A 72,089-nucleotide genomic window follows, 5' to 3' on the forward strand; every position below is an offset into this window, starting at 1 on the left:
CTTTTGTTGTACCTAAAGTGGACAGCTTACTCGGCAACATTGAACTAGTCCAGAATTTGATCATATCTAAGATTACCCAAGAGTAATGTTCTGTCTTTTCTTATCATCACTATTAGCAGTGCACCACTTCTTATTACCCTTATCACCCATTGTTATGATAAACGAAGCACAAAGCCCTTCAACCAAAGCTGCTGTCTTTAGAGGGTAATAGCTTCTTTATTTATTGGCAGCAAGACTCCTGACTTTTAGTTGAAGACTGGAATTTTATTCTAACCATTATCAAACTACGCAAGTACAAAGGTGTTCTTTAATTGATTTTCTTCAACTTCCAATTTTCTTAAGAAAAAATTAATTTTGTAGGAAAATTTCAACAATAAAAATATTTAATACTCTGGGAATTTCCTTACCTTTACAAACACCTGGAACTTTTTCCAAAGTTTTGAATCACTTTCTAGTTTTGCAACACATTTTGTCATTATTTCTTTACTGTGACATTTTAAGTGTTCTATGAACAGAATGTTAAATATGTTAATATTTAGAAATGTGAGTTGTCATTGATATCATACAGTACTTAGTAACTTATTCACATCTTTTCCAACTTATAACACATTTTCTATTTGCCTGCACAAATTTGTATCTATTCAAATGAGAATATGATTTTGCATTTCCTTAAAATGAAGGAAATTTTATGTTTCCAACTTAACACAGAGTTAATTGGACTGAACCCCACCTATCTTATTTTATGCATTTATACGTTAGAGATATTTTTTGTAGCTTTGAAATATATTGACTTTGGCCTGAATTATGACACCTATTAAAAAGCCTCCAGATGGCTTCAAGCAAAGCAAAATAATCACCTTGAATAGCACATCCCAGGCATCAGTTCACATACTTCAGAAAGGAAAAGTGCCATGATTTTCATATTTCTAATTGTTAATGTATCAGAGGACAATGATGAAGAGACAGTGCTGAAATGGTTATTGCATCTATTTATAGACTGCTGCTGCTGCTGCTAAGTCACATCAGATGTGTCTGACTCTGTGCAACCCATAGACGGAAGCCCACCAGGCTCCTCTGTCCCTGGGATTCTCCAGGCAAGAACACTGGAGTGGGTTTCCATTTCCTTCTCCAATGCATGAAAGTGAAAAGGGAAAGTGAAGTCGTTCAATCATGTCCGACTCTTAGCAACCCCATGGACTGTAGCCTACCAGGCTCTTCCGTCCATGGGACTTCCCAGGCAAGAGTACTGCAGTGAGGTGCCATTGTCTTCTCTGATTTATAGACTAGGGCACATGAAGTCAATCTTACCTTTCTTGAATTGGTTTTATCACCTAGGAGCTTGCCTAAATGAAAAACTATCAAAAACTCAAAGGATATAGCATGAAGAATCATGTAATTTCTGTTTTCTACATTTTACAAATTGCCAACATCCGCTGATGTTTCCAACATCATGGAAAAAAACAAGAGAGTTCCAGAAAAACATCTATTTCTGCTTTCTTGACTATGCCAAAGCCTTTGACTGTGTGGATCACAATAAACTGTGGAAAATTCTGAAAGAGATGGGAATACCAGACCACCTGACCTGCCTCTTGAGAAATCTGTATGCAGGTCACAAAGCAACAGTTAGAACTGGACATGGAACAACAGACTGGTTCCAAATAGGAAAAGGAGTATGTCAAGGCTGTATATTGTCACCCTGCTTATTTAACTTATATGCAGAGTACATCATGAGAAACGCTGGACTGGAAGAAACACAAGCTGGAATCAAGATTGCCAGGAGAAATATCAATGAACTCAGATATGCAGATGACACCACCCTTATGGCAGAAAGTGAAGAGGAGCTAAAAAGCCTCTTGATGAAAGTGAAAGAGGACAGTGAAAAAGTTGGCCTAAAGCTCAACCTTCAGAAAACGAAGATCATGGCATCTGGTCCCATCACTTCATGGCAAATAGATGGGGACACAGTAGAAACAGTGTCAGACTTTATTTTTGGGGGCTCCAAAATCACTGCAGATGGTGACTGCAGCCATGAAATTAAAAGACGCTTACTCCTTGGAAGAAAAGTTATGACCAACCTAGACATTATATTCAAAAGCAGAGACATTACTTTGCCGACTAAGGTCCATGTAGTCAAGGCTATGGTTTTCCTGTGGTCATGTATGGATGTGAGAGTTGGACTGTGAAGAAGGCTGAGCACCGAAGAATTGATGCTTTTGAACTGTGGTGTTGGAGAAGACTCTTGAGAGTCCCTTGGACTGCAAGGAGATCCAACCAGTCCATTCTGAAGGAGATCAGCCCTGGGTGTTCTTTGGAAGGAATGATGGTAAAGCTGAAACTCCAGTACTTTGGCCACCTCATGCGAAGAGTTGACTCATTGGAAAAGACTCTGATGCTGGGAGGGATTGGGGGCAGGAGAAGGGGACAACAGAGGATGGGATGGCTGGATGGCATCACTGACTCGATGGACGCGAGTCTGAGTGAACTCCTGGAGTTGGTGATGGACAGGAAGGCCTGGCATGCTGCGATTCATGGGGTCGCAGAGAGTTGAACACGACTGAGCGACTGAACTGAACTGAACGTTGTTCAGTTGCTCTGTTGTGTTTGACTCTTTGGGCCCCATTGGACTGCAGCTTGCCAGGCTTCCATGTCTTTCACTATATCCTGGAGTTTGCTCAAACTCATGTCCATTGTGTCAGTGATGCCATTTTGTCCTCTGTCACCCCTTCTCCTCTTGCCTTCGGTCTTTCCTAACATCAGGTTTTTTTCCAATGAATTGTCTCTTCATATCAGGTGGCCAAACTTTGGAGCTTCAGCCTCAGCATCAGTCCCCTCAATGGATATTCAGGATTGATTTCCTTTAGGATTGACTGGTTTGATCTCTTTGCACTCCAAGGGACTCTGAAGAATCCACTTCAACACCACATATGAAAAACTTCAATTATTTTGCACTCAGCTTTATTTATGGTCCAAGTCTCCCATCAATACATGACTACTGGAAAACCATAGCTTTGACTCTACAGACTTTTGTTGGCAAAGTAATGTCTTTGCTTTTTTATGTGCTGTCTATGTTTGTCATAGCTTTTCTTCCTAGGAATAAGTGTCTTTTAGTTTCATGGCTGTGGTCATCATCTGCAGTGATTTTGGAGCCCAAAAAATAAGGTCTCTCACTGTTTCCATTGTTTTCCCATCTATTTGCCATAAAGTGATGAGACTGGATGTCATGATCTTAGTTTTTTGAATGTTGAGTTTGAAGCCAACTTTTGCACTCTCCTCTTTCACTTTCATCCAGAGGCTTTTCAGTTCCTCTTCACTTTCTGGCATAAGGATGGTGTCATCAGCATATCTGAGGTTATTGATATTTCTCCTGGCAATCTTGATTCCAGCTTGTGCTTCATCTAGCCCAACATTTCTCATGATGTACTTTGAATATAAGTTAAATAAGCAGGGTGACAATATACAGCCTTCATATACTCCTTTCCCAACTTTGAACCAGTCCATTTTTCCATGTCTGGTTCTACCTGTTGCTTCTTGACCTGCATACATTTCACAGAAGGTAGATATGGTGGTGTGGTATTCCCACCTCATAAAGAATTTTCTAAAGTTTATTGGGATCCACACATCAAAGGCTTGTGTAGTCAGTGAAGCAGAAGTAGATATTTTTCTGGAATATTTTTAATAGAATTGCTAATAGAGAATCAGCATGAATCCCTGCTCTACTTGTTTGTATTCAGACCTTAGACCTGCAGAGCAAAATCCTTGTGAAAGTTAGTTTTTGTCAAGAACTAGCATTGTTGTTGTCTGAAGCCAAAAAGGAAAGAAATCAAGGTCTTAGTGCATGGAGAAAAGGTATCTATGAAATTCTGTTTGAAAATAAGTTGATGATTATTCCCAAAAGGATGCAGTGATCTCTCAGTATTTCTAAGAAAATATAGAGAACTCTGAAATATCTGCAATATCAACTAGCATGCAACTAAATCTAGAGCTTAAGTCTAAGCATTTGTAGTTTGGGTGATAGCAGGACTTAAAAACAAGTTAGAGATATAAGGAAACAAAGCAAAGCACCAAGAATGAATGTAAGTTTAAAACTACCTAAAATATTCCATTAGGAACATGTAGACAATTTGAAGAATTCGTAAATAGAAAACAGTGGAAAATTTAAGACTAATTTGCAATGCCATATGTAAATTACCATATGTAAAATACCTAGCAAATGGAAACTTTCTGTAGGACTCAGGGAAGTCAAACCAGGGCTCTGTAACAACCTAGAAGGGTGGAATGGGGAGAAAGATGGAAGGGAGGTTCAAGAGGGAGGGGACATATGTATACCTATGGCTGACTCAGGTTTTGGCAGAAATCAACACATTTCTTTAAAGCAATTACCCTTCAATCAAAAAATAAAAATTTAAAATTTTTTTAGGTAAAGATCTTACTATTATATCGTTAGGTTATACTACAAAATTCAACCACTGTTTTATCAGAATGTATATTGTAGCTGAATTAAAATGTAATACTTAGAGAACTACAGGGTGAAAATTTGTGCTTCCAGGTATTAATATGTGGAAATAAGCAAAGCTACATCACTTAAAGAGCTGGTATTGGGCTCATTATGTCATACTTTCTTTGTCAATAAAATAGAATTAATTTCCCTCAGATGTATGATTGTTTTGTGGAACAAAAGACTTTTAAATAAATATAAAACACTTGTCATAATGAGTATCACATAGGAAACATAGTTGGTTGCTATTTATTATTCTTCTCACTAATTCTGTTTTATTGTTACAATAGTGAAGTGAAGTTGCTCAGTCGTATCTAACTCTTTGCGACCCCATAGACTGCAGCCTACCAGGCTCCTCGGACCATGGGATTTTCCAGGCAAGAATACTAGAGTGGGTTGCCATGTCCTTCTCCAGGGGATCTTTCCTACCCAGGGATCGAACCTGGGTCTCCTGCATTGTAGGCAGACGTTTTATCGTCTGAGCTACCAGGAAAGCCCTATTGTTACAATAGTGATTTTAATAATTGATAGCACGAGTTAACAACAAAGCTTAACAAATCGCATTTTCACTTTCATTTGGAATTGTTTCAAATAGTTTGAGGAAAGACATAGTATATGCTGAAAAATGATTGAACCTAAAAAAAAAAAAAAAAAAAAAAAAAACCATGAAAGTGCTACCTGTTCACCTTGTCTTAGTCTAGAAATCATAGAAGCCTTATGTGAGTCCCATTCTACACATTCAGAACTAGAACCCATGCAAGTGTCCAGGTGCCCTTTCTTTTCCAGCTAGATTATTGCTTTTTTTTTTTTTTTTTTTGACCTCTATTCAATTCAGGTTTTTAGGTTTTATAACTGTAAGCTTGATTCCTGGTGTAAGAAATATGGCCTGAGCTCTGCTTGCCAGAGCCATCTACTCCCTTTCTGTTCTCATAGAACACAAATCTAACCCCAGGCACTTAACACAGAGCCTAGGTTAGGTCAGCCCTCCTCCATCATGACCCATGAAGTGAGTGAAGAACGGAACACATTATATCATTGAAATACAAATTATATGTTTACAAATCAGTTTTCTCTGGTACATAGAACATTAGATGATATAAGAGAAAATACACAAATGTGTGTATACTTTTATTTATTTATTTTTTAATTTTTATTTTTTTTGTGTGTATACTTTTAATAAATATAAAACCAAGTGTCATGATTATATAAATAACAGGTAACATTTGGCAAAATTTATCAAGTTAGAAGCTTTATGTTGTTGCTAATTTTCTGAAAGCCAAGAAATTAAAAATTTGCAATGATATTTAATTTTCATGCTATAGATTATAATGTTTGAATGTTTCACTTGTGTTTTTGTGATTTGTTTTGTTTTTCAGTAGAGATTATTTTTTCCCTATCATTGAATTCTTATAAAAAATATAGCACATGGGTCATTTTATAAAAGTCATAAAGTAACATAGTAAACATTCTCCTCAATTTTCTTTCTGCAGTGCATGCATAAAATAGACATGCTTTATAATGAATTTCATCGATTCAAATGCATATTATACAGAACTGTAGCCATGCCAACAGATTGCTATAGGAAGCTAGAGAGTATTAAACCAAATACAGAGTTTTAGGGGATTTAACTTGATAGAAATATAATAGCTAAAATCATTTTAAAAATTGAAAAAATATCCTTTGTGCCATCTCTTATGCCTTGTAGATAGCTTTTAAGTGGATTTAAAAATTGTAAGGATGCAATTTTAATTTTACCATATGCATTTGCATAGGCTAATTATGTTTAGCATGTCACTCTAGCAGCAGTATGAGAAAAATTAAAAAGAAAAATAGATATTTACTATAGTTCTGACTCCTTAATCTCCCATCCCAAGCTACAGGCCCCCATATTTTTATGTCCCAGTTATACCACTTTTTGAATGGAAGTAGTTGTCAATATGTGATGTCTTGTTACTATTATTAAATTATTAATTGAGCATTATGATTCCCTTTTACAGGGTCTCACCAGAAAATAAAATGGGTATGAGCAAACCAGGAATATTGTGCAAGTTGCTGATAATTCCATCTCTTATACTATGATCTTACACATCTACATTGTTTTCTTACTCTTACCAGCTACTAAGTTTCCTTAGTAGTTCCAAATTTAATTCAATTATATTTCTCTTGTTAAGTCATTCAGCCATGTCCAACTCTTTGGACCCCATGGACTGCAGCATGCCAGGCTTCCCAGTCCTTCACTATCTTCCTGAGTTTGCTCAAACTCATATCCCTTGAGTCAGTGATGCCATTCAACTATTTCATCTTCTGTAGCCCTCTACTCCTGTTGCCCTCAATCTTTCCCAGCATCAGAGTATTTTCTAATGAGTCAGCTCTTCACATCAGGTGATGAAAGTATTGGAGCTTCCGTTCAGCACCAGTTCTTCCAATGAATACTTAGGGTTGATTTCCTTTAGGATTGACTGATCTTGCTGTCCAAGGGACTCTCAAGAGTCTTCTCTAACATCACAATTCAAAAGCATCAGTTCTTCAGCACTCAGCCTTCCTTATGGTCCAGCTCTCACATCCATACTTGACTGCTGGAAAAACCATAGCTTTGACGATGCAAGTAAAAGGACCTTTGTAGGCAAAGTGATGTCTCTGCTTTTTAATACTCTGTCTATGTTTGTCATTCTTCCAAGAAGCAAGTACCATTTAATTTCATGGTTTCAGTCACTGTCTGTATTGATTCTGGAGCTCAAGAAAATAAAATTTGACACTGTTTCCACATTTTCCCCATCAATTTACCATGAAGTGATAGGACCAGATGCCATGATCTTTGTTTTTTGAATGTTCAGTTTTAGGCCAGCTTTTCAGGTCTCCTCTGTCATCTTCATCAAAAGGCTCTTTGGATCCTCTTCACTTTCTGTCATTAAAGTGGTATCATCTGCATATCTGAGGTTGTTGATATTTCTCCTAACAATCTTGATTCCAGCTTGTGCTTCATCCAGCCCAGAATTTTTCCTGATGTACTCTGCATATAAATTAAATAAGCAGGGTGACAATATATACTTTGACATACTCCTTTTCCAGTTTTGGACCAGTCCCTTCTTCCATGTCCAATTCTGTTATTTCTTATGCTGCATACAGGTTTCTCAGGAGGAGGCAAGGTGGTCTGATATTCTCATCTCATTAAGAATATTCCACAATTATATTATTTTCAAATATATAATTTGAACTGTCATGAAAAAAGTATGGGAGAGACTTTCCTATAATAGATGTTATTTAAGTGAATTAGATTAAACAGAGATGTGTCTGACGTATAAATATCCTTTAATCTAGACCGATAAATTTATGTATGCTTAAGAAATAAATGTTTAGGGGCTTTCCTAGTGGCCCAGTGGTTGAGACTTCACACTCCCACTGCAGGGGTCTATGAGGTTCAATCCCTTGTTGGCAGACTAAGATCCTGAAAGCCAGGCAACACAGTGAAAAAAACAAACAAAAAAACAGGTTTCATAGTTACAATCTTCTATTGAAAACTAAGGAAGTTTACATAACTTTGTTTTGGTAGTCAACATATCTTCTTTGGCATGTAAACTAAATATTTCTTTAAAAAATAATTTAAGAAAAAAGATCTGTATATCCACTCAATTACTTAGACTGATATTAAACATGCAATTAAACTTGACAAGAAAGAATAACCAATGCTAATGCTAAATGCTAATATAAACAATGGTCTTAGCCATTCAAGACTTCTACTTACACTGTAATATCAGATTTTGAATAGAATTACCACCAGTTGTAGTCTTCCTAGGTGGCACTAGTGGTAAAGAACCTAATGAAGGAGAAGTAAGAGACCAGGGTTTTATCATTGGGTCAAGAGGATCCCCTGGAGGAGGGCATGGCTATCCACTACAGTATTCTGGTCTGGAGAATCTCATGGACACAGAAGCCTGGACGGCTATAGTCAGTCCATGGGGTCGCAGAAGAGTTGGACACAACTGAAGTTGCTTAGCACATACCACCATTTGTACAGTTGGCTGAAAAAGTGTTCTCAAGTATATTTGACCTGCTGGCTGTAAATATTTTATATTTTTATTAAAAAAAGAATAGCATCTAATAACATTTACCAATAACCACAATTAAATTTTTAGATATTTTATGACTATGATAATTAAATCATTATCAAATATATGTGTAAATTTGTCCATTCAGTTTACTTTAACCAATGACATAAACACTAACAGCTTTTGCTAGAGGGGCCAGAAAGAGTATAAAATGAAAGGCAGTGGCTTGACCTCCAAAATTCTACTGGCAAGAAAATAGCTTGAGGAGACTACTCAGGTGTGAATATGTGCTATATTCTATGATATAGAAAGGATGACTCAGAGAGCTAAACCAATAGCTCAGAGCATGGGACAGAAACTCACAGAGTATTAATGCTAGAACTTGAGACTGAATCAATTTTGGCTGGAGTTTATCTGCCAGGATTTCAGAAATCTTTTGCACCAATGACTAATTTTTACCATCCTTTACCTGCTTTTTGAATTAAAAAAGGCCTATAGTATTTATTCTGTTCCACTATAGTGTGTTAGGTAGGTTGAAGGAAGATAACTTATCCTCTTTAATTTCATTAGTCATCATGAACGATTGTGTCCTAAGAGCTGTATCTAATGGGTTGCACTTACCAACTTTATCTGAACTTGGACATGACGTAGATGATGAGATTTTGGACTTGCAGTTGATGCTGTAATGGGATGAGATCTTTGGATGTAGTAAATGTGTCCTGCATGTGGTACAGGAAGGAAAAATCCCTGGGATCCAGATTGCTCACTATACTGGACAATGCCATAGCGTGAATCTCAATTCCCTTTCTTTAAGCATAAGCAGAATACTTCTTCAAGCCACTAGACCATGGAAAAGGTGAAGGATTTTGGCCAACATAATTAATATCCAAAATTGATCATTCTTGAGTTTATCAAAAGGGAGATTATTATAGGTGAACCTCATCTAATCAGAAGAAAGCCTTTACATGGACTGAACCACTTCCTAAGGTAAGAAATTCTCTTTCTTGTGATCTAAGGGACCAAGTCAATCACCATGAGAGCCACAGCTGCAACTAAAGGTTTATTCTGCCACAATCTTCAATAGCTTAGATGCAGTTCTTTTCCCAAGTGATCCTCTGATGAGTATGCAGTCCAGCTGACATTACATGAAACAACTAAGCAGAATGATCCATCTATACTTCACTGACACCTGACCCATAGGGCTTGTGAGATAATAAATGGCTGTTGTTTTAAACCAGTAGGTTTGTGCTTATTTGCTATGCAGCAATAGAAACCTAATGCAGTGACAGTGCTTTTCCATTCTTTCCTCTGAGCATTTCTATTTCATCGTATAATTCCATTTGATGCTGAAATGTCTTATCTATTTTTCCATGTTTTAAAATTTTTCCACTGGAAATTTTAACATTAAGTATTGCTATTTTAAATCCCCTCTTTGATGATTCCAGTATATATATCATGTCTAATTTAGGTTCTGTTGGGGGTTTTTGTTTCTTAACAACATGTTATTATTGTTCTGTTTTTGTGACTGACAACTGATGAATTACTAAACTTTTTTGTCTATTGAAAGAGAATAGTAGAGATGAAGGTAAGTCTTATGCCTGAAAATGAGCATGCTACTTCTAGTGTTAGGTTGCAATTGTGTGTTTGGGGAGGAGTTTGAGATAACCTCATGAAAAATTAAGCTGAAAATATGTTTTATTTTGGGGATGATTGCTTATAGTATACCACTGAATTCAAGTGCTCTAATTTATCCTTTTAACTGGTTGGATGCTAAGGGGCTAAAGAGTTTTCTTCAATGTTCCTTTTTTACTTTCAACTTTCCACCTTTCTTTTATGCCTGACCTCAAATATGAACTCTCTCCATCCACCTTTTGATTAGAGATATACTGTTATTGCATATTAGTTCTTATAAACTTGGTAGTGCAATGGAGGAAACTTTCTCTGTTGACATGACCCAGCCTCTTTCTTAATAGCAGAACCATGCCCCTGAGTCTGAAAAGTGAATTATTTCAGTTACCTTGCCTCTCCCTGCCTCTACCAACTTCTGTCCTCTATGTCTTGTGGGCATTACACAATAGAGTGTTGTGTCTGCCCCACAAAGTAGGAGGCTTCTAATGGTATTGATGCCAAAAACTCACCCTCTGCACACTGATGCCAAATCAAATCTCAGAGACAGAGTTTTGGGTGAAGTAGAGAATAGCTTTATTGCTTTGTCACACAAAGAGAGACACAGTGAACTCCTGTCCTTGAAAACTGTGTGTCTTAACCATGGAGGATTTGGTGAGGAGTTGTTATAGCAATGATCGAAGGATAGGGTTGCTGAGAAGAATAAAGTGTGTACAGGGTCTGCACTCCTTTATTTTGATCTCAGGTGATTTCTTCAAGTGCTTCTTGGGTTCCATTAATTTGGCCTCAGATGGTCTTCTCTGGAATGAAAAATGCTAATATCTTCCATTTGTTGGGGTTTTAGTTCTATTATGTTGTAGTTCAGTCATTCAGTCATGTTCAACTCTTTGAGGCCCCATGGACTGCAGCACTCCAGGCTTCCCTGTTCTTCACCATCTCCCAGAGTTTGCTCAAACTCATGTCCATTGAGTCAGTATGCCGTCCAACCATCTTATCCTCTGTTGTCCCCTTCTGCTACTTTCAATCTTTCCCAGAATCAGGGTCTTTTCTAATGAGTCAGCTCTTTGCATCAGGTGGCCAAAGTATGGGAGCTTTAGCTTCAACATCAATCCTTCCAGTAAATATTCAACATTGATTCCCTTTAGGATTGACTGGTTTGATCTCATTGCCGTCCAGGTGACAAGAGTTCTATTATAAAGAGCTTAAAGACATTGTCATATGTGTCTGTTGAGATGGACCCTGCCACAGAGCTACAATATTATTTCTTGGCTGTTCTCTCTTGTCTCTAGCAACTGTTTGAATCTGCCCTCTGGAACTCAGAGGAGGTCATGGAGGTTGTAGTCTGTTGCCTACAAACAAGAAACAGGGGACACAGAAGGGCTTCCAAAGCCAGGAGCCCCACAGGATCCTGCTTGGTTTCAGTATGAGCCCAGGCTGTTCTTCCACTTCTCCTTAAGTAGGGGGATTTTTGTTTAACTTTTTTTTTCTTTTATCAAACTCAATAGGTCTTCACCTGTTCATTGAAGGTGTCAAAATATTTCCCCACTCTAATTGCATTTTATGGATTTCTCATAGTGGTGACTGCTATCCTCCACCACAGGTGGGATAAAAATTATTAGAGGTATTTGGAAAACAGTTTTCTTATAAAGTTATCCAAAAACTTTACATGTATCCCAGCAATTCCAATCTTAGGTGTTTGCTCAAGGGAAATTACAACTTTTGTTCAGACAAAAATCTGTGCTTGAATGTTTAGAGCAGTATAGTTCATAATCACTCCACATTTGAAACAGCTCAAATGTCCTTCAACTGGAAAATGGAAAAACAAACATAGTATATCTATACAACAGAATGTTACTTAGAAAAGAAACCTTGCTGATGGACAGAACGATGTGGATGAATCTTGACTACATGATGCTAATTGAAAGCCAAAAATAAAAAGTAACATATTGTGTACTGTTATTTATGTGACATTCTGTAAATGAAAAAAAAAAAAAAAAAGGACTGAAAATAAATCATTGGCTGCAAGGCATTGGGAGTTGGGGATAATAAAAGAGTACACCAAAATTTGGGGGCTGATAAAAACAGCATATATCTTGACTTTTTAATTTGTTGCATGAATATGCATTTGTCAGTGTTCATTAGCTCTATCAAAAAATAGTATGTTTTACTATGACTAAATTAAACCTCAGCAAAACAGATTTTTTAAAGTTTGCAAATATTTTACTCAAGTACTTTGAAGTTAAAATAGCATGACAATGAAAGTGGGAAATAAGATGGACAATAACATACACTAATTAACTGAAAAAATATACATGCAATCTAAAATTCACCTACAACTATTTGGTTTCTTTGGAAATGTTAATTAAGTAGACAATTGTCTAGCAAGATTAAATTTAAAAAAAGACTTAGATGTTAATAAAGTCAAATACATGATTTATCTACAGCATTAGTAAAAATGTATTTTTGTTGCTTTTTAGGCTTTTAGTTGTTTTTTTTTTTTTTTCTGTAGTAGAAATTTTTAAAATGAGATTACTATAAAAAATTGTATGTCAATCCCCATGTAACATACAGAATGGGCAATTCCCTAACAGGTCTCCTTATCTTGAGTACAGAGATAATCCAATAGAATATGGCAAAAATGATGGAATAGCATTTTCATGATAAGATTATGTTATATGCAAGGCTGAAAGGATTCTGTAGATACAAATATCTCATCAGTTGATTTTAAGTAGATAAAAAATGAGATTATCTTGTCTGAGTCTGACCTAATCAGGTGAGCCCTTTAAAAGTGTGTCCAGAGGTCAGAGACTACTAGTAAAAATTCTGTTGCTGGCTTTGAAAATATATTTTTTTATGCAGCCACAAAGTCAGTTTTACCAACAACCTGATGGAACTCAAAAGCAAATGTTTTTCTCTTGTTGAGTCTCCTGATGAATATGCCGCCTCACATCCATGTGCAGTATTGGGGACCTTGAACAGAGAAAGCAGCTAGGTGATGTCTGGGCTCTGATCTGCAGAAACTGAGAGATAATAAATGGTTTATTGTGGTAAGCCACTCTGTGTGAGACAGTTTGCTATGCAGCATAGAAATCTGGTATCGATTTTGGTAACCGAACGATATCTATTTCTCCCAAAATTCATTTCCAAGAAATACAATATATTTACAGTAATGAATTGAGTCAAACCATATAAATCCTGCTAAAAAATTTTTTTTAGATAGAGATCTCATTATATTTCTACTAAATACCATTATTACTTCTTTTTTTTTTTTTTAAATTCTCTTCTCTCCTATAGAATACTATCATGTCAAAAGACTCCTCATTCTATAAACCCAAATTAGGTATTATACCTTTCATATACAAGGAGGTCAGGACACAGTCAATCATTAGAGTTTCCTAAATTTGACTTAGTGATTAATGTAATTATACCAGCATTAAAAAAAAAAAAAACTTATGAAAAAGTGACATTAGACACAGACAACTTTATAGGTGGTTTCAAATACAATTTTAAAAATTAGAGTTCCTGTTTATACAGTGTTCTATAAAACAGAATGAAAGTAAAGAAAGTACTTCAACTTATTTATGAAGTAAATTGTAATCGTGATATTTAAAACAGTGATTATAAGAAGGAAAAACTCTTACTCATCCTGAATTATGTCCAAAATTTAAGCAACCCTAAATGAAACACATATGCATTTTCCACTGCGTGGAATTGAGGAGCCCCAAATCCAAGATTCCTTTGAGTATACCATTTATATACATGTTGTTCAAAACTCATCTGTTAATCTAATAACCAAATGTATCTGAACACTGGAGAGAGGAAAGTTATTTTGGAAGCTGAATCTGACATATTCAACACCCTCCATCAAGGAATACTTTTTCTCTGCCTAGTTCTTGCCTGTAGACTTTGAAGCATTAATAAATTTAGTGTTGGTAAGATCTGTGTATTAGTTTTCTATTGCTGCCGTACAAATTAAAAACAATACAGATTTTATTTTACAATTCCATTGGTCACACGTTTGACATGGAGCTCACTGGGCTGAAACCAAGCTGTTGGTAGTCTGTGTTCCGTTCTGAAGGTTCTAGAGGAGTACCAGTTTCTTTATTCATTCCTACTGCTGGTAGAATTTGATTCTTGCAAATACAGAATTGAGATCCCATTTCCTTTTTGTCTTCTAGTTGTTTTAGTGACAACCCACATTGCCTAGGCTACTGGCTCCTTTCTACACTTTTACAGCTAGTAATGGTGGGTAGGGACTGCCCAATGGTGCTAGTGGTAAAGAACACTTCTGCCAATGCAGGAGACATAAGAGATGCAGGTTCGATCCCCGAGTCCAGAAGATCCCCTAGAGAAGGAAATGGCAACCCACTCCAGTATCTTGTCTGGAGAATCCCATGAACAGAAGAGCCTGACAGGCTACAGTCCATGGGGTCGCAAAGAGTCAGACATGACTGTAGCAACCTAGCAATGGTGAGTGAAGTCCTCCTCACACTTTGAATTTCTCATACCTGTCTTTCTATTGTCACACATCTCTGATTTATCTTTTTGCCTTCTTCTTCCATTGCTAAGGGCCCATGTAACCACACTGATCCCATCAATTAATCCAGAATAATCTCCCTTTTGTAAAATCTATAACCTAGTTCTATTTGCAAAGTTATTTTTCCATGTAACATAACATGTTCATGGATTCCAAGGATTAGGACATGGACATCCTTAGAGGCCATTATTCTGCTTATCACAATCTAAATATAATCCAGTAGATGGTGCCTTAATAATTAATTCCATCACATACATACAGAAAGAGGATCTTATATAACAATATTTGGCCATTGCCTTCAAGATCCTTCAAGACCTGCTGCTTCCTTGACCTCATTTCAAGCATTTTTTCCTCACACTCTATTCCTCTAAAATAGCAAATGCATTTGTAATTCAGTCTTTACACTTGCTCTTCCATTACCTCAAATGTTTTCTACATCTTTGCACAAATAACATCCCCATATCTGTATCAGTCAGTTCAGTTCAGTCACTCAGCCATGTTCAACTCTTTGCGACCCCATGGACTGCAGCATGCCAGGCCTCCCTGTCCCTCACCAACTCCCGGACCTTACTCAAACTCATGTCCATTGAGTCAGTGATGCCATCCAACCATCTCATCCTCTGCCATCCCTTTCTCCTCCTGCCTTCAATCTTTTCCAGTATCAGTGTCTCTTCCAATGAGCCAGTTCTTCACATCAAGTGGCCAAAGTATCAGAGTTTCAGCTTCAGCATCAGTCCTTCCAACAAATATTTGGGACTGATTTCCTTTAGGATTGACTAATTGGATCGCCCTGCAGTCCAAGGGACTCTCAAGACGTCTCCAAAATAGTTCAAAATCATCAATTCTTCGGCACTCAGCTTTCTTTATAGTCGAACTTTCACATCCATATATGACTACTGTAAAAACCATAGCTTTGACTGATGGACTTTTGTTTTATAATACCATCTCTGTATAATACTGGTCTAAATGTAAATGGGGTTTAAACCCATGATATCTAAATTATCCACTTTCCTCACTCAGTCTCTATCATATTATCCCAATTTATGGTCTTCACAACATTTAATACTTTCTAAAATTAACTAGTAAAATTAGAATTAATCTAGCAAATACCATTATTTCAAGACATAAGTAACCCCAATGACTACAATGTATAAATTCTTATTTGAATTACACACACAAAAAAAGCTATTTGGTATTATTCTTATAGGAGATTGAATAGAAGAGGACTTCATGGAAAAACCAATCCCTGTGAGAAAACAAAATCCAATATAAAATATGTCATATGAGCAATCTGTAGCAATAAATGCATAAAAAAATAGTAGTGCTATTTTATAATGGAGTTATGTTAGAAGAGACAGGCGACTAACCAGATGTCTGTTTTTAAAGATGTATTTGAAACAGCAGGTCCATGTATATCTCACTTAGTGTTACCATATATGCACAGCAGTGGAAACTCTCACTGACACGCCTTTTATTTTTAACCACTCAATATTATCATTTAACAAAATGTAAAGTCTAACTTTATAGAATAAGCTTTCCAACTGGAAAAAAGCATTATTCCTGAATTTGCCTCTTAAATGCCGAAGAAGCAGATACACTGTGAGTAAAATGCTCTATTCCCCTCTGGCTAGGTGTAAGTTTTCCTCAAGTCTATCTCCCAGGAGTTCTTTGCTCCTCACTCTAGACCATACTGAGCACTGAATACTTTGTTAAAATTTTCTATATGTATATATAGAAAAATATGTCATCCTAGTTTCATAAAGACAAAAATATAAGTGCTAGCCAAAGAACATATTAACAGTTTTATGAATTGGTTGGGTTATTGACTTTTAATCTGCTAGACAATAAAATGTTATTTTAATAAACATTCATAAGTGCATTGTTCATAAGGCATATTATCTCTTCTTTCAATATTATAAATATGCAACATTTACATTGAATAAGAAAAAAGTTACTTTGTAATTTAAATTTCAGCTCAAATTTCCATAAAATGATTCAGATTGTTCAATGAATATTTTAAAATAATCGAGCTGTATCTTTTAACCTTTCCTAAAGACAACAGGAATGGACTAGTGAAAGATTAACCATTATCTTCTACAATCTAAATATTTAAAACCAGGGCTCTAATGGCACTGATGAACAATGCACTCATATATTTAATCACCAAAAGTGTAAGTAAGTGTTAGTTGCTCAGTCGTGTCCAACTCTTTGCGACCCCATGGACTACAGCCCACCAGGCTCCTCTGTCCATGAGATTTTCCAGGCAAGGTTACGGGAGTGGGTTGCCATTTCCTTTTCCGGGGACCTTCCCAACCTGGGTCTGCTGCACTGCAGGGAGATTCTATACCGACTGAGCTACAAGGGAAGCCTGCAAAGAGTTAGCCAATAGTCAAATTTTGATTAAATGGAATTACATCATGATTTATTTTGGCTACTTTATTCTGATATGTTACCAAAGGTTTTACATTTTCATTTAATTTTAATAAATATTCTGAAAAATAATGTTGGAAATAGATTTTAATATTGAAATTCAACAAAATGTGCCTTAAAATATAGATTTTAACATAAAAACTCTAGTGCTTGAATGTCTGCGATTTGCTTAAAATAGAATCAAGTAAAATGTATAATCAAGAATAGGAAGGACAAATATATGGGAGAGATAGCAGCTGACAACTAATTGTTGTTACAAATGTTATAAATCCATTAGATATTCTCAGAGTTTAGAGAGCTGAAAGAATCCAAGCATTGAAAAGAATTGATGGCCAAATTTTTGGGATATAGTAACTAACGTTCCAAAACATTCTTTGTTCTTGTTCAGTCTCTCAGTCATATCTAACTCTTTGTGACCCCATGGACTGTAGCATGCCAGGCTTCCCTGTCCTTCACCATCACTCAGAGCTTGCTCAAACTCATGTCCATTGAGTCAATGATGTCATCCAACTATCTTACCCTCTGTCATCCCCTTCTCCTCTTGCCTTCAGCCTTTCCCAGCGTCAGAGACTTTTCTAAAGAGTCAGCTCTTCACATCAGGTGGCCAAAGTATTGGAGCTTCGGCTTCAGCATCAGTCCTTCCAATGAATATTTAGGATTGATTTTCTTTAGGATTGACTAGTTTGATCTGCTTGCACTCTTAATTGATAATTTGATATCTTATATTTTAATTGACATAATTTGATATCTAAAAATACAATAGAACAACAATTACTAAAATTACTACAATTACTAAAATCACTGCCACTATCACAAGCCATTTCTGGTAGCCTGGGATGTTCAATTTGTGTCTCTGGCCTTTTATGTGCCTTCACATTTCCTTGTCCTCTTCTTTGAGAAGCACAGAAACTCCTGGCTCCTTCCTCAATGTATCTGCCCTAGACAACTGCCTCGTTTAATTGGCTGATCCACTATGCCCTGTTTGTATTACTGTCTTTCATGTCTTGCCTCTCAATCTGCGTATTTTAATTTTTTTCCAATTTTAATTAAAAATGGCCTACCTAGGTATATATACATAATATATTCCAGACATACAGAAATTGTTTTGGATAGCCACTTCTTTTTAAGTGTCTAAAGGAGTTCTAAATCCAAGCTTGAGAACAGATTGTCTGCTGCATGTCTTTCTTGTGAGGAGCACAAAATTTGTAAGTTGTGTTTTACCCTCTACATCAGTTTAGGTGTCAAGGATGATATATGTAGTAATTTGTAGAGTAGCAGACCAAACATTGATGAGTTGACAGGTGTTAGATATGTGCTATCTTTTTAAAGATGCTATATTGCATCTGATTAAATTCGCATTCCTACTTTAGCAAGGCATCTGTACATACAGGAGTAAAAAAAGGGGGGGGATGTAATGAGAATCTTAAGTCTGTGTACCCTGAGGGCATCATTGAAAAGATGGAGTGAGATTGGTTTTAAAAAATAATTCATAAAAATCTGAGCCTATAATCAGCAGTGCTTTAGTTGCAAAGTTTAAAGCTAGGATACCTGCATCAAAACATATATATTATTTTTCATGCTTCCAGTCAAAATCACTGGTATATTATTTACTGAAGAAAATTCTTTGTGAATAAAGCAGGATGTGGAAGGTACTCAAACAAGCTCAGTTTTTAATGGAATGATGCTCTTCTCTGATGCCTCCAGTTGGTACCCTCTTAGCACTAAACTCTAGCTCTCTTTCCGCATAATGGTATGAGGGTCAAACTACTTGTTACAGTAAATGAAACGCTTCCCTCCCCATTGTCCAAGTTTCAGGAACTTCTCGCTCATATTTACACACAACTTGTGATAAGAACTCCTTCTCATATTGTACTTCAGATTGAAATTGTAATCTGCTCACTAATACCTCCCGAACTGATACATGTAATCCTGCAGCTGTTTTGTATGATGTGACATCCATTTACCAGGTAGTCAGACAGAACATAAATTATGTCAGGGAACACAAGTAATATTGGGATTTTTAATTTAGTATGAAGAATTAATATATTTTTAAAAATTGATGTAAATGGAACCTTTTTGAGTCTCACCTCATTCACTTAGTTACAGATTCATTGGTGACTGAATATCCTCAATATATTTCTTTTCTATTACAAGTTCTTGGTATTTATTACATTCTAAATATTTGTTTAATTTTAATTAGGATTTACTTTTATGGATTTATAGGTTTTCTTGAAGTTTCATTTAAAAACTGGTGGTAAGCAAGTGAATAAAATATATCTTCTTTGGCACCTCAATAACTATATGTAAGTATATACACATGTTTGTAGTTAGTTTTTTGAAAAAACAATGGCTTACCCTGTGTGCGTTCATACACATGTTAAGTAGCTTTAGTTGTATCTGGTTTTCTGTGACCCTATGGACTGTAGCCCATCAGCCTCCTCTGTCCATGGGATTCTCCAGGCAAGAATACTGGAGCAGGTTGCCATGCCTTCCTCATTGCCTACTCTAACTTCAAATAAATCTCTCAAGTCCTCCCTAGCTATATTGTCATAAGTTAATCCAAGAGTCGACTTTTAACCCAGGTTCCAGACTCAACTTGTAACTCAGCAAATTTCGATAAAATTTGCTCAGAAAGCCCTATTTGGAAGAAAGATAATTTCTTTCTTTCTTTTTTTTTTTTTTTTTGCTACAGTTTAACATTATGATCATTGTCCCATTTTATTAAATAAAATTCCTAAATGGTATTATTTATTCATGTATATTATCTCATTATCTTATTTATGACACTTATCAATACCATTTCATTGGCCATTTAATCAACTTTTAATTCGCTGCAATTTTAAGTACTATACAAAAATTGCAAATGATATCCATTTTAGATGTTTTTCCCCAAAATGCATTTAAAACAGTAGAATTATAGAATTTAAACTATTTCTTCAGATTAAACTCATGTAAGTCAAATTGTTTTTTCAAAAAAAAAAAACTTAGATTATAAAAGCATCTTCCAAAAAATGATAATAGCATATATATATGAAAGGACAATGTTTGAACCTTAGAATATTAATATTGATTTAACAGATATTACACTTATTATTTTAAAAATTTTATTTAATTTTAGTTTATTGAGAATTTTGATACATAGACATTTCAAGTTATATACTGTTATTTATGCCATTTTTCATTATATATACTCTTCTCATTTGTATTTTAAAGTGTAATGAGTGAACAATCTGGATAACAATGGCATGTAATTTTTCTATATGTCTTACTTTTTAATAATAATGTATATGACTATTTGGCCTTCCCTGATAGTTCAGCTGTAAAGAATCCACCTGCTAATTCAGGAGATGCAGGTTTGATCCCTGAGTTGGGAAGATCCCCAGAGAAGGAAATGACAACCCACTTCAGTATTCTTGCCTGGGAAATTCCATGAATAGAGGTGTCTGGCGGGCTACATACAGCCCATGGGGGGTCACAAGAGTTGGACATGACTTAGCAAGTAAACAGCATATGACTATTTAATACCCGTGATAATATAAAAAAATGACAAAAATACAAAATGGGAACCTAACAGTAACACTTTGTCTTTATACATAAATCCTTGACTACTTCAGTGACAATGAAAAAAAATGACTTTCTTCTTATTGTTTTAAATGCAGTAAAAATCCAAACTGTATTGTATCCAGTAATTTCTATGCAGTAGTAATTTGTATTGAATTGTATGGAGTAATTTGAATGCAGTAATAACCCACAAAAGAATTTAAATGTAGTTATGTAAATGCAGTAAAATAAAATAAAACTAAGAAAGAGTGAGAGGAATATGACCAATCTCCAGAAAGGAGGAGCAGAGACATAAAAGATAAGAAAGGAGCTTGATATCGAGGCCTAGGGCTCAATCTGTATTTCTAGAAAGGGCTTCAACTCTTACATGAGAGAAAAGGAAATGAGTAGAGGCCACAAATTGGAAGGAGAGGGAGGTAAACCCTCAAGCCTCTAATCTATGGCCAGCACATGTGAAGAAAAACGTTTTGTATAGTTTGATTGTGGGAAAGCCTACTTGACTCAGAAAAGGTAGCCATTAATGTTCTAGCCCTTTAACAAGGTCAACAGCCAGTAATGAACTTCAGAAAGCATAGCCAAAAATCACATGAGGAAACTGACAAATAGAAGTCTGTGTCTTTAGAAGGAGACCAGCTTCCCACACCTAGCAGTGGGAGGTATTTTTACCAGGTGTGTGTGTGTGTTTGATCCTTTGTGACCCAGGTTCCTCTGTCCATGTGATTCTCCAGGCAAGCATACTGGAGTGAGTTGTTATTTCCTCCTCCAGGGATCTTCCCAGTCCAGGGGATTGAACCCACATCTCCTGGGTCTCCTGCATTGCAGCAGATTCTTTACCACTGTGCCACCTGGGAAGCCCATTTTACCAGAGGAGGTGATGTTAAAGTGAGGTTTTGGTTATCACAGCCTTATTAGTGAACAGTGAAGCAGACAAAACTCCAGGTATGCAAGAAAGGAGGAAGCAAAGGATGACTCAACCTTTTCTCTAGTAAGACCTGGAGCTGATATTTGTTATCTATTATTTTTTAAAGTAATTGTTGAGGAAATATTTGATCACACAGATATACCACTAAAATTAAAATCAGTGAAGAGGAGTATTTTTATAGATGAGAATGAGAAGACAGGCAGAGAGAGATGAAGAAAAAGAAGGGAAGAAACATTTAGTCATAAAGACAACGAGTTAGGGAAAAATAAGTAGGTTGAGTGATTAAAGTGAATTCATATAAATGGATATATGCTTTTAAATGCAATATTTTTCTTAAACAAAAGGTGGGTAAAAGTGGCAATGAAGATCAGATATCAGAATATAGAGGAAAATAACATTTTTTAAACTTCAAGTTATTTATTTCTTTTTAATTCTATTCCTAACAAACGTGTTACCTGTACGTTCTTAACTGAAATCTTCAGCATGCCATGCCATTCATTCTATTCTTTTTGTATATGTATGTGTGTATATAAAGAGAGGAAGAAGAGGAAGAGAGACAGTGGGCTTAATAACCACTCTGATCATGGCTCAAAGTATCTTTTTCCGAAGTACTCCTTTTCCTCACTCTCAGCATGAGGTTTTTGCTCATATTAAGCTATTCCATCTCAAATGCCAGCACGACTTGTAGGAAGGAAGTAGTAGTAGTAGTAGAAGATCTTGAAGGAAGATCTTCTTTCTCATCAGCATGGAGTTATGTTATAGTGCCTCCCACTACGGCTCATTGCATCCTCAGTGCTTTTCCTCAAGCTGCTTGTTTGTTCTACCTCTCTTTAGTCTTCCTTGGGGCTTCCCTGATAGCTCAGTTGGTAGAGAACCTGTCTGCAATGCAGGAGACCCAGGTTCAATTCCTGGGTTGGGAAGATCCGCTGGTGACAGAATAGGCTACCCACTCCAGTAATCTTGGGCTTCCCTTGTGGCTCAGCTGGTAAAGAATCTGCCTGCAATGCGAGAGAACTGGGTTTGATCCTTGGGTTGGGAAGATCCCTTGAAGAAGGGAAAGGCTACCCACTCCAGTATTCTGGCCTGGAGAATTCCATGGACTGTACAGTCCATGGGGTCACAAAGAGTCAGACACTACTGAGAGATTTTCATTTCACTTCACTTTGCTTCCTTTCCCTTTGTTCTTCTTGAGGTTCTGTTGTTGCCTGTTCTTTCTCCATGCCCAAGCCAGGCAAAGTATTTCAATGGTGTTTTTGATGCCAGGGGTTGAGCTTGATAGAAAGCACTCTAGAGGGAATCCTTACCATTCATCAGTCATTTTAAAAAGCAGTATAATTTCTTTATAAGAACTTTAGGATTTTGATACATATCCTCAAAGGAATATAATGAAAGTGATACAAACTTGGTCTGACATTTTATCCTTATTTACAATCTTATCAGTTTTACTCCATAGTTTTGCTTTGTACTTGGCCTCTTCCTAAAACATTAAGAGATTGTAGTAGAGGATCCAGGGTAGTTCAAACAGTAAAGAATCTGCCTGCAATGTGGAGACCTGGGTTCAATCCCTGGGTTGGGAAGATGCCCTGAGAAGGGCATGGCAACCCACTCAAATATTCTTGCCTGGAGAATTCCATGGACAGAGGATCCTGGGGGGCTATTGCCCATTGGGGTCACAAAGAGTTGGACTAACACACAAACATACTGTGAGTGACTAATACAAACACACACACACACACACACACACACACACACACACACACTGGAGAGGATTAGAATAGAAAATTAACTTCTTAGAGCTGTTGGATTCTAGACTTCTGTATTAGTCTTATTTTATATTTGGTCCCATACTCTTGCTACTCTAGTTGGTCTTGATATTGGCCAATCTGCCCATTATGTGTGCAACATATACATGAATGAGGAAAATGAGTGTCTCCTTCAAGCAAATGGTATTTCACCTCTCTCTGCCTTTACACGGAGAAGGCAATGGCACCCCACTCCAGTACTCTTGCCTGGAAAATCCCACGGACAGAGGAGCCTGGTGGGCTGCAGTCCATGGGGTCGATAAGAGTAGGACATGACTGAGTGACTTCACTTTCACTTTTCACTTTTGTGCATTGGAGAAGAAAATGGCAACTCACTCCAGTGTTCTTGCCTGGAGAATCCCAGGGACAGGGGAGCCTGGTGTGCTGCCGTCTATGGGGTCGCACAGAGTTGGACACGACTGAAGCGACTTAGCAGCAGCAGAAGCTGCCTTTACAGATAAAAGTCTTAATATTGTCAGCACTCTGTATTCAGCCTCTAGTTGTATTAAATTATTAGTTGTGTGATCTTGAACTTGTGATTTGATCCCTTATTTTGTCAAATGTATGGAATTTATAATTTCTCAAATTTACCAAAGAATAATAAGAGATAATAGTAATGACACCTAGTCAATAAAATGAAGATTAGAATTATAATTTACTTTAATAATTTAACTTAAAATTCTGACACATGGTAAGTGCTCCAGAAACAATACTTACTATTTTGTTCACTGTGGTATTCATTGGGATTTTCATACATATCCTCAAAGGAATATAATGAAAGTGAGATAAACTTGGTCTGACATTTTATCCCTGCTTATGGTATCAATGTGTCCTCCTGTCTTTTAAGCTTAATTTTTTAGTCATTCTTCCTTTACAGCAACATCCTAGCTTTCTACTTTGCTCAGTAAGCAAATTCCTTGAAATAACTCTCTACATTCTATCTTTTTTTTAAAACTATGGATATTCTTCATAAACAATTTCAAGATGGCTTAAACATATATAACTCTCTTGAAAGTTCACCTGTGACCTAGTAAGTTCTAAATCATATTTTACAAAGTCTTTGAAGCATTTGATAAGGCATTTTATCTAACAGTGTCACCTCTGACTTAACCCTCAGGCCAGGTAAAAGTACTTGATGAGAGAGCAAGTCAAGAGGCCAGCTTCCTCTCTGAGGCGAGTGAAGGTTGAGATCCCCAGCTTATGAAGTGAAATTTCATGAGATTTCACATGAAACACTATAAGATGTACTGCCTGTCTGAGGATGTGTTTACATACAGATGAAAGTTTCCCACCTACCCTGAAAAACCAAATCAAAGCACAGAACAAAAAAAAAAAAAAAAATGCTGGAAAGAGCAAAGAAAAGTATGTGAGCCGATCTGCTGGATTGTTGGCTGAATTTGTGCTGGTCTTTGTATCATCACAGCGTACATGTCTGGAGTTGTAAATTAAATAATTTCTTCAATACAGGATCTACATGGATGAAACTTCAAAAGCTACTATATGTGGATAAGTGAGGAAAGAAACAAAGGTGGCAAAAGGGGAATCAAATCAAGATAAGCTTATAAAACAGAAAAAAATAGAAAAAAGTATAGAAAAATATATAGAAAAATAAAAAAATAGAAAAATATATAAAAAATAAGTAAAGAGTAAGCATAAAACGTTATGTAAATCTTCTTGAGATGGATTTATTCCAGGTGGGAAAAAAAGTGAATTTACAAAATGAGTACAAAATAATTGCATGTAGAACATTTAAGAAGGTAAAAGGGGAAGCAATGCCCCATTCCAAAATTATTTAAAAGAGAAACATAAAAAGTTTTCCTTCCTGACTGTCTGCCTTACAGATTTCAAGCTCCAACGTCACATAAGATGACAACATCCTTGAAAAAACAGCTTTTCACTTCCTTCTAGTAGTTCTACTTTTCTGATTTAAGATGAATTGATAGTGAATTTGGTATCAAAATTGTTTCCAGAAAACAACCTGGATAAATAAATTCTATGAATTGATTCTTAGTTATCTGGACTTGTGTTTCTATCACTTGATGGCCACTCAGTAGCAATATATTTACACAGATAGTCACATAGTAATCAACTGGCAGAATGTTCATTTTGTATTCCTGCAGTGTTGGGCTCTGGTGATGAAGTGAAAGTGAAAGTTGCTCAGTTGTGACCGACTCTTTGTTACCCCATGGACTATATAGTCCATGGAATTCTCCAGGCCAAAATACTGGAGTGGGTAGCATTTGCCTTCTCCAGGGGGTCTTCCCAATCCAGGGATTGAACCCAGGTCTCCCTCATGCTATAAACATAAAATATATTATCACAGGTCAAGTGCCTATGGTCATATATTACAGCCAGAGAAAGAGCAGAAAAAGGTGGTGCTGTTATTATGATTGTTGTTATCATTGGTGGTAGTAAGAGCAGCATTAACATTAGTAGGAGTCCAAGTGTTGTTGTTTAGTCACTAAGTCGTGTCCAACTCTATTGCAACCCCATGGATTGTAACCCGTCAGGCTCCTCTGTCCATGGGACTTCCCAGGCAAGATTACTGGAGTGGGTTGCCATTCCCTTCTCCAGGGGATCTTCCCAATCCAGGGATTGAACACAGGTCTCTCTCATTGCAGGCAGATTCTTTAGCAGCTGAGCCACAAGGGAAGCCCAAGAATACTGGAGTGGATAGCCTATCCAGTCACAGTGGATCCTTCCAACCCAGGAATCGAACTGGGGTCTCCTGCATTGCAGGCAGATTCTTTGCCAACTGAGCTATCAGGGAATCCCTGGCTCTGGTGATGGAGAGCTGTTAACCCCAAGTCAGGAATACTTCCACACTCCTGTTCCTTTCACAAAAAGTTGAGACTACTACATGTATACTTTGGGTTTTCCATGTCAGTAAACTAATTGGCAAAGAAACAGGTCACTACATTGATGATTGATTTTGATAATTGAGGCAGAATTGGGGTTGTTACTCTGCAGGAGGGGATAATGAAGAGTATGTCTGAAATGTTAAAAGTCTTCTAGGGCTGTTACTTAATATTCCCATATCCAGTGATTAAAGTCAAGGGAAAACTACAATGACCCAGGTAGACAGTGTGGTTCATGCCCTAGGCAGTAAGACTTGGGTCCTCCCAGCTAACTGGGGTCCTTGGAACAAAGACGTAGAGAATGGCTAGTGGAGGAAAGTAATTATTAAGAACAACTCCAACTATGAGAAGAATTGCAGAGACAAAAACTGCAGTAGTTGTCAGCAGTTCTTTCTTGTTTTGATATGAATACATTTGTGTGTGTGTATGTGTTATGGCTTTGTTAAATTAACAAATGTTAAGTAAAATTCCCAATGTCAGTGTTGGATGGTGAAGCAAGGTTCAACAAAAGAGCACAAGAGAAATTGAAATAGAGATGTTTATTAGTCACAGATCCTGGAGGAAGTACTTAACATGCCTTGAGAGGTCACATGGGGAGGTCAGGGCAGCATGCAGGCAAAGTGGGAGACAGGACCTAGGACAGTGCTTTTCCTAGGGTCTGTAGTTAGAGTGCTTTGATGTTCCAGGGCTGAGGTCAGATTACTCAGTTTAAACCAAAAATTGTAGGGTTTTGATGAAACTTCACAGGATACACCAATGGAAGACCTTGGGGAAAAGGAGACTATTTACCACAAGGGCTGTTGGTAATGTCAGTTCAGGAATTTGTATTTGTTTGTGACTCTTCAGAGTGTTTCCTAGGAGGGGCTAGGGTTAATGTAAAGTCACACAGTTTGCTTGGCCAAAAAAAAAAAAAAAAAATACCATGGATGTGGAGCAGCTTAAACTCTGGACAGTGTGTATATATGCAAGTTTCCCTCTTATCTTTCCCCTACTCAAAACAATATAGTATGATAATAGTAGTTAACCTTATATCTCAGTATTTTAAGTTATAAACTTACCCATTTGCCATGGCAGGAGACATAAGATATGCGGGTGCGATCCCTGGATTGGGAAGACTACAGGACAGGGAAATAACAACCCACTCCAGTGCTCTTGCCTGGAGAATCCCAAGGTCAGAGTAGCTTGGCGAGCTACAGTCCATAGGGTCGCAAAGAGTCATACACAACTGAAGCGACTTAGCAGTAGCAAACAAATTATAAATAGGATACTGAGACTTAAGGAGAAAAACAATGAATACCAACTAAAGGTGGAAAAGAGCTTTAGTATCTTCTTTTGGGGAAAGAGTAAGCTTGCTTGCAATTACTTGTAGAATAACTGCATCGGGTCTTGTGGAACATGACTATCATTGTTTGATTCAGAAGCTAACCTGATTTTCGGATCCCTGTTTGAATGCTGGGGTCATTAGTTGTGCTGTGGTGGCTTCATTGTACATCCACGTGGCTCTGCTAAATTATGTCTCCTCGGATTTCTTTCCTGATATACTCTGGTTAGGGAAGGGCACAAGGATAGTCTGTGTGTGATCTGGAAGGTGAAAACGAAGCAATGCCCATATTGCTTCCATAATCAGAAGGCTGGTGAAGACGCACCGTATGTTCTTTCCACTCAGCCAAGTTGTTGCTTATCTACTGGCTCACCTCCTTGGCACAGAGCAGTAGCTTGGCAGAATCTGTTCCACCTTGCCCAGCTCTTAAGCTAGATGCATATTTAGGCCTATGATGAAGTTTGCCAACTTTCCTGCAGGACACCAACATCATCAAATTTGGAGATGGTGAGAGACAAATACGGTTAGTTTCCAGTTTTCTGGCAGCTTGCAGTTTGTTGCAATTTGTCCATGTCTTCCCCAACTTTCCATCCATATTCCCTTTTTGACTGTCTGCCCTTTGTACCTCAAGGTTCAGCACCAGAGGAAAACACAAAAGACATACAGAGTCTTTTCACTCAGCTGTCACACTCAAATTTCTGCAGCATTGCATATAAAGAGTCTGCTTCTCTTATAGAATTCTGACTGGTACACTGGCCTACCAGATATTAAACCTTAATCTGAAGCCTCTACATTTTAAATAATAATTTGCTGAAAGATGAGTAGTAGACATTGAAACGGAAGAGAAAGTTTATATATGGAATCACTTCAGATGGAAATGTAACATGAGCTAAAAGCAGCATCTCAAATTAGTGTAGAAATGGTGAACCAAAAATATATGGTGTTGATATAACTGGATAGCTATTTCGGAAAGAAGATAAAATTGGATCCATACGTCATGGTGTATATGGGGCTAAATCCTAAATGGATCCAGAATCTACATTTTAAAGAGGGAATTATGTAAATACTGAAAAAGGAAAATATGCATGCACTAACTAGGTGACTTCTATCATATACCAGATATAGGAAAAATCTTCCTAGTTTGACACTAAAAATTCCAGAATCTATGAAAGTCTGTATACATAAATTCAGCTGCTTATTATCAAACACTTTTTATCTGTGTGAATGTGAGAATTTAGAGTTCACTGTGTATAAAATATGATTAATATAATTATAACAAATACACATGTTATAAACATGAAATATATTATCATAGGTCAAGTGCGTATGGTCATATATTATAGCCAGAGAAAGAACAGAAAAAAGTGGTGCTGTTATTATGATTGTTGTTATCATTGGTGGTAGTAAGAGCAGCATTAGCATCAGTAGGAGTCCAAGTGTTGAGCTTAGTCTCCAAGTCGTGTCCAGCTCTTCTGCAATCCCATGGATTGTAGCCCACCAGGCTCCTCTGTCCATGGGACTTCCCAGGCAAGATTACTGGAGTGGGTTGCCATTCCCTTCTCCAGGGGATCTTCCCGACCCAGGGAATGATCCTGAATCTCCTGCATTGGCAGGCAGATTCTTTACTACTGAGCTACAGGGAAGCCCAGGTATTCTATTATATCAGTGTAGGTTTAAGACAATTTTATTCTAAGGAGAAACAAGGACTGAAACTATGGATATATGTATGATAAAAATATGACTTAAAAACACAATTGTGAAATATATAAACATTTCTGGGTTGAAATATGACTGCTATCTGATTAGCCCGGATGGCCTGTCAAATAAAATTTGAAAGATTTGACAGAAACTGTGATAACATTTTGAAAGACACATTGAATAGTTTTTATGATAAGCTGTTAATTAGAGTCAATTGAAGACACAAAATTTTTGGATCTTAATGGAAGACCCAAAAGTTTTAAAACGTTATTAGAATTCTCTAGTAATAACTGAGACACTAATTAAAACACAAGAGATATAAAAATCATTTTTGTATTTAATTTTCTTAACTGTTTAAAAGAAACCAATCATTATTTTTTTCTCTTCTAATTTCAAAAGTTTCATACACCCATAACAAAACAAGCTAATATGCTTTGCTGCTTTTCTGTCTAGCCTAATGATATGCTTACAGATTTGAAATCATTGTACTTTCCTCAACAATCTTTAATGAAGATATATTGCTGCTAATCTCACATAAAGCTGTCTTCCACATCACAAAATTGCATAAAAGCATAATACATGAAGCTCTGTAATTAAAGATGCCTGTATAGCAGCAGTTTGTTTCTCCTAAATATTTTATTATTATCGGAAAAATAAACATATTTAACTTAATAAAATAATTTACAAATCAGGTAAAATGTAATTAAGAGGAGTAAAGAAATGCAGGAAAATGGCACTTTGATTTAAGATCAAAGTCTGGGTGAACGAATATCCTTATGCATTGAAATAAAGCACAGGATACAAGATTGCATTTGTGGTCATCTCACGTTTCATAAAGTGTTTTACTTGGATTTTTATGTTTCATATTTTTTTAAAGGAAGTAGGCATGTAATTTACTGGGGTATGCACTATTTTTCAGTGCTTGTTCTTTGGGGCCAGAGCTTCTATGAAATAGCAAGCATTTCTCTCAGGAGTGGTATAGTAAACCATGATAAACATGGCTATCTTACTTGAATTAAGGAAACAGGTTGGTTTTTTTCACTTAGGATACTATCGGCACTATTACTGTTGTTGTCTAGTGGCCAAGTTGTGTCTGACTCTTCTGCGACACTATGGCCTGTAGCCCGCCTGTGATGGACAAGAAATCCCTTAGATTTGGAGTCATAGGATGCAAGTCAAGTGGCAGCTACTGTGTCTTCATTACTTTTGAATCTCTTGGACGATGACTGAAATCGAATCTGTTCATTTGAAAAAGTGACATATCATTAAATACCTCATATATTTGGAATATGGTTAAATCAGAGATATATGTCTAAAGCACAATATAGATCATAAAGTAACATCAAAATATTCCCTATTATTAATATGATGCTACCTCAAAAATGTGTTTATTAAATCTTTCATTTCCTGGATCCTAGACAACCCTATGTAGAGTAGATAATTTTTTAATTCAATTCTCCATGAGGATATGGTTGAGATTTTTTTCATGTCCCCTTATAACCAATTTTAAACACTTAGACATTATCTAATCCAAGTGTTTCCAAGACTAACTTACTGAAAATATATTTGGTTCTGTTTCAGTTTATCTTAGAGTCATGTTTATTTGTAACCTGGGTAGAACTACATCTAAGTGAGGGTTTAAAAATATTCTCTGAGCATCATTCGAGGATGCCAGGTTTGTTGTATGTTCATTTAATTTTCACATTATTTTTTGAAATAATCTGAAATCTCAAACTTTTCTCTTCCAGCTTTTCAAATATTACTTTTGGGAAGAAATATATGAGTATTCACATTTATAATAATAAAACTCACTGTGGTATCACTACCACAGTATAAGAAATGGACAGTTGTACCTCCATTTTTCATACAAAAGTACATGAAGAAGGTATACACACACACATCGTCCAACAATGCATCACTAGTAAGTGGTGGAGTGGCCTTGCAAACGCAAGTGTTCGGATTGAAGTATATTGCTAAGTATACTGCTATACTTAGCCAAACTATAAGGCAGATCTCACTAGTACTGTAATAAATGGATTATTTTGTCTTCCTGTATCATTGTTTTCGCACAGATAGTGCAATCTCATTAACTTTTCACTGTGGTACCTACTACTTACAGTGACTACTTCAGTTGTCACCTCTCAGATACAAGATTATTTACATTTAAGTAAATTAGAGTTTGCACTGGATAATAAGTGCTTCCCAGGTGACACTAGTGGTAAAGAACCCACCTGCCAATGTGGGAGACTCAGGAGACCTGGGTTTGACCCCTGGTTTGGAAGATGCCCCGGAGGAGGGCATTGCAGCCCACCCCAGTATTCTTGCCTGGAGAGTCCTTGGACAGAGGAGCCTGGCAGGCTACAGTCCATTGGATCACAAAGAGTCTGACATGACTGAAGTGACTTAGCACTTGATAATAGGACAGAAACCAAGAAAGATATACATTTTCCTTGACCTTTGAACAAGGACAAGTTTAGGGACACTGAAAGCTGCATGGTGAAACATTCACCTACAGTCTTTCTTCTATAACCACAGAGGACTGGATCCAGGACTTGCCTTCAGATTTCAAAATCTGGGGATGTTCAAGTCCCAGGGTCAGCCCTCTGTATCTGTGGTTCAACATCGTTGGATTCAGCAAGTGGATCCTCTAGTACTGAGTTTATTGGAAAACAATGACAACAACAACAACAACTGTGTGTCAGTCGACTCATGCAATTCAAATACATGTTGTTCAAGGGTCAACTTATGTTGTTGTACAACCGAATAGCTAGATGGCAGGGAGAGTAACTAATATACTTTACTATTTATTTTCCCATTTTAAAACATGTCTATTGCGTTGTCCCATATGATATTTCTATTTTTATATTTAACTTGTACATTTTTATGAGTGACAAGAATTGTTAAATTTTAAAAAATGATACATTTACTGAATCTCTGAATATTTTTAAGGAATCCTTAGATCATTCTTATTTCACTATGTTTTGAAATGCATGGCTCATTCACTGCACAATTTTATTTATTTATTTTCTATCCTATAATAAGCAGGAGCTTTATGAGTTAAGATTTATATGTAATTATCTAAAGTAAGAAACAGAAGGCATTGCTGATTTGTGTCTCCAGATTTTTTATGTTCAAATGAAAAACATTATATAGTGCCTTGCTATATATAGTACACATCCAGTGAGGTTATAATCACTTTTGGAAAATATTTTCTCCAGTGTTAAAACTATAAACAACTCAGAAAGCTAAAACATCCTAGTCATCATTTCAATTCATTAAACTTCAACTAAAAATACTAAGTCACCTCTTGCATTGATATAAATTAAAACAAATATACATTAATTGAACACATTAACGTAGTTAGATGGTGATTGCAGCCATGAAATTAAAAGACACTTACTCCTTGGAAGGAAAGTTATGACCAACCTAGCCAGTGTATTGAAAAGCAGAGACATTACTTTGTCAACAAAGGTTCATCTAGTCAAGGCCATGGTTTTTCCAGAGGTCATGTATGGATGTGAGAGCTGGATTATAAAGAAAGCTGAGAGCCGAAGAATTGATGCTTTTGAACTGTGGTATTGGAGAAGACTCTTGAGAGTCCCTTGCACTACAAGGAGATCCAACCAGTCCATTCTAAAGGAAATAAGTCCTGAATATTCATTGGAAGGACTGATGTTGAAGCTGAAACCCCAATACTGTGGCCACCTGATGCAAACAGCTGACTCATTTGAAAAGACCCTGATGCTGGGAAAGATTGAGAGCAGGAAGAGAAGGGGATGACAGAGAATGAGATGGTTGGATGGCCTCACTGACTCAATGGACATGGGTTTGGGTGAACTCCAGGAGTTGGTGATGGACAGGGAGGCCTGATGTGCTGCAGTTCATGGGGTTGCAAAGAGTTGGACATGACTGAGTGACTGAACTGAACCGATACGTTCTTTTAACCTAAATTATTTTATATTTTTTGTCTATAACTCAAAACTTCTGTATTTTAGACTTACAGGTTTTCATTTTTTATAATCCATCCTAAATTCATCCTAGATTACTTTTGATATTTTTATCATATCTAACATGTAGCTGGAGGATTATTTATTTTTGATTGTTTATTTGAGGGCACAAACAATCTGTGTTATATCATCTTCTTTAAGTTAAAGATCTACAGATTTTAAGATATAATTCATGAAATAAAATAAATTAAGCAATTATAATTTTAGGAAAATACAGAAAATGATGGTCAAATTGGTGAAATTATTTCCGTGGGTCATGTTAACATGAATTGTTGATTACTTAATATGTGCGGAATCACAGTTTTTGAGAGCAGTCTTTCAGACTTGTTCTGGATCCAGAAGGAATTCTTGTCTTTCTCACTAGTTTTATCTAATAAATTAGCTGGCTACATTTAGCTTGTTGCTCACATGGAACTACCAGCTCCCAATTGCTTGCCACCAAATCTCCACTGATTTTGAGAATACCCTTAGGCTGGAACTTTCCAAAATTCTGTTCCAAAAACGTTGACTCACCTGGGGAGAGTTTCAGACCTGTCTATTGTGGTGGCCTGCCTCTCCCTCTGGGAAAATTTCTGAGCTGCTACTCCAGAGCTGGGTGCCGGGACTGGGGGCCCTTTCTCTCAGGTTGACACCCCTGTTCGGTGAGCCAGGAGCTGGTCAGGAACACTGGTCTCTATTCAGGTCTTGCTTCTCTAAGTATGGAACCTCCCACCCCACAACTGAACTGAAATGAGGGCTATTGGGGTTCCAGTCTCCAGCCTGCTATGTCTGGTGTAGAAGTTCCATCCTATGAGGGGGTACTGGATGTAAAAGGGACTCTCTCCACCCTGGGCTGCACTTGCTTCTAATTTAGTCTCTGAAACATGGATTTGGGGAGGTGAGACATGCTGGTGCTCTGCCTCCCTTGGGTATACACTACTGCCCTTGAGTGGAATCTGTGGGAGAGATTCTTAGTTACCCACTTAGAATGTAGGTTCCATCTCATTCATTGTGGAAGTGGAGTCATGGCTCAAATGCCACAGACTCACAATTTTACAGGATTGATTTAGTAAGTTTTCTTCAATACACGCTTTATATTTATCATATGCCTTTAGGTAAATTTACAATGATTTTAAATGGTTGGTTGCTGTTCATTTATTTAGTTGTTTTTCTAATTTTTACCATTTACAAACCTTTTAGTTGCGTAAGAGTCCAGATATTTCCCCAAGGCACAATTCCAAAAGTCATCTTTCCCAAATATTTATTTGAAAACACTTAAGTAAGCTTCAGAACACAGAAAAAGTAAAGACTGGAAACATACTGTAGTCAGGGTGAAGAGCATAAGCAACTTTTCCAATGAGATTGTGAATACAGGACACATTTAAGGAACAGAGTCCAGTTTCACAGAAACATTAGGGTCACAGGGAAGTGTTGAAAGAAGAGACTGGGAAGACAGGATCACAGTTTCCACCAAGGAAAATAGAGGAGTGCATGCTGGAGGAGACTCTTGGGTGTCCACTTGGACAGCAAGGAGATCAAACCAGTTGAACCTAAAGGAAATCAACCTTGAATATTCATTGAAAGGACTGATACTGAATCTGAAGCTCCAAAAGTTTATTCGCCTTATGTGAGGAACCGAATCGTTGGAAAGACCCTGATTCTGGGAAAGATTAAAGGCAGGAGGAGAAGGGGTTGACAGGGGATGAGATGGTTGGATAAGATGGATGGCATCCAGACTCAATGGACATGAGTTTGAGCAAATTTTGGGAGATAGTGAGGAAAGGGAAACCCGGTATGCTGCAGTCCATGGGGTCGCAAAGAGTTGGACATGACTTAGTGACTGAACAACAACAATGTTTAATTTGGTAGATAGTGTAATATTACTGGTGACTTTAACAAATAGATTAACATTTGGGCTTTTTTAGAATTTTATTTTTAATTGGAATATAATTGTTTTACAATGCTGTGTTAGTTTCTTCTGTATAACATGAATCAGCTCCAACCAGTCCATTCTAAAGATCAGTCCTGGGTGTTCATTGGAAGGACTGATGCTAAAGCTGAAACTTCAATACTTTGGCCTCCTCATGTGAAAAGTTGACCAATTGGAAAAGACTCTGATGCTGGGAGGGATTGGGGGCAGGAGAAGGGGGCAACAAAGGATGAGATGGCTGGATGGCATCACCGACTAGATGGACATGAGTTCGAGTAGACTCCGGGAGTTGGTAATGGACAGGGAGGCCTGGCGTGCTGCTGTTCATGGGGTTGCAAAGAGTCGGACACGACTGAGTGACTGAACTGAACTGAACTGATACATACATCCCCCTCTGCCACCCCACTCCCCAATCCCACACTTCTAGATCATCACAGCGCACCTGGCTGAGCTCACTGTGCTATACAGCAGCTTCGCACTAGCTAGCTGTTTCACATGCGGTAGTGCATATATGTCAATGCTACTCTCGCAATTCGTCCCACCCTTTCCCCTCCCTGTGCCCGCAAGTCCACTTGCTACATTTGCATCTCTATTTCTGCCCTGCAAATACATTAATCAGTACCATTGATCAGGCAAGATAATAACAGCTGCCATAAAAGGTAGAAGGAAGTAATGCTTTATTATAATTAAATATTAATATCAATATATAATGTGACTGTGAATTTTATGTGTATACATATGAATTTTATTTATGTGTGTATGATTTTGAATTTTATGAATACACAATGGCTGCCAGAGATCCCCTTCTTGAAAGCAAATTAAGAGCTTCAGTATTGTTTAAAACTTGAGAAGAAGAGGGTTATGAACTTAAAACTCAGAAAGCTCATCTTCATGATGAAAATTAAATTCCTTTGTGAATAATCGTCTTCTTCTTTTTTTTTTTTTTGGCTCATTCACAGGTCTTATTCAGTACATAGGGATGTGGAATGTGTATGAGTGGTGGGTGGTCTTGGGGAGAAGTACCACTCTGGGTGTCAACTTAATCCAGGTGTAGAAAACCCTGTTTCCCCATTCATCAATCTGTGAACTCAGTGTCTTCCCACTCTCTTTAGGGAATCCTCAGTTAAATTCAAGTCAGAGTGGTACCATGAAAGTAGATGTCGGCTTTAGAACATGGGCCCAGAAACTGTGAACTGATATAAATGAGGAACTGCGGAGAGTACATGGCCAGTCTTCAGAAAATCATAATGGAATAAAATATTCTCATGAATGATTTTTTTCATAGAAAAAAATCAGTCACAACTAGATACACCTTAATATGTGTAGCACATACTTAAACTTTAACACAATGGTTGAGAGTGAGGCAAATGTTCTCAAAGATAATTTTTGCATCTGTTCACACCCTTTTGACATGGCCCACTTGTGTGAAGAGTGATGCCATCCCCACTGACAGAAACGTAACGACTTCATACTGGAGCACAAGAAAAAAGAACAAAAAAAGATGCCAGCTTGTTGGCTGTGCTGTCACTGTTTTCTTTCCCTAACACAGTTGTTGACAGCCAAAATTGAAAACATGCTGAGTTTCCCTCAGCACCTGATGTTGGGAGATACTTCATGTCAGAGGCACAAATCCTGAGATGGGTTAGGAGAGCACGGCAAAGGAAATAGAAGGGCACAGAAACATCTGAGGCCAAGACCACATATCTGTCGCTCTGTTGCCACGAAATCTGAATCAACAGTGTTCAAGATTGCTCCTAGAGACTCTGTTACAGACCTCAGTCTAGGAATCTCTTCCAATGACTGCTAAATCATGTAGGAGGAACACACTTTCAAGGTAGGAGTACACTTAGACACTAAAGAAATGCTGAGGATTTACTTCTTTGTAAACTGATGACCCTTCCCCCCTCAAAAAGAAGCAGCCATTTTCTTAGAACATGAATGATTCTAGATGTATGAAGACAAAGAAGAGATATATAATCTTTTCGCTGATGTTCACTTGGACTGGGAAGAATATTAATTTATATATTTTTATTTACTCAAGAAACAAATTATAATTTTTGGAAATATTTTGTGGAACATGGTTTCTTAGATTTTGATTAAAAGCATGCAATAAAATAAAATAAGCTCATTATATCTTTATTCTGGGCAGATGAGCAATCTTTTTAGGGAGGGGGATAGAAAAATAACTTCATGGCAACCCACTCCAGTACTCTTGCCTGGAGAATCCCATGGACAGAGGAGCCTGGTGGGCTGCCGTCCACAGAGTCGCAGAGTCGGACACGACTGAGCAACTTCACTTTCACTTTCAACATACTTTATCTGGTATTTACGTACGTCCCAGGATGTGTGTGTGTGTGTTATATATATATATTTGCTGCTGTCACTTCAGTCGTGTCCTACTCTGTGCGACCCCATGGACCGCAGCCCTCCAGGCTCCCCCGTCCCTGGGATTCTCCAGGCAAAAACACTGGAGTGGGTTGCCATTTCCTTCTCCAATGCATGAAAGTGAAAAATGAAAGTGAAGTCGCTCAGTCGTGTCTGACTCTTAGCGACCCCATGGACTGAAGCGTACCAGGTTCCTCCATCCATGGGATTTTCCAGGCAAGAGTACTGGAGTGGGGTGCCATTGCCTTCTCCATATATACATGGAATATATACATATGTGTATATATATATATATATATATATATATACACTTTCAAACAAAGCAATAGAAATGAAAATAAGATGGGTCAGAATTGAAGAGAAGGTAACAGAAGATAAAATAAAAAGTGCACTACCAGTTCCATGCTCTGAACTTAAGACAAAAGAGGCAATTGTTGTGTTGGCAAGGGAAAATAAGAACTAACTTATTGCAGATCAGTGAGAGTTGTGGAATGGGAAATATTTTTCAGGATCCAAATTTGTCCATTCAAATGGTTTATGGTATTTCTGCTGATACTTTATATATGTAGTCCATACATTTAGTAGATATATTTGTTGATATGTGTGTTCTTACTATGAAGATTCTTAAAGCCATATTGAATTTTTAGTAGTGAAAACTCCCCTTTTCCCTATTTTAATACATTCTAAGGTAAACATACATGATACATAACTCTTCCACTTTTCATATAGTTCAAATTTTCCAGGATCTATTTAATTTAAATTCACATACCATTTTACACACCCTCACATTCATTCTAATCCAAATTAACTAAAATGTATCTTTTCAATAGAATAATTTATCTATTAACAGTTTAGAAAAGAAAATGACTCCTAAGGGAATTCACCTTAGATATCATAAGACACACAATTTTATAAGTCAAATATTTACTGTAATTATTATATACAATAAGTTAATACTTATAATAAAAATGATTCTTATCTTTTGGAGGTCACCTTTTCTAAAATGTCCAATCCAAAAATACAAAATAAACCAATACAAAAGTAGCATAAGGAAAAAAATAGTTTCAATTAAAGTGATATGGATGCTAAGTAGCTTCAGCCGTGCCCAACTCTTTGCGATCCTGGACTGTAGCCCCCCTAGCCTCCTCTGTCCATGAGATTCTCCAGGCAAGAATACTGGAATGGGGTGCCATGCTTTCCTCCAAGGGATCTTCCTGACCAGGGATCAAACCTGGGTCTCTTATATCTCTTGCATTGGCAGGCATGTTCTTTACCACTAGAGCCACCTGGGAAGCCCTCAGATTAAGTAATACAAAGGGATAAACTGTATGGTTAAAATTAGACTGATGAATTAGGAATTTTGAGGTCATTTACTTTTGTAATTAACCTACCCTCACTGGATACAATAAAAATTCATGTTGTTAGACACTTATTCTCCATTAATCCTTTTGTTAACTTCTCTCAGGCTCCTAATCTTACTCTCCAGTAACTGTTCCAAACATTTATTGTGCCTGATAAGCCTTGAATCTGAGGCAGGCAAATTAAATTCCACAGGCCAAATTTGGCCAAACCGCTGGTTTTACATGGCCCTGAAACTAAGAATTACTTTTTACATTTTAAAAGAGTTGGAACAGGGAAAAAAATATTGTCTGTGCTTGAAAATATGCTCCCTGAAAGCTTTGATCATGACTGCTTTAATTCTGACATCTCTATCTGCTTTTTTGCCTTTTCATACTGTTCATAGGGTTCTCAAGGCAAGAATACTGGTGTGGTTTGCCATTCCCTCCAGGAAAGACTGAGGACAGGAATAGAAGGGGGTAGAGAGGATGAGATTGTCCTTTTTAATTTGATTTGAATCTCCCTGGTTCTTGGTATGACAGATGATTTTTTAAAAATTTGAATATTGGATGTTTTTATAACATGCTGGGTCTCATTTATTTAAACCTTTTGTTTTAGCTATATTTTTCCATCACTATTCCATCAACGGAAAGTGACAGTGTGCTGCCTCAATACTTGCAGGTGAAGGTAGAATTCTGGGGTCCCCACTTGGCCTAAGTATGTTGATGGGAATTCTGGTTTCCCGCATTTTCTCAATTGATGCCAAGGTAGGCAATGCCTTGTTCAAGAGTGAAGGTCTTGACCCACCACTAGGCTTCCTATGACTCTGCCTCAGATGGAAGGAGGGCTACAGAGAGACCTTATTATTGTCAGGTGTGAATATAAGTCCAGGCTACCCATGAGGTTTCTGATACCCTAAAATCTCCCCATTTCTCTCCAGTCCCAGGCCCTGGAAACCACCATTCAACTTTCTGTATCTATGAGTTCAGCTTTTTTTTTTTTTTAGATTCCATGATACTATGATTTCACAGATAGAAATAGATACTATGAAATCAATACTATTTCACAGATACTATGAATTCATATAATATTTGTCTTTCTCTGACTGACATATTTCATTTAGTATAATGCCCCTGAGGTCCATCCATACTATCACAAATGTCAGGATTTCCTTTTATTTCTCATAACTAAATAATATTCTATTCAGTTCAGTTCAGTTCAGTCTCTCAGTAGTGTCTGACTGTTTGTGACCCCATGAATCACAGCACGCCAGGCCTCCCTGTCCTTCACCAACTCCCAGAGTCTACTCAAACTCATGTCCATCTAGTTGGTGATGCCATCCAGCCATCTCATACTTTGTCATCCCCTTCTCCTCCTGCCCCCAATCCCTCCCAGAATCAGGGTCTTTTCCAATGAGTCAATGGGCATATGTATATATATGTGTGTGTGTGTATCTGTATACATATATATATTATATATATATTATATATATATATATAATATCTATAACACATCATCCTTGTATGGGCACTGAAGTTTCTTCCATACTTGCTTATTGTGAACAATGCTGCAATGAATATGGGAGTGCAGACATCTCTTTGAGACCTGGATTTCATTTCCTTTGGATATATACCTGGAAAAGAGATTTCAAGATCACATACTTCTGTTTTAATTTTTTGAGAAACTTCCGCCTGTTTTCTGCAAATGGCTGTGCCAGTTTACATGCCCATCAATAGTGGAAACAGATCCCCTTTCCTCCACATCCTCTCCAACACTTATTGCTTGTCTTTTTGCTAATAAATCCTAACAGGTGTGAGGTGATATCCCATTGTGGTCTTTTTTTTAAAGAATAACTGGGAGTATATTTTGCTTAAAATTAATTTTTATTGGAATATAGTTGCTTTACAATGCTGTGTTTGTTTCTACTCTACTCACCATGGTCTTTATTTGCATTTTCCTGATGATTAGTAATATTGATCATCTTTTCATGTATCCTTTGGCCATTAGAATGTCTTCTTTGAACAAATGTCTATTCAGTTCTTTGCCTCACCATTTTTAAAAATTAAATTGTTCTTTTTAGGATAGATCTGCTATCCTAAATCCTTCATCTGCAGATCTATCGATTTCCCCTTCATTTTTGGAGTACATGTTGCTGAGTAGAAGATTCTGGGTGAACAGTTTTTATTTTTCAACCCTTAAGGAAAGTTTTTTTTTCTATTAAACTGCTCAAGTATTTTTTTGTTTGTTTATTTTAATTGAAGGATAATTGCTTTACAATGTTGTGTTAGTTTCTGCTGTACAACGAAGTGAATCAGCTATGTGTATACATATATCCCCTCCCTCTTGAGCCTGTTTCCAGCCCCTCGCCTCACCCCACCCCTCTAGGTCATCAGAAAGCACCACGTTGAGCTCACTGTGCTCTATAGCAGCTTCCCACTAGTTATCTATTTCACATATGGTAGTGTCAGTCCTAGTCTCCCAGGTTGTCCCACCCTCCTCTTCACCCCCTTTGTCCATGTGTCCACCTCTACATCTGTGTCTCATTCCTACCATGGAAATAGGTTCATCTGTAATGTTTTTCTAGATCAGTTAGGCCATACACTTTTTATTAATCAATATTTTCAGAGAATATTAAATTTTTATCCCTACCATCTCCCCCACTATACAAATATTTTCTTTCTCTCATCTTTCCTCTTACTCACCTTACCACATTCCATCACTCCCACTGCCTCCAATAAATATTCACAAAGTTTTATTTCCACACATTTGAATATAGTAGCTAGTAGCTACTGGTCACAAGTGTCTACTGAGTGCTTAAAGTGTGGGTAGTCTGAACTGTGAAGTATCATAAATGTAAGATATACACTGAATTTCAAGGACTTAATTTCAAAATAGAATGTGAAATATAGCATTAATATTTTTAAAACACCAAGTCAAATGTTCCAAGCCATTGCTTTTCAGATAGATGTAACAGGCTTTTTCTTACTCTCTCCTTTCCTTCTTCCATTCTTTCCAACTTTAAAAATCTAAACTCGTAAAGCAGTTGTAAGAAATAATACAGATAGCAGCTACACCCTTTATCAAGATTCTTATAATGGTAACATCTTAATAAACTACAGCATCATATCCTAATTAGGACATTGACTTTGATACAGTCTAAATACTGTACCATCATGATTTTTCCCTTTTATAACCACACTTACTTCTCTTCTCAGAGGCCTCCAACTTAATTCCTGTCCACTACTAGTATGTTTTATATTCCTGTAATTTGTCATTTCAAGAACATTGTGTAAATGCAATGATATATTATCTAATGTTTTTGAGATTGGCTTTTCTCACTCAGCCTAATTCTCTGGAATTTCTTCTAGGTTGTTGGGAGTATCACTGACTCATTTCTTTGATTATTAAGCAATACTCCATGCTATGCATATATCAGTTCATTTAATCATTTTCGCATCCCACTACATCTGATTTATTTTCAAGATTTATTGTTACTGTAAAGCTGCTATAAACATTTTTGAGCAGGTTTTGGGTGAACATAAGTCTTCAGTTCTCTGGGATAAATGTTCAGAAGCATAATCACTGTGCTCTATGGAAAGTGCAAACTTGGTTTAAAAAACAAAATCTATCTGCTTTTAGGAGGAATAATACCTCTTTACATTCCCAGCAGCAAGCTGTAAGTTATCCACTTTCTCTACATCCTCAACAGCAATTAAAGTTGTCACGATTTTTAATTTTTGCCATACTGATAGGTGTACAATGCTATCTACTTGTGGTTCTAATTTGCATTTCCCAAATGGTTAATGATATAGAACATCTTTTCCTGTGCTAATTTGCCATCTGTTTATCCTCATAAGTAAAATGTTTGTCTTCTGCTCATTTTCAAGTTGAACTGTTTTTCACTATTGAGTTTTGAGGATTCTTTATATATTTTAGATACGAGTGTGTTGTTAGATATGTGTTTTGCAAATATTTTCTCCTACTCTGTAGCTTGTCTTTTCATCTTCTTAACATCATCTTTTGAAGAAAAAAATTTTAAATTTTGATGCAGTCCAACCTACCAGTTTTTCCTTTTGTGGATAGTGTTTTTGGTATCAAATCCCTTTGCTTACCCCTAGACTTTATCCCATATTGTTTTGAAAACTTCTATAATTTTATGTCTTTTGTTTAAGTCCATAATCCATCCTAAGTTAAGTTTTGAATAAGGTGAGAGACTTACACTTAGGTGATGATTATTGACTACGTGGTTGATGATGATTGATTTTTGTCCCTAGGTTGTTTGGTGCAAATTTCTGCATCTTCTTGTTAGATTGACCCTTTAATCATTATATTATGTCATTCTTTGTGTGCTCAGTTGCTCAGTCATGTCTGACTCTTTGTGACACCCATGGACTGAAGCCCACCAGGCTTCTTTGTCCATAGAGATTCTCCAGGCAAGAATACTGGAGTGGGTTGCCATGCCCTCCTGCAGGGGATCTTCAAAACCCAGGGATCAAACCTGCATCTCCCACATTGCTGGGGAATTCTTAACTATCTGAACTGCTAGGGAAGCCCATATGTCCCTCTTTATGTCTGGTCATTTTATTTGCTTTAAGGGTTGCTTATCTGATATAATATGCCCACTTCTACTTTCCATTCATTTTTTTGTGATATATCTTTCTCCATGCTTTCAAGTCACATATATCATTATATTTGAAGGGAATTCCTTGTGGACAGACTATATTCTCCTCTTCCAGTTTCTGTCTTTTAATTGCTGTGTTAAACCATCTGTATTTAGTGATCTATTAGAGCTTGTATGACACTTAATTTTTCTATCTTCTATTTTTTCCTTTATATATTTTTATGTTTTATTTTTCATTTTCCTGTCTTCCTATAGGTTACATGAATATATGGGCATTTCACTTTTATTTAGCCATAGTGTTTGTGGTTTTTCTAGGTACTGCATCATTTATACACATAATTTAACTACTGAGGCCATCATTTTACCACTGTGAGTAAGGTATAGAAAGTTTATTTCATTTTACATACCTTCATTCCCTGCCCCTCTCTTAGAATATAATTGTTCCAAATCTTTCCTATTCAATATATTTATAACAGCATCATACAATGTTAAAAATTCACTTCCACTGCCAAATATAATATGTCAATAGAAAGAAATCCTTGTCTATTTATTCTAATTTTTAATTAGTATATGTTTTCTTCCATTCTGACTTTCCAATACACCTTGTATTTAAAAACAATCATTTTCTTTCTTTTTAGATGACTTCTTTCTTAAGCAATACTTTGACAAGTGTGTGTGGACATGGTTTGGGGGTGACTTGGAGAGTGAAAGGCAAAGGATGAATGAAGCTGATCATTATATGTAAGTAACTCTTTAAATTCTAGTGTAGATTTTTGCATCTATGTTCATCAGTGATATTGGCCTGTAGTTTTCTTTTTTTTTATTTCCCCTAAAGTCAGGAACAAGACAAGGGTGCCCACTTTCACCGCTACTATTCAACATAGTTCTGGAAGTTTTGGCCACAGCAATCAGAGCAGAAAAAGAAATAAAACGAATCCAAATTGGAAAAGAAGAAGTAAAACTTTCACTGTTTGCAGATGACATGATCCTCTACATAGAAAACCATAAAGACTCCACCAGAAAATTACTAGAGCTAATCAATGAATACAGTAAAGTTGCAGGATATAAAATCAACACACAGAAATCCCTTGCATTCCTATACGCTAATAATGAGAAAGTAGAAAAAGAAATTAAGGAAACAATTCCATTCACCATTGCAATGAAAAGAATAAAATACTTAGGAATATATCTACCTAAAGAAACTAAAGACCTATATATAGAAAACTATAAAACACTGATGAAAGAAATCAAAGAGGACACTAATAGATGGAGGAATATACCATGTTCATGGATCGGAAGAATCAATATAGTGAAAATGAGTATACTACCCAAAGCAATTTACAAATTCAACGCAATCCCTATCAAGCTACCAGCCATATTTTTCACAGAACTAGAACAAATAATTTCAAGATTTGTATGGAAATACAAAAAACCTCGAATAGCCAAAGCAATCTTGAGAAAGAAGAATGGAACTGGAGGAATCAACTTGCCGGACTTCAGGCTCTACTACAAAGCCACAGTCATCAAGACAGTATGGTACTGGCACAAAGACAGACATATAGATCAATGGAACAAAATAGAAAGCCCAGAGATAAATCCACACACATATGGACACCTTATCTTTGACAAAGGAGGCAAGAATATACAATGGAGTAAAGACAATCTCTTTAACAAGTGGTGCTGGGAAAACTGGTCAACCACTTGTAAAAGAATGAAACTAGATCACTTTCTATCACCGTACACAAAAATAAACTCAAAATGGATTAAAGATCTAAATGTAAGATCAGAAACTATAAAACTCCTAGAGGAGAACATAGGCAAAACACTCTCAGACATAAATCACAGCAAGATCCTCTATGATCCACCTCCCAGAATTCTGGAAATAAAAGCAAAAATAAACAAATGGGATCTAATTAAAATTAAAAGCTTCTGCACAACAAAGGAAAATATAAGCAAGGTGAAAAGACAGCCTTCTGAATGGGAGAAAATAATAGCAAATGAAGCAACTGACGAACAACTAATCTCAAAAATATACAAGCAGCTTATGCAGCTCAATTCCAGAAAAATAAACGACCCAATCAAAAAATGGGCCAAAGAACTAAATAGACATTTCTCCAAAGAAGACATACGGATGGCTAACAAACACATGAAAAGATGCTCAACATCACTCATTATTAGAGAAATGCAAATCAAGACCACAATGAGGTACCACTTCACACCAGTCAGAATGGCTGCGATCCAAAAATCTGCAAGCAGTAGTTGCTGGAGAGGGTGTGGAGAAAAGGGAACCCTCCTACACTGTTGGTGGGAATGCAAACTAGTACAGCCACTATGGAGAACAGTGTGGAGATTCCTTAAAAAATTGCAAATAGAACTACCTTATGACCCAGCAATCCCACTGCTGGGCATACACACCGAGGAAACCAGAATTGAAAGACACACATGTACCCCAATGTTCATCGCAGCACCGTTTATAATAGCCAGGACATGGAAACAACCTAGATGTCCATCAGCAGATGAATGGATAAGAAAGCTGTGGTACATATACACAATGGAGTATTACTCAGCTGTTAAAAAGAATTCATTTGAATCAGTTCTGATGAGATGGATGAAACTGGAGCCAATTATACAGAGTGAAGTAAGCCAGAAAGAAAAACACCAATACAGTATACTAACACGTATATACGGAATTTAGAAAGATGGCAATGACGACCCTGTATGCAAGACAGCAAAAAAGACACAGATGTGTATAGCCGACTTTTGGACTCAGAGGGAGAGGGAGAGGGTGGGATGGTTTGGGAGAATGGCATTCTAACATGTATACTATCATGTAAGAATCAAATCGCCAGTCTATGTCTGATGCAGGATACAGCATGCTTGGGGCTGGTGCATGGGGATGATCCAGAGAGATGTTATGGGGAGGGAGGTGGGAGGAGGGTTCATGTTTGGGAACGCATGTAAGAATTAAAGATATTTAAATTAAAAAAAATTAAAAACAAACAAACAAACAAAATAATAAATAAATAAATTCTAGTGTGAAAAGAAGAGCCCCAAATAGGACAACAGCTAGAATGAAGGACGGTGAACTTTTAAGGCAGTTTTGTTTGTTTTTAAAATGGTTGAATGTGTATCTATTGATAGAAATGAAACATTACAAAAGCTGGGGATAAAGTGTATAAAAGAAAATATTGGGACTTCACATCACAATTGCAACTATATCTTAGAGCCCTCACACCACAAGTAGAGAGTAGCCCCTGCTCTTCACAACTAGAAACAGCCCATGTGCAATAATGAGGAGCCTATGCACCTTATCAAAGGCCCAGTGCAGCCAAAAAAAATTTTAAATAGTAAAGAAAATATTAAATGAAGGTTTTAAATACATGACAAAGTAGGAGAAATCTAATTTTAATCATTAAAAGTACATGTCTTCGGCAAGAGACATGTTTTCCTTGCTTTGACAGGAAGGGACAGAGTAGACAAATAGCATATGAAATCACTTTTATATGGAACATAAAAATATGGTACCAATGAACTTATTTACAGAACAGACATAGGCTCACAGACATAGAAAACAAACTTATGGTTTTGAAAGGGGAAATGGAGATAAACTGGGAGTGTAAGATTAACAGGTGCCCCTGTCATATGTGAAACAGATAAACAAAAAAGATATAAGATATATAAACAACAAGAATTTACTGTATAGTACAAGGAACTATATTCCACATTTTATGAAAAACTACAATGGAAAATAATCCAAAATATAGATATGCATGTATATGTAAAACTGAATCACTTGCTGTACACCTAAAGCTAACATAATATTATAAATCAGCTATACCCCCCATAAATAAGATAGGAGAGATGTTTGGGTATCTCATGATGGGAGAATACACGGTTTTCCAACTGTCATACTTTTTTTTTTCCTCAACAAGAAATAAGACAATTTACTTTGTGAAAGGAAGGGCAAAGGAGAAAATTTATTGTAAGTTCTGATAGAAAGACGTGAAATGGGGCAAACAGATAAATGGAGATGAAGTTATTTCAGAAACACAGTAATAGACTCAAAATGTTGAAGGCCAATTTTCACTTAAAAACTTTTGGGAAAATTTATTAACTATGATTTATCAATTTTGTAGTTAAAGATCTTTATATTTTTTAAACTTATTTTTATTGTATGGTTTTCTTGTATATCCTAACTCTTTCTTGCTCAAGGAATTTAAGCTACATAGGAGAGATATGAAAATATTAAGTGGAATCCTTAATTAAATATTCAAGCTTGCTTGCATTTTTACATTTGCAACATATATAAGTAAGTAGCAAAATATATGAATGTGGATTGTTTTAAAATGTTCACTTGACTTGAGATTATTGTAGCATCTGGTTTATGGTTCACCAACAATATTAATAAGAAAGTAAATACAATATGCTACTTTGAGCTATAAATCATATTCATTCATCCTCTAAGGGCTTATAAACCCTTGTGTGCATAATATCTCATTGTTATAAATTCTCCTTACTCAGGGAGGTAGTGATATGTACTAATACTTTTTTAAAAATTCTGGCTTCAATGTAGTAAGTTTGTTGTTTTAAGATCTTGCTTGACCACCTACAACATGTGTTTGTAAATCCCTATATACAGCTTTGTATTTTTCATGAGGCTTTCTATTCCAATAAGAACAGCTGGTGAAATTAAGGTTACTGTCCTAAATTTCAATTAGAAGCCATTGGTGTAAAGCTATTTTCAGGATCATTTGCTTGGCTCTGGAATAAACTCCTTTTAGTTGTTAGAAATGTAATCTCACTTTGCTAATGTTTAGCTCAAGAATGGATATCAAGAAGCTCTGAAAAGTCAATAAAATATCTATAGTAGATTTTAAAAATTAGTTTGGCCTGGGCATCAATAACTTTGGTGGCATTATTTGTTAAAATATAGATTTTTAATTTTTGCAATTATTTGTTTATTCACTTTTGTTTGCAATGAGGAGTTTTCCTTTCAATTTTCAAAGAAAGGATCTCATTGAAGTTTATAAAGGATTCCAGAGTTTAAAAACCCTATAGTCATCTGTTCTAACTCCATCAATTTACAAATAAAGTCATGAAAAAATATACATAGTATGTGCCAATTGAAAATACTGCAAAGTGATATAGACCCCCGTTCATCTTGGATATCTGCCTTTTCCAATAGAGTACTATTCCTTTTATTTTCTGATTTGACTATACTGATCAATTGTACATTCTTATAGTAGAAGGCACTGTAAGGAAACAGAACAACTATCCTATTCCAAAATTGAGCGTCATGTGTTGGGGTTTTGAGATTTCATCAGATTAACACCTTTGAAATTGAATGACTCATTGAAAGACTGGTTAGGAATGAAAAGAGCAATTTATGATAATAAAAGTATTTGGAAAATATGACAGGCATGCTTATCTTCAGATTAAAATTATACTCTAGTCACTGGTCAATCCACTTTGGTGACCATAGTCTGTGAAAATTAGAGCATGGAATTGCAGAACTGTTTGCAGAAGACAGATCCTAAAGAGAATCAGAAGTGAAGTGAAGTCCCTCAGTCGTGTCCGACTCTTTGCAATCCCATGGGCTGTAGCCTACCAGGATCCTCTGTCCATCGGATTTTCCAGGCAAAAGTGCTGGAGTGGGTTGCCATCAGAAGGGCTTGAATATTAACTCTTTATCAATTGTACCAAATTCATTCATCAGATAATTTATTTCTTCCCTACAGGAAGTGAGAGAATAGGTGTGGCAATGCCAGAGGTAATGTAATAATAGAAGCTCCTCTTTATGCAAAAGTAAGAAGCAGAAAAAAAGATAAAAAACATAAGACAGTAGGAAAAAATTGTATTATCAATTGAGCCCCTCTAAATCCTTAGTACAGTATTGTACTGAGCATAATTGTGGCTATGATATGACTATTTTGGTGGTATAATGAAGCCAATATAGGAACTTTGTATTAAACACATCCCACTATCTTCTAAAAATACTGAAGATGGTAGAAAAAAATACACAAAAGCAAAATTAAGCCAGAAATCTAAATTAAGTGGGAGAAAATTCTAGTACCTTTAACAGATATGAAACAGGGTTCATAATTATCAAAGAGATATTTGAAAAAAGGAAATAGAAATTATCAATTTGTCTGTTTAATGCTATCATAAGGTCACAAGTCAAAAAAAAGAAAAAAGAAAAAACTTCAGTAGAGAAAAGTGAGAAAGACATACCATATCTTCCCTACTCAGTCTCACTACTCAAAAGATTCAAGTTCTGTATCAGAAAATTGGACCTATCCCTCTCATGATATTCAAAGGAGACAAAGGAAGTAGGGATGCAGTTATTTAGCTGTGATGTCCATCATTCATGAAAAATAGAGGTAGTAATGAAAAAGAAAGGTACAACTCTTTCAGCAGAGGTTGCTGCAAAGTTTTGCTCATGTTCTCCATCAGTTCAAATTGCTTAATAACAATACAGATAAAATCTGAGACACCATTATCTTCTTGTGTGTGAGGAGTAAAGGCTTCTGAAAACTTGAAGTTTGAATGGAAGTTTTAGACATCAATCTGATATCCGGCTCAACTAGTACTGTTCAATTTAAAGCCATGTGGAGCATCAGGGAAGGGCAATCCATTAAGAAAAGTCATCAGAGAACTTTGAAGTGGACCCATATCGACCACTGGAAGATGTTGGTTAAGGAAACAAATCAAACATGAGACATATGCTTGCGGAACACATTTCAAAGTAAAGGCAAATGAAGGAAGGACAGGAAAGATATACAGAAGAATAGCATACACCTAAAAGAAAAATGTATTGATCAATGTGGAAGAAAATTTCACAAATTGTTAGTTTCAGCCATAAAATGTGAGAACAATTGGTCCCTATGAAACAGGATTATATAGCCTTAAGAACAATGTTCAGTTAACAAAACAGAATACAAGGCAGAAAGAGTACAGATGAAAATGAAAATAAAAGAAAAATGAGGAAGGTTGACAAGTTTACATGGGAGCAAAATTTGCACTGTGTAACACTGATTCAGTGAAATGGACAAGAGATCTGATTGTCCTCAGGAAAAGGCCAAAGAATAAAAGCTATGAGATGTGAGATATTAAAAGAGATGACAGATAATAAAGAATCAGTAAATCTCAAACTAGCTTTCTTGAAAAAGAGAACAAGTAGAGCAGAAGCAACCGTTATATTAAAGAGAAAACTTCAGAGGGGAAGAAAAACCAGTGTGTGTGTAGAAAGAAAGTGGTTGCCACATACATGGCAAAATATAATATTTTCTAAATTAAGCCTGTAAGGCTTTAAGAAAAGGTATTAGAAGTTAAGAATAATATTTCTACTCAGTAATAAAAGGTTTACTCAGAGAATTACCTAAGTTTCTTTACTTGGAGTCTACACACTTTCTACAGTGAAAAATTCCAGTGCAAAGTGTTCTAAAGTAAAGTATTCTCTGTGTAAAACCCAAAGAAGATGTAAAAATCACTAAGAAAGATTACATATGGTAAAAATATATGTTTTAATTAATTTTAAATATGTTAATGATATCACTATAATTAAGATACATATTCAATTCATAGAAAACTTTAAACAACTTAATATGTAGTTCTTTATGAATACCATTGGAGTACAAACATGGCACCCTTCAAAATACTTCTCAAATAGTATTCAAATTATTTAAATTAAATTAAAATTATAATTGTAGATAAAATAAGTGCATATATTTGTAAATAATACTATTTTTCTGTCCAATTTTCAGTTACAGTAAGGTCACTTATTTCTTTTGTTTTTCTGCTTTTACAAGCAAGGCTGGCTCATAGGCATGTAACCAATTCAGTCATATAGGATTCAATGGTCTGCTGTTGGCAACTTACAATTCTTATAAATTTGGAACAAGAGCCCTTGTATTTTTATTGTGTACTGGACCTTGTAAATTACCAGATCAGTGCTGGTGCCACTCAGAGTCTTCTTTACTAAATGTTTACTTCACTTCCCCGTTCCCAATCCCCCTCTCCATTCTATCTTTTCTTTTTTTTTTCTTTAATAATTACCATAAATATTTGGGTGAAGACTATTTCAAACAACTGGAAAACTATAGTAAATGATAAAACGAACACTTAAATACTCTTACCCGTGCAAGTGTCAAATGAAAGGAACCATAAAGAACTTGCCAAAGTAGGTAGAAGGGTATTAAAGTGTATTTAATAAGAGAGTCTGGGCTTCCCCAGTGGATCAGGGATAAAGAATCCACCTATACTGCAGGAGATGCAGGTTCAGTCCCTGGGACAGGAAGATCCTCTGGAAGAGGGCATTGTAACCTACTCCAGTAATCTTGTCTGGAGAATCCCATGGACAGAGGAATCTAGAGGGCTGCAGTCCATGGAGTCACAGAGAGTTTCACCATGACAGGTAAAATTAGGAGATATACACAGCTTTGAAGAAATCCTCACACTGGAAGGGAAGCTCTCCCCATGTCCACTCCAGGGAGGGTGTGAGGAGATTAGTTAGAGAGTTTGACTGTGTCCATGGCACTTAGAAGACGCCCATATGTGTGAATAGAGAAAGGTAATAGACTGGCTTGAGCAGCTTCCTGACCTGAAGCAAAGAAGGCTGTCCTGAGAAAGTGACCCTTAGGGTAAGATTAGGGGTTTCTCTGTGTCCTTGGTGATTCTGTAAAATAATTATACCTCAAGTTTTCCCGTCAGTGGTAAGACTACTTAACAAACAAAACACATAATCTTGGAAAGTCATCAACGGATACAGAAGGAAGGATGGGGTTCTTGGAGGGAGAAGATCATCTCACAGATGGCAGGGAGCTTAGCACAGAGAGGTCTCTGTTCTAATGTGCTAAGTCATTTCAGTCATGTCCAACTCTTTGTGACACCATGAACTGTAGCCCACCAGGCTCCTCTTTCCATGGGATTCTCCAGACAAGAATACAGGAGTGGTTTGCCATTCCCTTGTCCAGGAGATCTTCCCGACCCAGGGAATGAATTCCCATCTCATATCTCCTGCATTGGTAGCTGGGTTCTTTACCACTAGCACCACCTGGGAAGCCCTGAGGAATCCATAAATTTGCTCCATCCTTTGGTAAATATTTGACTATCTCTGCAAATGTCTTCCTAATGTCACATTTTTTGTAAGTGAACAATGATCAGAAATGCTATATTTTCTTATTTATATTTTTCTGTATCCCTAAGTCCTATTTCAAGTAGTTTTTTTTTTCTTTCCTCAAGAGTTTAGAAGGGAAAGGATCCTTTGACATCTCAGCCTCTGACTTCAAGCTCTCATTTCCCCTCCCATGGAACAAAATAGTAATTTTGCTTTGCAGTACTCAGCATCCAGCAGCAAATGCCTAACCCAGGTCCCAGGACACTCTCATTTATTACACATGTGTGGCAAGGGGAAAAACAGAATACCCAAATTGCAGAATACAAGAGAGGAAGGAAGGAAATACAAAGACCAGGGCATAGATGGATTTCAAGTGTACAGCCTTTATTGTCTGAAAACCATACTATTTTTTAAGAAAGTCTCCTGAACCAGACAATCAAAAGTTAGGACTATGCTTTCTAGCTTGGACACATGACTGTTCTCAAGGCTTGGGAGTAACTGCCTCTCTCCCCTCCAAATGGCTGTGTGGCAATTATGATGTATGTTTCCATGTTGTCTCTTTTTTTCTCCTGAGAAATTATATCTGACTTTATATCATCAGTCTATTTCTTGGAATCCTTCCCACCTTTTTCTCTCTCCATCACTCTTTTCCATCTATTAGTTTCACTATTATGCTTCTGTTATAGGTCTTTAGGCTTCTTTTCTAATATTTGAAAGTGAAAGTGAAGTCACTTAGTCCTGTCTGACTCTTTGCGACCTCGTGGACTGTAGCCCACAAGGCTCATCCATCCATGGGATTCTCCAGACAAGAATACTGGAGTGGGTTGCCATTTCTTTCTCTGATATTTGAAGGTTCTAAATTTTTAAGGCAGTTATGGTTTTTCCAGTAGTCATGTATGGATGTGAGAGTTGGACTGTGAAGAAGGCTGAGCGCTGAAGAATTGATGCTTTTGAACTGTGGTGTTGGAGAAGACTTTTGAGAGTCCCTTGGACTGCAAGGAGATGCAACCAGTCCATTCTGAAGGAGATCAGCCCTGGGATTTCTTTGGAAGGAATGATGCTAACGTTGAAACTCCAGTACTTTGGCCACCTTATGCAAAGAGTTGACTCATTGGAAAACACTCTGATGCTGGGAGGAATTGGGGGCAGCAGGAGAAGGGGACGACAGAGGATGAGATGGCTGGATGGCATCACTGACTCGATGGACGTGAGTCTGAGTGAACTGCAGGAGTTTGTGATGGACAGGGAGGCCTGGCGTGCTGCAATTCATGGGGTCACAAAGAGTCAGACATAACTGAGAGACTGAACTGAACTGAACTGATACATATAATAGGACTTCCGTATAGCTCACTCGGTAAAGAATCTGCCTGCAATACAGGAGAACTGGTTCAATTCCTGGGCAGGGAAGATCCTCTGGAGAAGGAAATGATAACCCACTCCACTATTCTCGCCTGGAGAATCCCATGGACAGAGGAGTCTGGCAGGCTACAGTCCATGGGATCGCAAGAGTCGGACACGACTTAATGACCAAACCACCAAAATGCATATGATAGTGACTGGTGATAAGTCAGTTCATTAAATCCTAAAGGATCAAAGTAAAATATCAAGATTCTAAGTCCAGTGATTTAACATTTATTGGAGGGGATGCCTGTATGAACAGAGCTGAAGTAAGGCTGTTTTATTTAATTATTGTTTGTGTCTTGTTTGTTTTTCTGAACTGGGTATTCAAGGTTAAAATTTTCTTTTTTTTAATTTCTCACTTTATTTTATTTTTATTTTTTAGTTTTACTTTATTTCACTTTACAACACTGTATTGGTTTTGCCATACATTGACATGAATCCACTATGGGTGTATACAAGCTCCCAATCCTGAATCCCTCTCCCACCTCCCACACCATATCATCACTCTGGATCATCCCCATGCACCAGCCCCAAGCATCCTGTATTCTGTATCAAACATAGACTGGCAATTCGTTTCTTACATGATAGTATACATGTTTCAATGCCATTCTCCCAAATCATCCCACCCTCTCCCTCTCCCTCTCCCTCAGAGTCCAAAAGTCCATTCTATACATCTGTGTCTCTTTTGCTGACTCACATACAGGGTCATCATTATCATCTTTCTAAATTCCGTATATATGTGTCAGTATACTGTATTGGTGTTTTTCTTTCTGGCTTACTTCACTCTGTATAATCAGCTCCAGTTTCATCCATCTCATTAGAACTGATTCAAATGTATTCTTTTTAATGGCTGAGTAATACTCCATAGTGTATATGTACCACAGCTTTCTTATCCATTCATCTGCTGATGGACATCTAGGTTGTTTCCATGTCCTGGCTATTATAAACAGTGTTGCAATGAACATTGGGGTACACGTGTCTCTTTCAATTCTGGTTTCCTCAGTGTGTATGCCCAGCAGTGGGATTGCTGGGTCATAAGGCAGCTCTATTTGCAATTTTTTTAAGGAATCTCCACACTGTTCTCCATAGTGGCTGTACTAGTTTGCATTCCCATCAACAGTGTAAGAGGGTTCCCTTTTCTCCACACCCTCTCCAGCATTTGTTGCTTGTAGACTTTTGGATCGCAGCCATTCTGACTGGTGTGAAATGGTACCTCATTGTGGTCTTGCTTTGCGTTTCTCTGATAATGAGTGATGTTGAGCCTCTTTTCGTGTGTTTGTTAGCCATCCATATGTCTTCTTTGGAGAAAAGCCTATTTAGTTCTTTGGCCCCTTTTTTGATTGGGTCGTTTATTTTTCTGGAATTGAGCTGCATAAGTTGCTTGCATATTTTTGAGATTAGTTGTTCGTCAGTTGCTTCATTTGCTATTGTTTTCTCCCATTCAGAAGGCTGTCTTTTCACCTTACTTATAGTTTCCTTTGTTGTGCAGAAGCTTTTAATTTTAAGGTTAAAGTTTTCAACAAGAAGCAAAAAATACCTGACCTAATCTTCATTTCTCAGCCTGAACTATTAGATATATCATTAGCCTTTAAATCACAGAAACCCATTACCTATTTTCATCTTCAAAATAGGTTCCCTTTTTCTCCCCCAAAGGAAATTGAGTTTGCTAAGGTGATATTTGCACACGTCTGAAATGATGGTTTATTGAAATTTGATAATGTGTTTAATAGTAGGTATTTTATTACAAGTACTCTGGTTAAAAAACTTTAACTCTGGGATTCTCATTTATTGCTGGCTTTGTGGCTGGAAATCCTGTTAGAGAAAAAAAAAATTCTGACATTTGTTAAAGACTATAACTTTGACTTTATTCAGGGAGGTTATTACCATGGGGTTTCATAGTTGGGAAGCTGAATTCAATCTCTCTCCTCTGTGACCACATTCATGCAGTAACCCCTACAAAGGGCAGCATAGCCACCTTTAGCCTCAAAACATTAGAAAAGACTTCACAAATCAGTGATTCCCATGCTAGCTTTGTCATTACATACCAGTAGACAACCCAGGAAACTTTCAAACATCCATTTAAAAATTTTAAAAAAGGTCATATGATTTCAAGTACTAGAATTCAGAGTGCTGTGACTAAAAAAAAATGAGTCTGTTTTCTTCTATTCAGATAGGAAATATTCTAGAAAGGATTTTGGCCTTAACATCAGAATCAATCAAAGCATTATTATTATTTTATTATTCCTATATCTGGTAGTTCTTAAATGATTATAATGAGGATTTTCTTTTATGTCCTTTCAGTAGATAATATTTTCCTTGTGCTACAATTATTACTGCTAATATTAGCTAATACCAATAATTATTGCTACTAATACTAGCTAATACTATCTACATATGTTAGAACCATTGTAACTTCTTTCTTAGATACCATCTTAAGTCTTAATAATATATCAGTGAAAGTATTATTATTCTCAATTTTAGATTAGAAATTGGGTTGGTTGGAGTGACCAAATAAATTATTTTCAACATCAAATGCCTTTCCAAGTAGCACAGTGGTAAAGAATCAGCCTATCACTGCGGGAGACCCAAGAGACATGAGCTCGATCCCTGGGTCGGGAAGATCTCCTGAAATGGGTAATGGCAACCTGCTCCAGTATTCTTGCCTGGAAGATTCCATGGACAGAGGAATCTGGCAGGCTACAGTCCACTGGGCTGTAAAGAGTTAGACATGACTGAGCACCCACATGGTTCATGGTACATGATCAGTCCCAGGCTTGAAACTATATTGTCTGAATTCAGAGCTTTTGTTTTGTTCAATAGTTTATTATATATAGAAATGCAAACCTTAGACTTCCAAAGTTGTATAGACGTACCAATTATAAGACACCTTATATGTATACTTTGTTCTAATACAAACCTAAACTAGAAGTTTTTAATACCAAAGGAGGAACAGAGAATTTGTTAGTAACTGAATGCTTCCTATGTGATAAATACACTCTAGTCACTTTAGTAAACATCATCTCAAATGTCTTACAACAAACAGTGGAATCATTTATTATCATCTATTATTTTATATGAGAAAACCGAGGCACAAAAAGGTTAATTGTCAGTTATCCTTTGAAAAGCCCATGATGCTCATCTAAAAAGCACGATGGATAGATAGCCTCTTATGTAGGAGAAAGACTCAGTAAGTAGATGCGAAGACCAAAGAGATTTAGTTAAGAAAATTTGGAAAACTTCACTGAAGTCTTCTATGTGAAAGTGAAAGTCACTCAGTCATGTCCAACTCAGGGACCCCAGGACTGTACCTCATGAGACTCCCCTGTCCATGGGAATCCCTAGGCAAGAATACTAGAGTGGGTTGCCATTTCATTCTCCAGGGTATCTTCCTGACCCATGGATTGAACCTGGGTCTCCTGCATTGCCAGCAGATTCTTTACCATCTGAGTCATGAGGGAAGAAAATTTTATAACTCGAAACCCTGATTCTTCTTCCACTCTATAATGGAGCATCACAATTCATTCTGGTCCTTTGATATTTCCTGTTTATGCATTTTTTAACATATCCCATAAATGTGTAAATGTTATTTAATAATGAAGTAAGAACACATCTATACTGTGTTGATCAAGTAATTTTTTTTCTTTTTTCGTAGATTCTTACATTTATGACACCACCTACTATGTGTCAGATGAAAGCAGGTTCCAAAAATCTGGCAGTAACTGGCAAAATGAGGCAAGAGTTTATGTTGTTATATTTAAAATATTAATATACCAATATTTATCAAATAATGTTATAAATAGACAAGTTATAATCAAAAAGTAGGGATAGAATATATGCTTATCATTCAAACTATTATTTTAAGCAAAGTATTATTTTCTCTGGTCTGTGCCTTAATTTTTATGTACATTTTGACAATTTTGATCTTATATATTCTTGTTGTCAGTTCTTTTAAAACTCTGTGATACTAGAAATGTACAAATACTTACTTATATATCTGTAAGTATGTATCTGTGTCTATTCTTTTGTCTTTCTAGACCTGATAATTCCTGGATCTGATGATTGCTGGGCCACAGTAGAATGGAAAACTTGGAAAACATATCCACCATAACCAATATATCTCCTCCTTGGATATTATACATTCTTCTAGATTCTCATTGTTCTTCATATTTTTAAACTTATAAGCAAGGGCTTTTCTTTCATTCCTTCCTTAATCTATTGTTTTTTTCATGAAAGAATTAGTTTAATGGTTGTTGTTCAGTTGCTCAGTCATATCTGGCTCCATGTGACCCCATGGACTGCAACACGCCAGGCTTCCCTGTCCTTCACCATCTCCTGGAGTTTGCTCAAACTCATGTCCATTGAGTCGGTGATGTCATCCAACCATCTCATCCTCTCTCATCCCCTTATCCTCCTGCCTTCAATCTTCCCCAGCATGAAGGGCTTTTCCAATTAGTCTGCTCTTTGCATTAGGTGGCAGTAGTATTGGAGCCACCCAAAGAAGTTTGAATGAATGTTCAAACTATTCTATAATTGTGCTCATTTCACATGCTAGCAAGGTAATGCTCAAAATCCTTCAAGCTAGACTTCAACAGTATGTGAACTGGGAACTTCCAGGTGTACAAGCTGGATTTAGAAAGGGCAGAACCATAGATCAACTAGCTAACATCCAATGGATCATAGAAAAAGCAAGGGAATTAAAAAAAAATCTACTTCTACTTCATTGGCTATGCTAAAGCCTTTGAATTTAAGGATTAGAAAATATACTTATTTAAAAAATCAAAGAAAGCCAATGATTATTATGTCGGGCTTCAAAATTTATAAGGTGTGGCAATAAATATTAAAAAAAAAAGATAGAACAAGTGTGAGTCTCTATTTTACTTTTCTTAACTTGAAGTTTTATAAAATTTTTGTGCTTACATGTATACTGTTTAGTAACTACCAACATCCAAGTAGCCCACAGTTGAGGATGCATTAAAAAAGAAAGAAGAGATATTATCATATCCACTTCCCTCCTCGTGCACTAAGGAAAAATATTTGGCAATATTACTTATAGGCTTAGACTCATTAACAGAGGAAAGTAAACCTATGCATTTTGTTAAAGATCTGAGAGAATCACAATTTCTTTTCAATTAATATGTAGCTATCTGTTTAGGTCCTAATGTGTAGTGGATTAGTTAATAAAAATATTTAACTTAATTCTTCAGAAATTTTGCAGCTAATTCAAAGATTGCCAATAGTGAAAGAAAAATCATTGATTTATGCACATCTTCCTTTCTCCCCTCCCTCTCTTCTTCTCCTATTTCCTCCCTGACTCCGTCTTTCAATAATCATTCATAACAGGCTTCACACTCTGTCTTAATAAAAGTCATATATAATTGGGCTTCCCGGGTTTCACAGTGGTAAAGAATCTTCCTGCTAATGCACGAAACGCAAGAGATGTGTGTTCGATCCCAGAGTCAGGAAGATCCCTTGGAGAAGGAAATGGTGACCTGCTCCAATATTCTTGCCTGGAGAAACCCCATGAACAGAGGAGCCTGGCGAGCTACAGTCTACGGGGTCCCAAAGAGTCAGACAGGACTAAGCATCATGCATAGATAGGTAATTAAAAAAAAATAATTGGTACAGCTTTACTGATGTTTCAAATCTCTGCCTTATAAAATACCTTATGCTCTGCACTGATCAGGACTTATTCTGGCTGCTCATCAGAGGCTTAAGTAATTTAAGCGAAATTATTTCTTTCCCACAGTAATGTCAGAGGTAGTAGGTTCCTCCACTATGTATAACCTCCATTCCCAGAGTCACGTCAAAGTCTACGGTGACTGCTTCACCTCCAGGTTCGCTTGTCTATATTCCAAACAGCAAGAGGAAGTAGAAAGAGAAAGTCACACACTTACCTTCAACGGTAACTCCTGGATATTGAATTCACCATTTTTATTTACATTCCATTTTCTGCTGTCACACCAAGCCTTAATAGTGTCTGCAGAATGATGTAAACATTGTGTATTATCAACCAAGTTCCCAAATCATCGTTGGCTCTGCTAATTCTTTAGAAAACCATAAAACAGATTTTGACTTGCCCTATCTCTATCATAAAACCAAACAGCTTAATGAATACTAGTAAGTAAAATTGTTACTGAAGTTTTAGTTAATACTGATTTATAGATTGCATTGTTCTAATCATAAGGCTGTAACAGTCAGCCATTTGTTTATATTATTAGCTATAAGATATTTTCTAGATGTGTGACTAATTATACACCAAGACCAAAAAACCCTTGCTGAAAGATTATCAGTTACTTCAATAAGCTAGTGTTATAACTGGCAATTTTAACTTTTTCCCCCTGAATTTTATAACAACAGTGAGTCCTTATAAGTGGAAGAACATTATTAGATTTTATATTTTGGAAATGTGTAAATACTTTGGAAATTGTGTAAATATTTATTTTCTAGAGTGATTTCTCACCACCAACTTAATCTCCCAAAAGATTATTATATAGTAATTTCAACACCTTAAAAAGAAAACACAAATCAAGACAATTGCTCTCCAGATGGGCTAATAAAAAATAATGTAATAATTCATCACACTTTCCCACCACACATGCTGGCTTATCTGTAGTTATTCTTGACTTTACCATGTATTATGAGTCAAAATGACTAATGCAAACAGATGCAACAAATGGCAGCTTAATGCACAAACATGAGGAATTAGAGTTACAGTGCCGGATCTAACCATTTAACATGAGGATTAACCTCAAAATAAAAGCAGCTTTGTTACTATATATCAATGGGTTTTAAAAGTATATTATTTTCTTTTTATGTGTAAATTTTCATTAATTTATTAGAATAATAATTCATTTTTATTACATCATTTTCCAACATAAGTAAAACACATGAGATAATGGAACAAAGAAACTTAACATGTTGTCTTTTTAAAAAATATATCAGTTACATATGAGACAGACCTCTTTATCATAATAGTTGTATAAAATATTATATATAAATATTAACAAAATACAAATAATTTCAATCCCCCCAAGTTATACCTGGTTGTCATTAGTGAGACACTACTTCTGGTTCCTGTGTGGTAGAATTTCTGTGATAATTCTAAGATTTTCACATTTCAAACATCATCATTACTAATGATGAAATTTAAGGAACCTGCAGTTTAGCCCTGTTGCTGATCTACACTCCACTTTGGGAATAAGGCATAGATCCCACAAGCCTAGCAATTAGCAGCCTGTAGTGTACACGACACCTAGTCAACATGATCTATATGCTCTTCTGTTCTTGGCACATAGTTTTGTTTATAGTTGGTGTTTGAGCATGCTGCAAAATCCTAGCCAAAAGAATGGCTACACATTGTATGAAATAGCAAGCCAGTGCTTCAAATAAGCTATTTCTCCTCTAAATTTTCTCCTCCTTTCTCTGAGTAGATGATTCTGGAAACAAGGTCATAGCGGTCCACAGAGCATATGATGGAAACAGCCTCAAGAGCTGGCCCCCCGGGTTGGACAAGGTCTACCAGGTGTCCTGTAACAGGATTATCAGTGGAGTGGAAATGGGCTTTGCCACACTTAGTGCTTATACTATTTAGGTTTCTTTGTTACTGTAGCCTGTTCTGCTTTAGCTAAAACATGGCCAAACATCCTTTTTAAGGTTAAGCTTTTACTTCAGCTCTCTGAGTACTCCAAATGCATTAGCTTTACTCTGAATGGACCAAAGTGTCTTTCTGAGATTAGAGATGACACAATTAAAACAAAGTAAAAATAAAGTTTTCTAGTGTAAAAATACACAGTGTAAAATATAGGATTAAGTAATAAGTATTTATCTTCCAAATACTGGCATTAACACATGAACATAAAATGTTTATGGTTCTAAACTTTTCCTACACATTTAAGACATTAAGAAGCCTACTGAAATTTTGACATGTATATATAAGTATTTCTTTTCCAACTATTTGCATTACCATATGGACATAAAATGTTTATGGTTTTAAACTTGCCTACAAATTTAAGACATTAAAAAGCCTAGTGAATTTTTAACAAAATATAAAATGTATATGTACCATAACAAGTTTTAAGAAATTTTGCCTTGCTAATTATTCAATTATCAATGAATTAAAATATTAATATCTAAGAATCTTAAATAATACAACTCTATTTTTCAGTAGAGACCGTCATTAAAAGAAAATTATTCTGGATTTGTTTCCAAATACAAGATCCACAGAAATGAATTTTTATAAATACAGAATAAGGGGCTCTTTGTGTGAAATTTACCCTTTCTTGTTTATTGATTGATATTTTATAGAAAATATCTTCATTTATTATAGTGATCCTTTCGTATGTAGTATTCTATTTGGACCTATCTTCTCCTAAAATTATGCAAAAGTTATTAATATCCACAATTAAAAATCAGAAAATTGGGAACAGATTATCCCATTAATATTTTTTCTTATAGGAATATATAGTGAGATGGTAGTAATCAAAAAGGCAAGGAAAGCCAAACGTAAATTGAGAGTGACTTGTAATAACGCATTTGCTTTCTCAGTCAAGTGTTTCAAACTAGAAGATATGTTAGTAACTGTACTTTACTTTTCATAATTTTTACATAGACATCTTAACAATCATGTGGTCATTCGCATTTGGATGTTTAATTCACAAGTTAAATCTATAAAATTGTAAATGCATGCATGCTCAGTCATATCCAACTCTTTGTGATCCTATGGACAGTAGCCCGCCAGGTTCCTTTATCCATGGAATTTTCCAGGCAAGAATAGTGGAGTGAGTTGACTTTTCCTATTCCAGGGGATCTTCCTGACCCAGGGATCGAGCCTGCATTTCTTACATCTCCTGCACTGACAAGCAGATTCTTTACCACTACGCCACCTGGCAAACCCAAATACCTTTTATATATTGCCAATGAAAATTTTCCTTTTTTATTAATACTCCTAATAATTCTTGTGAAACTGCAAACTGCTTTTGAGGCCCACTTCTCCCTTTTCGTCTCTTGCTTTGTATTCAGAGAAACCAATACGAGAGTCCAGTATTCCCTCCTTTGATGCTGGAAGTTCAGACCACACAAGCCAGGGCCAGTGGAAATACTGCCTATCATCAATAAAAGCCAAAGCTGGTGTTCCTCTTGGGTCACTCCAAGTATTTTTAAAGCTTCCTGGGTGCTACCCAGCTCTCTCCAGAAAAACCTCATGACATGAGTCATACAAACTTCTTATCCTTGTGTACTGTATATATTGTCATCTTTGGAAAGGGCTCCATTGCACATTATGGGGTGAGCACAATACAACGTGTTTTTATTTTACTTGTAATAATGTGTCCATATCTAGAATAGTAATTCGTTCATCAAAGTTAAATCATACTTTATCTGTCACAGAAAAAATTATTTTATGGAAATATGCCAATACTAGCCCATCTCCTTCTAAGTAAGTATTATGGTCCTTATCTATCTGCTTTTATGAAGGGCTATAAAGTAGAAATAATAGTGTCAAATATATTGATCTGTCTCTAAGCCATTTTGCAATGAAAAATGTTTCTGTATAAATTAAATTTAATATAAGTTAAAACTTACTGCTCTATCAAAGGAAAAACAAAAACTAATAAACAGAATAGCCTTCTACTGTTATTTTTACTATAATGCTGCATTTTTGGTAAATAATCTTAAATTAATGCCTCATTATTAGGATGACAGTACATTTCATTGTTTAAATAGGACAGTTTTAATAGTGAAAGGGCACATTAACAGTTTGCCAAGATTATATGGATAAATTAGGACTGTTTCTGACAAATTATAACACATTTTCTACTGATGTGTTGTAACAGGAAATAGAAAAAGGTCAGTTGATCTGAAGCTAGATCTAACTGTAAAACCTAGAATCATAAAGCTCCCTGAAGAAAACAATAGACAATTAAATATCTATATGTAGGAAATTTGATAAATGTAAGCTATATTTACGTGATAGCATAACTTACTGCTCTCTAGAATAAAGATGTATCACCAGAGATAATCTCAAAAATATAATATTGAGGTAAAAACAAGCAAATGAACAGGTCAAACAATGACAGTTCATACTGTATAGTATCATAATCTCAGATTTTTTAAAATATGTGAACAATAAGAGTCTATATTCATTAACAAAAACCAAAACCACACAGTGTTCTAAATTACTATCAGCTGGAAAGAAAATTCCCTAGATTGCAAGTACAAAAGATATGTGGAAATAAAGTTTCATAACCTAGCAGTGGACTCATTTTCCCTGATAGACTTCAGAACAGTTTGTAATTCTTTAAGCACTCCAGGTTTATGCATTTGAAAATTTGCACTTCATTAGTCCCTGTCTAGATAGCATTCACTGTCTTGCTCACCTGGTGAAAGAGATGAAGCTCTAACATAAGCTCATCTGTTAATATTTTAAAAGTCTTTGCTCTGTGAATCCTCCATTTTCTCTGCTTCTGTAGCTCCTACAGTACTTAGTGCATTGGCATTACTCAGATCCCAACTAAAACCTGGAATCTTTGAAAGAATGATGACATATTCACCATTACAAGCCAGCACAATCTGTGAAACATAAAAATCTACTGATAAATGTTGAAAAAAATAAATTTCAGATTTTTTAATGGAGTTAAGTCTTATTGATCCAGGTCAAAGATTTCATGTACAACTGAAACATTAGGTCCTAGTAAAATCAGAGAGTTACTATAAGAACAGGACCAGAATTGTGCTTCAGTATGCTGTGATTTGCTATAAAATGCTCCTCAAGTAAACAATAAATTAGCTATCAAGGCTTATCTTATTCTGAACTTATAATTTTTTTCCATATAATATACCACATTAAACAAAGGGGCTTCCCAGGTGGCTGTGTGGTGAAGAACCTGCTTGCCAATGCAGAAGACTCAAGTTCTGTCCCTGGGTGGGGAAGATCCCCTGGAGAAGGACACGGCAACCCACTCCAGTATTCTTGCCTGGAGAGTCCCATGGACAGAGGAGCCTGATGGGCTACAGTACGCCAGATTGCAAAAGAGTAGGACCCTACATAGTGACTAAACAACAACAACATTAAATTCTCTAGGTAAAATTAAGAAGATTCACAATGCTCAGGTCAAGCACAAACAAGGAAAATAAAATCTTTTTCTAAATATGTACAACTTTACAGGTTCAGACAACAGTCTTTTTACTCATCCTGATAGTAACCGCATCATTAGAGTTTAATCCAAATTTCAGTTATTTTCTTATATACTCAAAATGATTTTAAAAATATTTCTTTTACTCGCTAGTGTAGAAAATGAGTTAAATAGTGAGTCTTTTCAAAACCGCATAATAGACTTAAATGAGAGTAAGAACCAAGGTGAATGACTTTAACTGTATTCAGTTTGCATTTTAAATATATAACATTGCTTCTATTTCTTTAATACAGTAAGTGTAAATATATACATGATAGTTCATGTATGTATGTGCTTAAAACTGAATAATAAGACTACTGATAGGTATTTATTGAGTAATTACCATGTGACAGATTGTTTATGCATGTTCAGTTTTTTTCTGAAACTATGACAGATACAGATATAAATATGCAATGTAACCATAGATACTATCAGGGGCTCTTTTCTGAGTGCTAATTATTTTTTAAATTCACAGAAGCTAGTATTTTGATAAACCTTAACATTGTATTTAGTATATGGTTTAATTCCTAATTCCCTAATTTTATGTATTTGACAAGAGAATAGGTGAGGACTTATTAAATCTCTGGTTGGAGTCAGTTATCTGGGGAAATCTCTGTCTTTCTGTGGAATTTGAAGGATTAGTACCACTTTTGCTTTTTTAGTCAGCATGACCTTTGAGCATAAGCAGTACAGGACTATTAGTGGATATCAGCAGTGCCAGGCAATTAAGTTAGATACAGTCAACTAGCAGTCGAGGAGCTTCCTAGTGTTTTCCTGTGTAAGTACAAGCCCTATTGCTGACTCTCACTGTAGCCTTGCATTCTAGCTCACTGTGCAGTTAATTCCTCCTTCCTCTGTAAGAGGGGATAATTATAGCATCTGCTTTGCCTGTACATTTTACTAATACAAAAACTTGTTGTTTCAGATTGTTCAAATAGGAGAAAGTGAAGTCAGAAGTGTTACACTCCTATTGATACAGTAAGTGCTATTCTCACTGTAACTTTACAAGTTGGAAGGGGCAAGTCCACTTTCTAGGGTTGCTCTTATATGGGAACCCATTCCTGAAGGTTCTGTCCTCTTGATCTAATCAGTTCCCAAAGGCCCTGACTCAAAATAGGCTTAATTTTCAACACAGGGCTGTGAAAAAAGACTTCAGTTCACTTTAGTTCAGTCGCTCAGTCGTGTCCAACTCTTTGCAGCTCCATGAATCACAGCACACCAGGCCTCCCTGTCCATCATCAACTCCCAGAGTTCACTCAGACTCATGTCCATCGAGTCCGTGATGCCATCCAGCCATCTCATCCTCTGTCGTCCCCTTCTCCTCCTGCCCCCAATCCCTCCCTGCATCAGACTCTTTTCCAATCAGAACTCTTCGCATGAGGTGGCCAAAGTACTGGAGTTTCAGCTTCAGCATCATTCCTTCCAAAGAAATTCCAGGGTTGATCTTCTTCAGAATGGACTGGTTGGATCTCCTTGCAGTCCAAGGGACACTCAAGAGTCTTCTCCAACACCACAGTTCAAAAGCATCAATTCTTCAGCGCTCAGGCTTCTTCACAGTCCAACTCTCACATCCATACATGACCACAGGAAAAACCATAGCCTTGACTAGACAGACCTTAAACTATCTTGAACTTTTGTTGGCAAACTAATGTCTCTGGTTTTCAATATGCTATCTAGGTTGGTCATAACTTTTCTTCCAAGGAGTAAGCGTCTTTTAATTTCATGGCTGCAATCACCATCTGCAGTGATTTTGGAGCCCCCAAAAAGTCTGACACTGTTTCCACTGTTTCCCCATCTATTTCCCATGAAGTGATGGGACCAGATGCCATGATCTTCGTTTTCTGAATGTTGAGCTTTAAGCCAACTTTTTCACTCTCCTCTTTCACTTTCATCAAGAGGCTTTTTAGCTCCTCTTCACTTTCTGCCATAAGGGTGGTGTCATCTGCATATCTGAGTTCATTGATATTTCTCCTGGCAATCTTGATTCCAGCTTGTGTTTCTTCCAGTCCAGCGTTTCTCATGATGTACTCTGCATAGAAGTTAAATAAGCAGGGTGACAATATACAGCCTTGATGTACTCCTTTTCCTATTTGGAGCCAGTCTGTTTTTCCATGTCCAGTTCTAACTGCTGCTTCCTGACCTGCATACAGGTTTCTCAAGAGGCAGGTCTGGTGCTCTGGTATTCCCATCTCTTTTGGAATTTTCCACAGTTTATTGTGATCCACACAGTCAAAGGCTTTGGCACAGTCGATAAAGTAGAAGTAGATGTTTTTCTGGTACTCTCTTGCTTTTTCCATGATCCAGTGGATATTGACAATTTGATCTCTGGTTCCTCTGCCTTTTCTAAAACCAGCTTGAACATCAGGAAGTTCACTGTTCACATATTGCTGAAGCCTGGCTTAGAAAATTTTAATCATTACTAGCGTATGAGATGAGTGCAATTGTGACTGAGTATATATATGACTGAGTCCCTTTGCCGTCCACCTGAAACTATCCCAACATTGTTAATCAACTATACTCCAATATAAAATATAAAGTTAAAGACAGAATTTGGGTCTCTAAATCCAAGGGGATAATAGGATCTTGAAATAAGGCTAAGTGATTAGACTTAACTCTCAGAAGCAAAGTGAGCAAAATTATAGCAATCAATAGCAAAGTCTAAGCAGCAGTGAGTCCCAACCCATAGACATTTATGGAGATAGTTAATATAATATGATCTTCTCAGAGACATGATAATGAGTAGTTACCATGGGGTATTACTTAATTTCTGCAATAAAAAAAAATCACAAAGGATAATTAGGATGCTGATTTTAAAGTCATAACTCCTTGACTGGTTCCAGGTTTTAGCCATTTCTCAAGTCCAAACTCATTTTCCAAAGATGGGAATACCATTCTACTTGTTTGATTTCTGGCTAGAGGAGGTTAGGATTTCCTGAAATTTTGCCAGGCATGCTTTCTGGTTTTCAATCTTTTTTCTTTCCCCTTAAATGATGATTATCTTGAACTTGACATTCTCTCTTGTCTGTGGATCTACAGTACTCACCAATAGTCATCAAAGTACATAAACATGTTAACTACCATTCCTCTATTCCTATTCAGTTTCAAAGATATCTCACCAGCCAGTAATCTTCCTTTCCGTGGGAAAACATCAACAATTTTGCTACCAGAGCATGCCAGGAACATCCACACAAACTCCAGTTACCATCAGTGATCAAAGATCTAATCAATCAGCATGTGATGCCTACTCAGTTGCTGAGTCATGTCTGACTCTGCAACTCTTTGGACTGCAGTCTGCCAGACTCCTCTGTCCATGGGATTCTTTAGGAAAGAATACTTGAGTAGGCTGCATTTACTTCTCTGGGGGATCTTCCCACTCCATTGATCAAACCCACATCTCTTATGTCTTCTGCACTGGCAAGTGGATTCTTTACCACTGTGCCACATGGGAATATATTTCCAAAATCTTACTGAAAATTTGTTTTGTAAATTTCCCTTAATCTAGTACCAATTGTTTTAAAATCTGTTTCCTGGAAATGATCTCTATTTTGGAGAATATCATGCAGAAGGTATATTGAAGAGTATTCTTGGAAGATATATCTAAAAAGAAATCAGGAAGGCAGATGAGGTAGGAGGAGAAGCTGTACCTTATTGACTCCTGTGTAAAGCTGTGAAGCTTGGATGACCCTTCAGAGTTGAACCAAACAGGAAAATGGCCAGACCTTTGTATCTGTCATTGGCCTCCAGTTGTCTCCAGAAGCTGAGAAATAGGTTTGACAGTTCCTAGCCTGTCTGAAAAAGCATGAAAGTACAACCTTCCATAGTGATATTTGTGACTTCATTTTGCTTCCACATTGATCTATAAATTTTAGTACATATAAAGTTAATATGTTTGCAGCATCTGTTATATACTTGGTGGTTTGTTGTCTGCTTTTTCTGTTAACCAGTTTAAAGATATATAAAAGTATTAAACTATGATTGCGGATTTATTATTTCCTAATTCTGTTAAATTTTGCTTTATATAATTTTGCTATGTTTTGAGTGCATACTCTCTCAGAATTGTTCATGTTCTTGTTGAATTAAAGATTTTTAATTGTATTGATGTCATATGGCTGCACTTTTCCATAGCCAATGATTTGCTTTATTCTTTACCATGCAAATTATTCCAAATTGTTGAATATATATTTTAAAACAGAAAAAAAAAAAATAGATACCTGGTCAACATTGATGAGACTCTGATACCAAGTCAATTATTTAAGGTGATTTACATTACAGTTGACCATAAAAGTCATCACTCACTTATAAAATATTAAATGAAAAATGCACTCTGACTTCCACAAAAGTGTGAAGAAATATACTCATTTAAACTTTTCATATTGCTTCAGTTGTCAAATATATACACAGCAGTAACTTGAATCTTTTCTATATTTCTGAATATTCATATGGTTTCACTACCTCAAATTGTTAAATATGGTAAACTGCCGGGGTCCAGCCCCGGTGGATCCAGGTGATTCGAAAGTGGGGACAGAGTTGGCGTCCTTGGAAATAACTTATTTAATTACAGATAGAGAGGGATTAGAAAATTAGCAGAGAAAAAGAAGCGGAATAACTTGGTTCACATGGAGTACCAATCACCACCTACATAGGCCACAGGTATCTTCCCGTTCTCCTGAAGGAGAGGAGGCACTGAGGCTCCCCCGGTCCAAAATTAGAAGCCCAAGCAAAATTAGTAGGCTTGGTGGGTACCCATGCACCAGATGGGAATTTGGCCAGAAAATAGTAGGAGAAAAAAGAGGCTGAATAACTTGGTTTACGTGGGATACCAATAAAATTCCAAGACAAGGAATTTGCACCATCTACATTGGGCCACCAGCGCCACTTGAATATCAGAAGGTGCCCCTCCTTGGGCTCCTTCTCACGTGGGCTTGAAAGCCGGGACAAGTAAGTATACGTGGTGGGCACCCATGCTCCAGATGGGAATTCAGCCAGAAAAACGCGGAGCAAGAAAGAACGACATGGGGGAATCAGTCTTTCTGGAAACTGATCCCATTTCTTTATTTCTTAGGTTTGCTTATATACCTTTTGTTACACATAGGGATGAATATAGAATCACATGGGGGTCAGCAGTCCTGACCTTTATCAAAATCAGGTGCTTTACATAAAAAAAAAAGATCTTAGGGGTTTTACATCATCTTATGGCCATGAAGCCTGCTGACATTTTATGACCCTTTCTTTCTGATAACTAAAAAACTTATTTTTTCCAAGAGTGTTTTTTCTTAAGCCAGGCACCACCCTCCAAATAAAGTTGCATTCCTATAGGGTGAGGGTGTAATGAGTTACAGTCAAGAAAGGAATTTATTTAACCCAAGGTTAACATGATTAATCTTAAAGGTTAATACTTATTTCTCCTATATGTTAGTTATATTCATTATAAGGGCAGGGAATATGGAGATTTAGTAGCAAACATCAGCCCAACAAATGAAAATCCTTTCACCAATGTTCCCCTTAAGACCTATTTAGTCTTAAGATAGTGATAAAGTTACATTTTTACATAGCAAGGACACAGTGATTTATAACAAATTACAGTGATCTACTACAAAGAGAAAATTCATTAACTCAAAAAGTCTAGTATTGTTAACCTTAAAAACTACTATATTTCCTTTTCTATATTCCAAATATATCCTAAGGATATGGAGGTCTGGGGGCAATCATTGACTCAAGGAGAAAAGACCTATGCTAATTAAGACTCTCAAAATACTCCAGACTCTCTGTGCTGTTTATGGTTGAGAGGTAGTAAACAATCATGTGCTAGTGGCAGGAGTATGGATAATCCTGTCACACAAGCTAGTTTGCCAGCAGAGAGGTTTGACCTGAGACACCATTGTCACACCCAGGGCAGGGAATTAGCAGCAATTATTGGCACAACAAATGAAAAACCCTTCACCAAATATAATCCCTAGCCAACCCACTATACTAATAATTTCTAACTTCCCAAAAGAATTTGCCTTTAGTAAGTCTAAAACATCTCATGCCTCTCAGGTTGGGAGGCTGTAAACAATCACATGTGGCCAGACGAACCTATACAGGTGGGCTAGATAACCTTCAGAGGAGTTCGTAAGTTGAAACACTGTTGTCATGCCCAGGAATTTTTATTGACTTGGAGCTGTAAGCTAACTCCTTCTCCGAGAGAACCAGTGGGGAACAGCCCCCCATAAAGTCAGAGGTGTAAGTGAGAGCATGAAACAGTAAAGTAGATAGACTCTGGTTTTGGGGGTAGATGCTCAGGAACAGGGGGTTTCCTGAGGCTTGATCACGCCTTTGCGTATGCCAAGCCTCCTTCCTCATGACCTTTGCCGTGGGCAGAGTTCCTCACACTGGCTCCCAGCAATAAACAATAAAATCAGCTTTAGAAATTAAACAAATGTAAATTTCTTTGTTTTTTCTAAACTTGAAGATTTCTAGAAACTTATTAATCTTAATTAAATGGAAAATAATATACTAGATTCTTCAGAGGGACACGGAAAAGCAATGGAGTATGGGAAATCTTGAAAACACGCATTTTTACTTTCTTTTTTTTTACACAAGAAGAAAGAGACATGGAAATGTTGAGTACACATCTTAAGGTCACGAGTTTGCTGATTGGCAAAAATAGGTCCAGGACCCATATCATGTGATCTCAACCCACTATACAGTCAAATAAAAACTGTATTTTCTTTCTATTTCTTTCACTCTTCAGCACTGAATTTGTTTCTCTATAGAGACATTTAGCACTGATATACTATTCAATAGTAAATATCCAGTATATTTTTTCCAATATATTTTTAACATAGTTAAATAATTCATCGAACACCA

At 36.6% G+C, this 72,089-nt stretch overlaps 1 non-coding gene across 1 annotated transcript; it reads left to right on the forward strand.

Annotated features, from left to right (window-relative positions):
* TRNAC-GCA lies at nt 22,466–22,537 on the forward strand. Its single transcript has one exon. It is a non-coding gene; the product is annotated as a tRNA-Cys (tRNA).

The sequence above is a fragment of the Capra hircus genome, chromosome 12, assembly GCF_001704415.2.
Source record: "Capra hircus breed San Clemente chromosome 12, ASM170441v1, whole genome shotgun sequence".
NCBI classification, from domain to species: Eukaryota; Metazoa; Chordata; class Mammalia; order Artiodactyla; family Bovidae; genus Capra; species Capra hircus.